Source organism: Leopardus geoffroyi, chromosome A1 (assembly GCF_018350155.1).
Source record: "Leopardus geoffroyi isolate Oge1 chromosome A1, O.geoffroyi_Oge1_pat1.0, whole genome shotgun sequence".
In the NCBI taxonomy this organism is placed as follows: Eukaryota; Metazoa; Chordata; class Mammalia; order Carnivora; family Felidae; genus Leopardus; species Leopardus geoffroyi.
Window position 1 is genome coordinate 52,595,825 of NC_059326.1, and position 72,089 is coordinate 52,667,913.

The 72,089-nt window shown below is 40.6% G+C and overlaps 1 long non-coding RNA gene across 3 annotated transcripts; it reads right to left on the reverse strand.

Annotated features, from left to right (window-relative positions):
* Positions 1-8,816: 8,816 nt before the first annotated feature.
* Positions 8,817-40,568, reverse strand: LOC123599001. 3 transcript variants are annotated; one of them, XR_006712925.1, is made up of 5 exons: positions 40,455-40,568; positions 37,108-37,258; positions 30,356-30,441; positions 24,747-24,998; positions 18,679-19,691 (listed from the first exon to the last, which is right to left on the reverse strand). It is a non-coding gene; the product is annotated as an uncharacterized LOC123599001 (long non-coding RNA). The 3 variants fall into 3 exon arrangements; XR_006712924.1 differs by lacking the exons at positions 18,679-19,691; positions 40,455-40,568 and adding an exon at positions 8,817-11,915 and having other exon boundaries at positions 37,108-40,150; XR_006712923.1 differs by lacking the exon at positions 40,455-40,568 and having other exon boundaries at positions 37,108-40,150.
* Positions 40,569-72,089: the final 31,521 nt, after the last annotated feature.

The following is a 72,089-nucleotide window of genomic DNA, read 5'->3' on the forward strand; positions in this document are numbered from 1 at the left end:
AGCTTTATCAGAACCACGATCATGCCATTTGTTTGTAATTGTTTGGCTAGCTGGCTTCAAATCTGTTTCTTAAGACCTGCAATCCTACTTTACGTTTGTACCCCCAACTCTTAGCAGTCACGTGTAAACTAACACATTTGTTCAAAATATTTGCTTTCAGAACTGAAGTCGTTGAAGGGCCATCAAGCTAGTGATTAAAAGACTTGGTCCTTGTTCTTCTTCCACCACTACTGGAAGACTTCAGAAAGAAAGTACACATGCCTTTTCTGTTTCTGTGTTTTACTACTCCAGTTTTCTACAAATTAAATTTTATGGTAATGCTCACTGATGTACTTCCAGGGCTCAGATTACTTCTGGCACTTAATAAGCCCTTAATAGATATTTGCTGAATGAATGAATGATGAATGAATGAATGAATGAATGAATGAATAGAGCAAAAGAATGAATAGATGGAAACCTCTCTTTTCATAGGTACTATGAGATCATGCCTCTTTGGTCTCTCAACTCTGGTTTACTTGAGCTGCAGTGGGATATAAATATCCAGATAGTTACACAATATATCAAACATAAAATCAAATGGAACAGGAAGTCTATGTGTTACTTATTTGGAAAAGAAGACATGAGTGTTTTCTTATATCACTCATTGTATTCCTCCATTTTCTAGACTCCCAGATATTATGAGGGAGCAACACTGGATAATTCTCACAGGGCCAAGTCAGGCATCCATAACTGCTTTCAGTTTGGGGAAGAATTTGGATTAACAGAAACATTCACGTATTGTTTAACTCCCTGATTTAGTTCTCTCTCTCTCTCTCTCTCTCTCCACACCCCTCCCCCAATTCCCTGTCATATCTTTCCATTCTTCTAAAGGTTTATTACCATTTTCCAACTCGTTTCTGTAAATTTTCTAAGCACAAAGCTAGTTTCTCCCCATGATAGTGGCCAGTTCAGTGTGTATCTTAGTCTGACCCTGTATCTCCTCCCATCCTGTCCCCATCTTGCCACACCATACTTAGGCTCTGATCCAAGCATCTCGGGAATGTTGACTCCTAAATCCTTGACTGTAAGATCCATCAACATCTTCGGTTTCATTGATATCTGCCCTCCTGATTCTCAGTGCAGCTTTTCCTCACACACCCATAGTCCCCAGAATTCTGAGTCAGGAAACAGATTCAGAGGTCTCTAGTTACATCTGTTGGTTTATAAAATTGTTCTTCCCTTCTCCACCTCCATGGCACTGGCCCTGTTCTCAAGATTCATACAGTGGCTCTGTCTCCATTCTTGCTTGCCTCCAGTTTGTCCTCCACCTTGCTGCTAAAGTGATCCCAAATCTGACTTCTGGTCAAGATGAAACAATATTCACACTTTGATGCATCAGTTCTACTCTGAATACAGAGCAATAACATATGTAAAATGTATTTTATATCCTAAAAGAATATAAAAAAGATTGGGTAAAAGAGAGGGGATGCCTAGGGCACCTGGGTGGCTCAGACAATTAAGCATCTGACTCTTGATTTCGGCTCATGTCATGATCTCATGGTTCATGAGTTTGAGCCCTGCCTTGGGCTCTGCACTGACAGTGTGGAGCCTGCCTGGGATTCTCTCTCTCCCTCTCTCTCTGCCCTTCTCCTGCTCAATCTCTCTCTCTCTCTTTCCGCACCCTCTCTCTCAAAATAAATAAATAAACTTTAAAAAATGTATATTAAAAACAAAGAGAGGGGGATGTCCCTGTGGTAGGGGCTGTGGAAGAACACAGGGACCCAATGCAGTGGCTGACCAGAAACTATCGAAGTTACTAGAGCAATGAAAAAGAATTTCATAAGAACATAACAGACAGAGGTATGAAGGCTGAGATCCATGTATGTCAAGCTCATGTCTCCTGACAGTCATAAATTTATGATGAAAAAAGACTGTACCCCAACATCAGAACAATAAGAGCCATGTTGGGTGACCCAGTTCAGTTGTAGAAAATGAAGCCATCAAAGTTGGTTTTAGAATGTTCCATTCACATGTGTTATTAAATGTATTTATTTCACCTGCAAGGTTTGCCAGACTAACAGCTCCATTGAGAATGCCAAATTCCCAATTGCACCTGAAAATCACGCTGAAACTGCAAATGGCCATGAACTTCCTAGGTTGTTAAATAAAATACAACCTAATAAACTGTTAATTTTTTTAGCATTCAATTCTCACAGTTAAAAATTTCTTTACATTTGCTATTGCCTGTTACGGATAAGAACTATAAAGTGTGTTGAAAAGCAGGTTACTGTCAGAGTTGAAATTCATTCTCTGCATAAGCCAATTAAAGGCATTTTCACAAACTCTAGAACACGTAAATATGTCAGTTTGTAGGTGGTTATACCTTATCTTTTCAATGAGACTTTCAAATTACTTTAGTCACCATAAAGTAAATGCCAAGAATTTTTTAAAATTGTTTTAATGTTTATTTATTTTTGAGAGAGAGAGAGAGAGAGAGAGACAGAGCATGAGCAGGGGAGAGGGAGACACAGAATCGGAAGCAGGCTCCAGGCTCTGGGGAGTGAGCAGGGCTCAAACTCATGAACTGTGAGATCATGACCTGAGCCAAGGTCAGACACTCAACCGACTGAGCCACCCAGGTGCCCCTGTAAATGCCAAGAATTAAGTTTAAATATGTAAGTACATGTAAACACAGGAACTAAATATTGATGTGATTTTGGTATTTTTTTAAAACAGTTGTGAATCTGTTATAGTTATGACTAGCACTTCTCAAGTTACGCAAATATTTAAGAATAAACATGTCTTAACTTAGTCAAAACACTGATCCCGGTGACACTCAGATACCCGAGAATCTCCTTCCTAAGCTCCATTTGATGAAAATAAAAAGGCCCGGTCAGGTTCACAAACATGGTAAGAAAGTTATTTTTTCTTTTCAAAATTTTTCTCAATATCTTAAGGAGCAGGGAAAGTAAGTAGATAAATAATCTTGGGAAAGAAGAAATAAAATTGTCATTATTTACCAATAGTATGATTATGTATACAGAAAATTCAAAAGAATATGTAGAAAATTATTATAATTAAATACAAGGTTAGAAGATTGAAAGGCTAGTCAGAATTGTTGAAGCTGAGTAATGGACACATGGAGGTTTTTGACACGATTCTATTTTTTTGTATGTTTGAAAATTTCCATAATAAATTTTTGAAAAAAAAAAAGAAGTGAATTTCCTGGATAAAGGTTAATTACAATAATCATTTGAATCTACATACACTAGAGACACAAAAATAAAATTTTTTAAAATATCATTTATAATAATACCAAAATATATCAAATACCTAAAAATAAATATAAGAGGGGGTGCCTGGGTCGCTCAGTCCATTAAGTGTCCCATTTTTGGTTTCGGCTCAGGTCATGATCTCATGGTTCTTAAGATCAAGTCCGCGTCAGGCTCTGCACTGACAGCACAAAGCCTGCTTGGGATTCTCTCTCTCCCTCTCTCTCTCTGCCCTTCCCCACTTGTGCTCTTTCTCTCTCTCTGTCTCTGTCTCTCTCTCTTTCTCTCAAAATAAATAAATAAATTAAAAAAAAAGAAATAAATATAAGAGAATAAAAAATCTCTAAGCAGAAAACTATAAAATAATATTGAAAAGAATTTTAAAGATCTAAATGCCCATAGGATAATTCTTGATCAACTGAATAGTCAATATCATAAAGATATCAATTCTCCCTAAAATTATCTATAGACCCAATGTAATTTCAGTCTCCGAACAGTTTTGTGGATGTGCGTGTAACTTGACAAGCTGATTTTAAAAGAATTATTAAATTTCGGGGTGCCTGGGTGGCTCAGTCGGTTAAGTGTCCAGCTTCAGCTGGGGTCATGATCTCGCAGTCTGTGGGTTCAAGCCCTGTGTTGGGGCTCTGTGCTGAAAGCTCAGAGCCTGGAGTCTGCTTCGGATTCTGTGTCTTCTTCTCTATCTGCCCCTCTCCTGCTTGTGTTCTGTTTCTCTCTCTCTCTCTCTCAAAAATAAATAAACATAAAAAAATTAAAGAGAAAAAGTATTATTAAATTTCTATTTGAAAATGCAAAAGGCCAAGAATAACTGAGATAAAGAGGAAATATCATTGGATATCAATGATTATTATAAAGCTATAAAATTAAGATGATATACTGGTAGTACAAAGGGTGGACAAATAGAACAACTGAAGAAAATAGAGAGCTCAGAAACAGATTGCTGCATGTATAAACACTGATTTATAATAAAGGTGCCACAGCAGAGCAGTGGAAAAAGAAGTCTTTTAATGAATGTTACTGGCATAACTGAATATCCACAGAGAGAAAAATTATCTCTACATGATGTTGTAGACAAAATCTATTCCAAATGGTTTGTAGATATTTATGTGAATGGCTGACAACAACAATAACAATAATAATAATAATAATAATAGGCATAGGATATTTTGTGATGTTAGGGAAGGAAAAGATTTCTTTTTTTTTTTTTTTTTTTTTTCAACGTTTACTTATTTCTGGGACAGAGAGAGACAGAGCACGAACGGGGGAGGGGCAGAGAGAGAGGGAGACACAGAATCGGAAACAGGCTCCAGGCTCTGAGCCATCAGCCCAGAGCCCGACGCGGGGCTCGAACTCACGGACCGCGAGATCGTGACCTGGCTGAAGTCGGACGCTTAACCGACTGCGCCACCCAGGCGCCCCAGGAAAAGATTTCTTAAGCAGGTCAATAAAGAAAAGGACGATGAATTAAACTATATTAAAATTAAGAAGTTCTGTTGATTGAAGAAGGAAAAAGCGCTGTCAAGAGTGTTTAAAGGTAAGCCACAGTGTAGAAGAAAATATTTTCAACAATTTAATCAAATAAAAGTTTATATCCGAAATATATATAAACTCATAAAAATCAATTAGGGAAACATACAAACAATCCAATGAAAAAGACGTAGGACATTTGAACAGGAATTCTTAAAAAAGAATATCCAAAGAATCAATAGATTTATATAAAGGTGCCAACCTCACAATGAGGTACCACTGTGGTACAGTTATCAAAATGCTTAAAGCTAAAAACAATTAATACCAAGTGTTAGCAAGGATATGGAGCAATAAGAATTTTCATACACCGAAATAATATCTAGACAAGTCACAATTCATTGAAAGATAGTATTGTGGAAATTACTTTTAATACATCATGGACAAGAAACAGAAACAAAAACCTTTGGGGTGGTTCAGTCGGTTAAGCATCCGACTTCAGCTCAGGTCATGATCTCGCGGTTTGTGAGTTCGAGCCCTGCATTGGGCTCTGTGCTGACAGCTCAGAACCTGGTGCCTGCTTCGGATTCTGTGTCTCCCCCTCTCTCTGCCCCTCCCACGCTCATGCTCCGTCTCTCTCTGTCTTTCAATAATAAATAAATGTTAAAAAAATTTTTTAAAGAATAAAAGAAAAGACAAACCTTCAAAAAGTCATAGAGGAAAGAATTAGAGTCTTAAACATATATCTAACTTCAGAAAAAGATGTTAGAAACACAATACTTAAAGGGATACGGTCAAGAATTTTCCAAAATTGAAGGAATACCTGGGTCCCAACATAAATAAAATAACTCCATGCCTCATCACATGAGAGAAAGCTGAAGAATATCAAGGATAAGGATAAAATCGTAAAAGTTACCAGAGGAAAAAACCAACCTACCAACCAAAGAACAACAATTAGACAATATATTTCCCCCTCAGCAAAAACATATGCCAGAATGCAATGGCTTTCTTAAATTTTAAGGAGGAAATCAGTAAGCCTGCAGTTTTATACCCACCTAAACTGTCATAACCAGACCTCTTCAGACATCAGAGACTAAAAGAGTTTAACACTCACAGATTCTCACAAAAAGATAACTATTAAAGTATATACACATTTTCTATGAAAATCAGTCTCCTTTGGACCTTCATTCCCCATTTCCTTTTCCATTATTCCTGAAACACCTTGTTTATCAAGCAAATAATTCTGTCTCCAAAACCCTTGATATATTTACCTTGTTTTTCTTTTCCTGAATTCCTCTGGATAATAATCAGTCTTGTATGAATACATATTGCTTGTGTCTCTGCTCCTGTGTCCAGAGTACTGGATAGTGTCAAAAAAAATAGTAATAATAATGAAAAAAATGAAATATGCTAATTAATCCATGTACGTTACACACAACTGGGGTTTTCAGTCTACTTAACATTTCATACATGTACACCAAGCATCTCCACTGTACCTTCCTTATATTACTTATTCCAAACTTCTTGTTCTCTCCTCAAGTCCTTCATTTTTATTCTCTTTTCTGTGAGCAAAATTGCTTCTCAGGGTAGAACAAAAAACAAATAAAGAAAAAAGACATTAAACACCTCAACTTATCTATTTCTATGAGGCCCAAATCAAAAGGAATACAATTGAAAGTGCATCTTTCTGTTATGGAAGCTACTAACACTGTTTAATTCCCTAGTAGAGAAGTGTTTATGATTTCATGTGTGCTCTATGCCACTATCATCACATATATAAATAACTCTAGTGATAATACCGTACTTTTATCTAGAAACAAAGAACTCCCACAAATATTCTCACTCTTGGTAGTTTAGGTTTATAATCTCTAATCATCATACAAGGAGTGATTTGCCTAAAATCACATGGTTATTTACATGCAGAACTGAGAGTAGAATCTGTGACTTCCATTTCCAAATCCAGTCCTTTGTTCGGTGCTGCCGCTATATGCCAAAAAATGCTAGTATTTTACCCAAATCTTTAAGGACAAAATAACCCTGCAGGTAGTGTATGTAGTTTCTTATTAAAAAAAAAAAAAAAAAAGGTCGTATTAGGGAAAATGTTACATTACTATACTAATCATTTCCCTTAGTAAAAATACCATTTTGATGCGACAATACCAGTAAAGAGGTATTTATCAGCTGAAGTGCATGTTTGTCTATGTACCCCTTTCACCCCAGTAAAACCCTTCCTTCTATTCGATATTTCTTGTCATCTTTTCAACGTTTATTTATTTTTGGGGCAGAGAGAGACAGAGCATGAACGGGGGAGGGGCAGAGAGAGAGGGAGACACAGAATCGGAAACAGGCTCCAGGCTCTGAGCCATCAGCCCAGAGCCTGACGCGGGGCTCGAACTCACGGACCGCGAGATCGTGACCTGGCTGAAGTCGGACGCTTAACCGACTGCGCCACCCAGGCGCCCCATTTCTTGTCATCTTTGATGCCTACAGCTATGCTTGCTCATTTACAAGACAGCATCAATAGGTCTACTAGTGAAATGAAGAAACTCTTTGCTCCCAAGTTGTTGGTCTGCGTCTATTGTGATAAACAACTGGAAAATTAGAGTAACAAAATACTGAGTTATGAGAATCAGGACTGCACCAAAAGAAAAGAATGTGGCTTTGCCACCATGAAGACCTGGTTACAGATCCTGGATAGGAAATTACTAGCTACGTGTCCTTATGCCATAATCACAAGTATATAACCATTTCACAGTTACATTCAACATGACAGGCATGGGCTAAACACTTCACCAAAATCTATCAGGAAGTCAAAATACAACTGGAATCAACATTCTGATTGTTGCAGTGTGTCTGACACTTGCATTTAAGTTCCCTGGACTTGTTAGGTATAAATCAGTACTATTGTTAGCATCATTTGATGGAAACTGAGGCTTAGGGAGGTTACGTTGCCAATCAGAATGTCCAGAATCCAGATTCACAGGTGAGAAGTTTGCCCCAACCCCCGTGGTCTTCACCAAGAGTCTGAAGACATGTGGTGCAGGTGCCAGACCTGATCCACAGCAAGTTTCATTATGCCTGAACAATGCTTTTAAAATGAAAACATCTCATTGAAAATCTGGATTTCTGGTTTCTGAACAACTGGAAACGCGTGCAACAGTGAGCTGATATTTGAGCCCCCAGTGAGCTGGGGCTGAGAGTCAGCTGCCACTTCGGCCAAACACGTGCTCACAGGTCCCCACCACTCCACAGTGTACACGCACCCACTTCGTATACCGACATCACCTGCCAGACTCCTGCAGGCCTCAGTGGTCAGAGCCCCGTACATTCCCTCCAAGCAACAAGTGGTGTCTGAGTCTTATTTCACAATCTGATCGAGTGGGAACATCGAGGACTACTGCACACTGCTAGGAGAGATAAGTTCAACAATGTACATTGATGCATCAGCCATTTAATAAATAGTAACAATTACTATTGTACTATTGTTACTATAGTAACATTGTTACTATTGTTACTATTGTACATTGTTACTAAATAGTAAATTAGTAAATAGTACTAATTGTACATTGTTACTAAATAGTAAATTAGTAAATAGTATTTAATAAATAGTAACAATTACTATTGTACTATTGTTACTATAGTAACATTGTTACTATTGTTACCTTTTGTACATTGTTACTAAATAGTAACAATTACATCAATAGTAAATGATGCTAGCCATTTAATAAATAGTAACAATTACTGTCTTTTTTTATTAATAAAAGCATGAAAATAAGTCAACTTTTCAACCAAAGAATCAACATTAGCATCTTGCAGAGACTATTATTTATACCAACAGCAGCCAATTAATTTAAGTTGAAAACACGCTGATCTTTGAAACGTTTTCTAAACTAGCTTGCTTTGAAATAAACAAAACAACCAAAAATGAGCCAACAAAAAATCCACACATTTATTGGGTATGTTCTATGTGCAAAGCACCCTGTGACATGGCCAGTATCCTCAGAGTTTTTGATCCAGGAAGTAGAAATAGATCAGCAGCTCATTCTAGACAACAGACTATGGATGTGCAAAAAGTACCTCGTATTTATGTACATACTTACATATTTATTTAGACCTAATCTTTTGCCACCAACTATGTCCATAGAGACTATCGGGTGAAAATTAACAGGTAATCAGAGCCAAGAGGATTTAAGAGAGGTCAAGCTGAAAGTGAGTAGAGATTGATACCACCTACAGAGAAGGTGGGCAATTTTGGTTCAGGAAGTGCTTATAGCCAAAACTGAAAGAAAGACACTGTCCATTCCAGGACTCAGAGAGCCCAGAAGATTACAAACTCGCCAGTGGCTCAAGAGCAAGCCCAACTTTCTTGATACTAAGATCTGAGAGAAAAATATTCTTGCAATCAGGCTTTTGGTTAAGGACTTGCTGTTGGAGAGTCTGCCTTGATGGTTTCTGGAAGAACTCTGCATTGCCGTGTCAGGGATCGGCACACTTTTTCTGCAAAGGACGAAGCAGTGAGTAGTTTAGTCTCTGTGGGTTATCCAACCTCTCTGCAACCACTCAACTCTATGTTTATAATGTGAAAGCAGTCACGGGCAATATGTAAGCACGTGGCCTGGCTGTGTTCCAATAAACATTTACGTGTGAAATGAAACAACAGAACGGGCTCACTCATAGGCTATAGTTTACCAGCCTGTGCTCTGTGTTTCCAACTAAAAGCAGAGTTATCAACAGCAAAAAATGTTTCTTCACAGTCATCTCAGTGAAAAATAAAAGCTATTTTTCTGACTGTTGATTGTTTCACGGAGCCGATCACCTACGCCTCACGGCTTGGAGCAGGATGTAATTAGCATGTCAAAAATCCTATGCACATTAAACAGTGGTACTTGTTGCATTCTGCAGATATGCTGGCTGTTACTTACAACCTTACAAGAAGGAGTGACTGAGATTGGGTTCCTCATGGCTCAGGTGGCCATGCAGAGTGGGACGGGGCAGGGCCTATGCCTGCTGCCACTCAGGGAGTCTGGAGGCCCCCAGAGCTCACGGCAAGTGTGATAACATAATGCACCTTCCAAAGAGACCTACAGAGATCATTAATTTGTGTCCTCGTGTGGCAGAGGGTCACTGGAAGCGGGGTTCACGATTTTCCCCAAAACTTCTGGGGAAGTCAGAGACCTCGAACAACAAACAACAAAGATTTTGTTGTGTTGTTTTTTTTATCAAACTAGAAGTGACTAAAAATGCCCCTCATATGTATACCCATTCCTTCTTCTGAAGAGTCAAGAGTAATTTCACAATACCATACTAGTGCATCTCAATCCAAAAGGCTCATGTTCTCTGGTCTCTTCACCAAAAAGAAATTCAAAAAGTGCTGTATGTGAAAGTGATCATTCCAGTGCCAGGCACTTAGTAGTCACTCAGAAAATCTACTGAATGTGAATCTGTATCTTCACAGAGAGGCAAAATTAATTTCCGCTAAACAAAATTACTGACACACGCAGAGAATGAAGTAATTAATCGAGTTTGGAGATGTCATGGAAGGCTTCGCAGAGGTTTCACTTGAACGCCGTCTTCCTGGAATTAAACATGCACCAAATGGGCAGAGAGCAAGGGAGTTAGCAAGGGGCACAGGACGCTACTGGTGGAAGAAACAGCGTGGGCAAAGGCATGTGGCATAGGGAAAATGGAAGCTTCTAGAACGGAAAGCACTTTTGTTTTGGTGTGAAGAAGCCACGAGAGATGAACTGGAGAGGCAAGCGGGACACCATTCAGTTAAAAGGAATGTTGAGGCAGAAGACCAACAGTGGGGGCCTCCATCCAAGAGCTAAGATTCTGCGGTAGACTCATCTGAGGAAATGACTCAGCGATCGAGGTGCCTGCTCTTGCTTGGGACCCCGACCAGAGAAATAGAGAGAACGGATGGGCAGCAGGAGTACCCACAAGACCGGTGGCGTAGCTCTGAGAAGAATACATTTTCTAAATCACATGAAAGGAGGCCCTGCGAAGCAAAGAGGGAGACGAGTCGGTGTTCTTCTGGCACCAAAGATCTGAACACAGCATCTTTCAAGAAGCCATTCAGGTGAAGGTCCTCAGGCTCCCTGTCCTCTTGAACCTTCACCAGGTGTGGGAATGAATCGCAGTAAACTGTACTTTTCTTTCCTGGAATAAAAAAGTGGTGGGTGGGGGTGGGGGAAATGAGGGGGAAAAAAAGTCTCCCTTTGTTTTCTTCACTTCCCCACTGGGCCCTCCATTCATTAGGCATCGGTTCCACTTGCTGGTGCTTCCCTGAAGCGGCTACTGTGGCTTTTGCCGTTGGCCTCTGCTGCAACACAAGCAGCCTGCAGCCCCACTCTGTACTGGCTTTTATAGAAAGGCCTTCTCGCCTTCAGAAAACACACCGTTGCCTGATCCAAATGAGAAGAAGCTGCCTTTTAAATAACGCTAAGACTTCCAGACAATAATCACTCTAGCACTTGGAAGCAATGCTTGTGTTTCGTTGTGATCTCTTCCTAGGTTCCTAGACCTCAAACTCCACAGGGAATGTCACAAATTCGCATGTTATCTCTGAAAAATAGATTCAGCACTTGCAGCTCTGAATTACCTAAAAAGGGGTGTAGGGAGAAAAAAAAAAGAAAAACAACATATTCATGTAGCCAGACAGCTCCCTGTCAGTGACACGTACAGAGAAGCTTAAATTGTAAGTTCCTCTAGAAAAAGGGTGAACGTTTTATATTAACAACTTGCCTTCCAGATCTTTTTTTTTTTTTGTTTTTTTGTTTTCCCTTTTGGCAGAGAGCTGTAGGCTAATCTTTACCTACTCCTTTTTCTACCATAGAACTTGTCAACCGGCAAAGTAGCACATAAAGAAGAAACATACATGTACAGTAAGGTGTCCTAGACAGTGTGGCACAATGAGACGAGTCAAGAGACGGAGATGGGTTGGAAGACTGCCACTCACTGGCAGGGTGACCTGAATGCGTACTTCAAAATCCCCGAGGCTCAATTTCTTATAGTCATCAATAGCTCCTAAGTTTGGGGAGACTGAATTAGACAACGTGTCGATACAGGTCCTCCGAGAAGCAGGCGTCAGGGAAGTTCATCAGGGGACACATCTGTGAGGTAAAGTGAGGCGAGAACTGGTGGAGGCTGGGAGAAGCGTCAGACCCAACGGCAGTTCGGCCCCTGTCAAGGAGAGGGTGGAAAGGACAGGTGAGTGGAAGAGTTTTGATGGTAGTTCTAAGAAAGTGCAGCAAAGCCGATGGGGAGAACTCACTATCTCCCAGCAACAGAGCTGCCTTGGCCGCCCTTCCATGCCTAGTTGTTGGCTAGGGACAGCCCTTGAGAAGAGTGGCCTTGTGATACTGTAATTTATAAAAAGAAATATATATTTGCTCTTTGTCCCTGTTTCTGGCACAAAACTCCTAAAACCCTTGGAATTTCCTAAGGGATTCCGTAAAGGTGTCTTTTGTTACGTTAATGGAGAGGTTTTTGGAATGTCCCTGGGTCACCTAAGGTTGGGGGCAGGGTCCCAACCAACCCCATGATTAGAAGTTTGGAACTTTCAGTCCCACACCCCCCAGGGAAGAGAAGGTGACTGGAGATTGAGATCAATCACCGATGGCCAATGATCTCATCAATTATGCCTATGAAATGAAACTCCATTAAAACCCCAAAAGGACAGGGTTCAGACAGCTCCTGGGTTGATAAACACTTGGAGACTTGGGGAGAGTGTCCTTCACCAAGTGTCCTTCAACCATATGTAGCCCTGCATTTCTTCCATCTGTCTGCTCCTGAGTTATTTCCGTTTATAATAAACCAATGACCTAGTAAGTAAAATGTTTCTCTGAGTTCTGTGAGCCCCTCTAACAAATTAATCAAACCCAAAGAGGCAGTCATTGGAACCTCGGATTATAGCCCATTGGTCAGAAGTGCAGGTAACAACCTGGGCTTATGACTAGTGTCTATAGTGGGAGCTGTGGGGACACTCTTGCCGGACAGAGTCCTTAACCTGTGGGATCTGACACCATCTCCACGTCAGAATTTAGTTGAATTGTAGGATGCCCAGCTGGTGTCTAAGAATTGCTTGGTGATGTGGAGAAACCCTCCCCCACGCATACATTGGAATTAGTGACCAGACCCTCTCGGCCTCTATACAAAACTAGTGACAGATTTCAGACCACAGCAGCTGGGGCCAGACAGTTACACTCCCTGGGAAAGGCGATCAGAGAGATGCACCCTCAACGGCCACCACCAACTGCATACAAAAGCACTTTGCACAGTAACTGGCATACAGAAGACAATCAACAAATACATTTTCCCCCTTAGATGTCAGACATTGTGTTCATAAGCTGAATGAAGGGTATAGTTTTCCCCAGTTCCAATCAAATTTGAGACATAAGTTGACCTTCACTCGCCAGAATGCAATACACAAACTGGTAACCTCTCATCCAAATTTGGAAAAGGGATGCTTCTATCAGAGACACGGAGGAGAGAGGAGCGTGATGGCTTAGTTAGCACTCTTCCAGTTCTCATCCCCACTTGCCATTAAGAGCAGAGTTCTTGGGATAACAATGCCAGGCCCAGGTTCATAGGTCAGGGGACAAAATGCTTACAGCCAGTTTACACAAGCTTGCAACACGACCAGCAAGCTCTTAAGCGATAAATTCCTGCTCTTGTAGTTTCCACATGTTGCTAAAACATTTCATGCCCTGACACCAGTAAAATCATCTGCTGCTTCGGGTCCTCAACCTCTCAGCTACTATAGCTTCCAACACAGGAGACCTCAAACTTCGGCCTCTCCTTCTTACTGATGAAAGTTTTCCTGTGAAAATAGGAGTCTACACTTTGTGCCCGTATAGCGTTCTACTAATAAAACGCCTTCGTATAGGAAGGTACAGGTAATGTATATCTGCACACAGACTTGGTTTCAGGTATCCAGGAGTCCCATGCCAGGCTCTGTCTAGCTTTTGACCTTGGGGACATAATTAACCTCTGTGAGTCTCAATTTCTTCATATACAAACTTGAAATAATAGTTTCTTATCTTGAAAACCTGTCACAAAGTTCAGAGACAATACACGCAAACCACATAGTTCAGTGTCAAAAACATAATAGGTGCTCAATAAATTATAAGTAATAATATCTTTCCTAGCCTCTAAATCATAGGAAAATATACAGGAAAAGTGTTCTTATATGCACTATACAATGCCATGTAAGTTATTTAAAAATGCAACAGTAAACTTCCTTAATAATTAGTACCATTCTAGTTGCTTAGTAAGTATATGATTATGGGTTGATAGCTTAAAAGAGTGAACATAAAATTCTAAATAATGATAAATAAACCTCATAAGACTGGAAGTAGGGTTTTTCTCTACTTTGACTCACCCCCATGGCACACACTTACTGAATTCCACATGTAAAATTAGAAGGTAAATGCTACCAAGTATTTGCTACCATTTGCTTCATAGCATCTTCCAGATCAAAGTACTGCTAATCCTTACACACCAGGAGCAGAGCATCAGCGTTAGATATTTTTCCTACATCTTCTTTAGTATTTTCTTAGTTTATTTCATACTTTGATTTTGCATGCCTCAGTCCAAGTATACACTCCTTTTCAACCAAATTGACTTATTCCTTCCCCTAGGAAACAGGGCCTTCTCTGAAATGTATGGATCCTCTCCTGCCAAGAAGTGAAAAGTCTTCCTATCTTAATCAGGTCAAGGCCCCTCCTTGCTAGGCCCAGAGGTTACTCAGCAGTAGCTGGTACAGAGAATGATTCCCGCTCTGCAACTGTCTGTTACCATGGAGACATGCTAATTAGTGAATGATGAGAAAGCAGAGGAGTTCAGGGTCTATAAAACCATGAGAAAGAAAGGGAAATGAATGGAAAAATATGGATGAAGAGAAATTAGGGTATTTTATGGGGCAAACTGTAAGTAAAGGAGTCCTGGAATGATAGGATCAGAATAAAGAAGAAGAGGGTTATGAGGAGAGAATATCAATGACAGAGATCCATAGGTTGTAAGTTTGAAGAAATGAGGGGTAGAGACTGTAGCTTAAGAAAAGAAATAGAAAACTGCCACCGTGCCAGGTACAAGTCATAAGATCATAGCATGTTAAAAGACCTGAATTTTACAGGTGTTGAATGACAGGATCATTTTTTTCTGAAGGGAAGGAAATGTGACATTCAGGGCCATCAAAATAGATTGCAAATCTCTGCAGACATTTCTCTGCTACAACTCGAATTCACATTTGCCGATTCAACATACTTTCAACAGGGTGGTGCGTCAATGTGCCAGTGCATGGGATTTCTGTCCAATTCTCTGAGTCAAATGTGCCCTTGGACTTCTACATCCAGACCTCCAAGGAACAACAGCATAGAAAAAGAATTTAGCTGAGGGTTTCAGAAACTGGTTTTTAAAAAGATAATACAGAGATAAAACGACAATACTGAAGGGCATATGAGTACTCATACATCTTGGGCATTTTGAAAACTTGACTATGTGATAATATCTATCTTCTACAGAGATAATTTCAGATTATATTAACATAAATATTTTCTATTTTGTTCATTTTATTATACATTATTTAATACACATTATTGCCATACTACATTTGATCTGTTAATACATTTTAAAAGAGACATTTTATGCAAATGCAAAGATATTGTTGAAATTCCAATAAACAGAATAAACAATCTACCCATGAAGGCCAAGGTGTTATGACCAGAATTAGCCCAAATATGAAGGAAGAGAATGAACCCATTGTGTTAACTAGAGAAAAGTCATGTAGTTAGTTAGCTGTGTCTCATGTGCAAAGTTAATCTCATATGCCCTTGTACATGAACAAATTCACAACATTTCAGACCTTGGAAATTTCCCCCTTGATATTGGAATTTATAGTAAGAAATATATATTTGGTCTTCGTTGCCCTTTCTGGCACAGAGCTCCTCACACCCAGAATTTCCAAGTGAAGAAAACAACAAAAGTGTCCTTTGTTATGTTAAAGATGTAACTTTTGGACCTCACCTAAAACTGGGGGTTGTCAAAAGAACCAAGCATTTGATAAGAGGGTTGGAGCTTTCCATCGTCCTCCCCTGGCCCCCAGGGAGGAGAAAGGGACTAGAGATTGAGATGGATCACCAATGGCCAATGCAGGTGCTGGGAGAGTTGTGAAATGGAAGAGGGTTTGGAAGCTCCACGTTCTTTCCCCACACCTTGCCCCTGCATTCCTTCCTTCCTTCCTTCCTTCCTTCCTTCCTTCCTTCCTTCCTTTCTTCCTTCTGTTATGGAAACCATAACAGAAATTATGGTTTCATAATAAACCAGCAATCTGGTGAGTAAATGGGCTTCCTGAGTTCTGTGAACCACTGTAGCAAATATATCATAGCCCAGGAGGGGGTTGTGGGAACCTCCAATCTGTAGCTGGTTGGTAGGTCAAAAGCACAAGTGACAACCTGAACTTGATACCTGCATCTGAAGTGGTGGTGGGGAGGAGGGGGCAGTCCTGTAGGACTGAACTCTTCACCTGTGGGATCTGATGCTGTCTCTAGATAGGTAGGGTTAGGAGTGAGTTGAATTGTAGGATACCTAGCTGGTGTCCAAGAACTCTTATTGTGTGGGGAAACCTCCCACCACCACCCACACACAAGCACACACATACTCATCAGAATTAGTAACAAGAACCTATTACCCTCTACCTTGGATTTCTTCACCCTAAATTTTCTACAAGTACGGTCTATCCACATTGTCTTCCATTTTACAGATTTCCTCTCATCCTTCAAATCCAAATCAAATACCATCTTCTCAGGAGAGGCCTGCCGAGACCTTCACAGGTAGTTAGCACTAAGTACCATTCTTATGGACCTGAAGTGCTTTGTACCTGCCTCTCTTATGGCGTTTCATTCTTGACATTATGTAATTCCTGACATTTTGGCTATTTGTTTCAATAACTCTGTCTCAAGCTATAAATTCCTCAAGGATAGAGACTATATTTTATGCACCTTATATTCTCCAGTATTCCTAGCACCAAGCACGGGGCTTAGAATATAGCAGATACTTGCTCAATGTTTATTGAATAAGTATTTATAGTAAATTACAACCAATAACTAATTTGTATAGTGATTTAAATTCTACAAAAGGCTTTTGTGACACTAGTGTGTGAGCTCCTTAAATGTCCATGCGTCTTTGGTTCAGCTCTATCTTTAGGACATTAACTAAAATTGAGGTCCTCAATTAAAATGTGTTAAATAGGGGTGCTTGGGTGGCTCAGTTGGTTAAGCGTCTGACTTTGGCTCAGGTCATGATCTCACAGCTGGTGGATTCGAGCCCCGCATTGGGCTCTGTGCTGACAGCTCAGAGCCTGGAGCCTGCTTCAGATTCTGTATCTCTCTCTCTCTCTCTCTCTCTCTGCCCCTTTCCCACTCACACTCTGTCTCTCCATGTCTTAAAAATAAACATTAATTTAAAAAAAAAATGTGCTAAATAAGTCTCCAGATCCAGAATTATCCAAAGACCCTGACTTCCTTTCAAAATAAATAATTCCTCAGCAACATGATGCCTAAAAATGTCTCTCTTCTGTCAATAGAGATCAAATTCGGCCAATACATGTGTATTAAAAGTTAGCTTTTCCTAGGCAATAAATTTTCCCCTAGAGCTGACAAATGCCAGAAGTGAATGTTCTAGAAGCTACAAGAGGCTTCCCCCAAACAACTCAGACTCAGACTCGTAATCAGTTGGATGGACAGAGTCCGGAGTCAATCTCAGGTCCTAACGCCAGGTGGAGCCAGCATCAAGGTGAGGCCAGGTGGGGTGAAACTCACAAAGTAAGAACATTGACCCTCTGAAGCCTGGTTACTTCCTTCTTTATTACTTTGCTTTCTCTAAAGTCTTTTAACTACACTGTTAAAAATCACCATGTCAGTGATACTGCATTTAAAATGTTTTTGAAAAGCACCATTTGAGGAGGGAGCATCATGAGCTCCAGGAAATCTACTGTCCTTCCTGCTTTACTCCTAGCCATTCTTCTGAGTTAGCCAGATTAAGGAAGTATTTGGATTTATAGGCATGACATACACAAATCCAAATCACTCTCTAGTCCCCAAATATCTCCCCCTCCAATCCTGCAAGATAATCTAAACTCCTATAACAGTAATCACTGTAAGTAAAGAATTTGATGGCTCACATTTTTTTTTTGAATCACATTCATTCTCCCCATCAATACCGAAATCATTCTCCCCAACAATACTGAAAATGAAACACATAGGGAAGATGCATTGGGATGGGGCAAAGGTAAAGAGTGGCACACAGGGTTCTGGGAAGAAGGACAGGCCAAGTGGTAATGCCACAGTAGAAGATTCTAAGCAACCAATAAACAGCTTGAGAATACTAAGCACTGAGGACCACAAGTTTCAGCTGATGAAGCGAAGGGAGTCAGAAAAGAAAGATGGAAAAAGCTCAGTACAAATTCACTCATCACACAGTTTTGACAACCGTGGTGAAAATCAAAACTGGGTCATCTTGCTCTGGGCCATCACACACAAAAGCATGGCATGGCCTTTCAACATTTGCTACTGTGCCATACATCAGACCACCTGCTGCTACCAAAATATATGACATTTATAGATTTGTAAATGTGGTGTGTATGTGTGTGTGTGTGTGTGTGTGTGTGTGTATACTTTTTTTTAATGTGCCCAGTCAGGTGATAAACCCAGGGATCCTCATAAATGAGATGTAAATCAAAAGTCTTCTAATACAATTTTAAGTGCAAAAGACCCTATATACTTCTAAATTTCATTCCCATGCGTTAGGTTTTTTGGGTATAAATACACTCTCCCAAATAAGAGAACGTGAGTAGATCAGGATAAATCCATTACCTGAAAGCCTAAACTCTAGACTATCTTTATCCCAACAGTATCATCTCCACATATGTCAGGCAGCACACTCAGTCTTTGGTTATGAAGGGACCAGTTTATGAAAATACCTCAGTGTTACATAACTATTACTTACAACCTCACACAAAATATTTTTTGCAAATTTTCAAAAACTTCTACTTCTCAGATTAACAGAGCATTTATATTTAAGAGGTAGCATGTAGTTTTTCCAGATAAATTAAAGAAATACCATAAATATCATTTAGTCTCAATATTGCAAGTGGACTTTCTTGGTGAATATATTCTACACAGTCCTACATCTGGGCCTTAAGTTAGAACTGAATTCGTAATCACAGAAATTATAAATTTAGAAAGTTTCTGACAATATAAGGGGCAAGGGAACCAGTGAACCCCCCAGTTAGCTAATCTGCCTTAAATCTGTCTACCATAAGCATTCAGAAACCCAAGTTCTTCCATCACCAAGAGAACCTCCACTTTTGCTCACGCTTGCAGACTCCCCGCGGACAGGCTGGCCTTCATTGCTGCTGCAATGGTACGGCTTCCTCCTCACCACCTTCAACGTCTTCAGTGGTTTCTGGCACTCTTCCAGCCCTTTTAATTCCTATATTGTGTTTGTGAATAACAGAAAGATTACACAGCAAAATTATGAAAATTCTGCCAACCCATCAATTCCTTCTGTCTTAGCCCATTGGATTGGTATAACAAAATACCGCAGGTTGGGTCGCTTAGAAACAACAAAATTTTACTTCTTACAGTTCTGGAGGCTGGAGGTCCAAAGTCAAAGTGTCAGTATCGTCGAGTGAGAGCTTTCTTCTGAGTTGCACACTTTTTGCTGCGTCCTCTTCTGACAGAAGGGGCTAGAAAGCCCTGTGAGGGCGTCTCTTTTATAAGGTCACTTATCCTCTTCATGAGGGCCCTCCACAACCTAATCACCCCCAAAACGGCCCACCTCCTAATACCATCACATTGGGCATTAGGAGTCCAACATGTGAACATGGGGGAGACACAAACATTCAGATCATAGCACTTTCCAACACACCAAAGGCTATGATCCCCCTTCCGAGTGACCCTGTTGAGTGAAGAAGCAGAGAGAAACTAATACAGAGTTTCAGAATGCAAAAAATACAAGCTGGAAAGTAAATGACTAAATATGAGCAGGGATCAAATGATCAGAAGCTCACAGTGAGTAATAAACTAGCAGTGAGTTAGTAACGGGAGGCCCTAATGTTTACAAAACAATTCAAATATTAGAATGTACAAAGGCAATCACTTTCTCCATATGAATCAGTGCTAGTCAAGACCTTACCAAGACGCACTGCCCTCCATCGGGGCCTGAAATGGAGAATTTTGAGAAGATTCCGCCAAATATCGCCACCGAGAGGATGCAAGTGCTGGAGAAAGCTCTGGGGAGGTTTAATTATTGTCCTTGGGTGTGTGAGGCTCCCACACAGAGTACAGAGTCACGGAAGAATGGAATCGAAGCCATGTGTAAGGCCAAAAGCACTGGATTCATAAGGCAACAGCAGAAGGCATTGGATTCAGACATTTTCTGGCTTTGAGTGTTATTGAATAATTGATTCAAACAACAAGCTGGATTGAGGACTCGTTCTCAAAGATCTTTCAGAGCCAGTTTTTCATCTCTCTGCACCTAAGAAAGGAACGGGTAAGATGGAATCTCGGGTTCTCTAGTTCAGTCAATTCTTGATTATCTGTGATTCTGTACTGATTTATCAATTATTCAAACAATTTAGAGAAAAGCTATTTTTCTCCTGTAAAGCTGATATTTAAGTATCAGATACTCAATGCCCTATCCTAGCTTTGGGAGCTCTCAGTTGAAAGGCACCACAATACTGAACTTTTATTATCAACAATTCTAAAATGAATTTTTAATTTGTGACGCTCAGTAACAAGTCAAAGTTTGTCCTGAACTAGGGAAATATACATATGTTTAAAGAAAGTCAGACTTTCTATGTTCTGATTCTAATGACTTGTTTTTCTCTCCCAGCTCTGCCGAGTCAATTTAAACCAGTGAAATGGAGTAATTTCATAATGGCACAAACAGGGCACAGCTAAAAAAAAAAAAAAAATCTTTTTCTACTGTCAAAGACAAAGGCCTCAAGGAGATAAACTCTTGTTACCTTGTTATTCCCTCCCCAACATCTGACAGGCATTTTACTATGGGATTTTTTTTTTTTTGCCTCAAAAGAAGCAAAAACAGAATGCATATAGTTCATCAGGATATCTGTAAAAGAGACTATTTTTTTTCTTTTCAATATGACAAGAAATTAATATTTGAGCTTTCCGAATTTCTTAAAACTTATACTTGTTAACAAAATTATGATGTGAAAACAGTTTTAAAAGAAAAAAAGACAAAGAAAATCTAATTCTATAAAAATAAACTCTTGTTCCTGGAGGATGGAAATCAGATTACCTTTAGAATCTCTGAGAAAAACATCCAAGGAAAGACCAAACAAATGCGAGAGAACTTAGAAATAGTACAAAAAGAAAAAAAAAGACAGACTTTTCAACGTTGTTGCAAATAGTGGGCTTGATCATTTTTCCCATTTGATCCCCATTTGATCAGTAATGAGGAAGTACATGAAATATTTTACAAGAAAATCTGAGGCTATTGAGCATAAACCTTGAAAGTTTTGTAGTAATTCCTAATAAATAGCACTCTTAAAAGTGTTTTCTTTTTAATCTGGCTGTTAAGCATTCTCTGGAGTTAACTGTCTTATATTCTTCTAATGTTTTAGACGTTTTCCACCAATGTCAAATAGAAGTTTACTTTTCTCAGTGCTAATATACTAAACATACCAAATAACTCATAACGTTTCTCTCTTTACAAACCTCAAGTGTATAAAGGTTACAAGTGGTAGAATTCAAATAAATGTATAATATTTTATCAAAGGGAAACTTCACTTTCATGGTGATACACATGCCCTGGGACATTTTTCCCAGGTAAAAACATCTATCTACAGCTGTGTGTATAAAGACAAAATAACATAGTGTGGAATGGCATTTAACTAAATTATATAAGCTACTGAATTACTCTTGCAATTGTTATTTTTTTTTTCTTAAGTGAGTATTTACATGTTTTTATGGGTTTAGCCTAGACACTTCTACGTAGTTAGTGTTCAGTAAATATCAGTGATTTATTTGGGAAGAGGGAGGTGTCTTAATCTGCACAATCTCTCCAGTCTGCTTGCTTACTAAATTCAGACAGGATCAAAAAATTAGAAACTTTTGCTCTTCGAAAGACACTATTTACAAAATGATGATACAAACCCCAAACTGGGAAAAAGTATTTGCAAAATATATATTGGACGAAGAACGTGCATTCAAAACAAGTTTAAAAACGCTCATGGCTTGACAAGAAAAAGACATACAGCTAAATTATTTTCAATGAAAAAACATTTGAACAAACTTCCCAAAACTTCACAGATGGTAACTAAAAACATGAAACAATATCATGTTGTTCATCATGTTCATGTTGAAACTCAATATCATTAAGTCATTAGAGAAATACAAATTAAACTGAGTTAGATATCACTACAAACCAAGTAGAGTGGCAAAAGTGTTTAAACCAACAGTGCCAAGTGTTGGTGAGGATACGGAACAACTGGAATTCTCATCTGTTGTTCCTGGAACGTAAAATGTTCCAAACGCTTTGGAAAATAGTTTGGCAGTCTTATGATGCATTTTCCATTTGGTCTACCAATCCTATTTCTAGGTATTTGCCCACGAGAAATGGAAAGGCATGCCCACACCAAGACCTGTGAGGTTAATTTTTATAGTAGCCTTATTCATAATTGTTAATAACTGGAAACAACCCAAATGTCCACAAATTAATGAGTGCACATATAAATTGTAACACAAGCATACGATGGAATATTACTCAGAAAATGAAAAAGAACAGACTAATGCTACCTGCAACAGCGTGGATGAATCTTAAAAACAATATGCTAAGTGAAAGGAGTCAGGCACGAGAAAACTCCATGACTCGATTTGTATGATATTCTAAAAAAGGCAAAATTATAAGGACAGACCAGATCTGGTGGATGCTGCGGGCTCGGAGTGAGAAAGGAGAATGATTACCCAGGCACATGGAAGAGGCTTTGGGGGTGATGGAAAGATTCTGTTTCTAAATTGTGATGGAGGTTACCTATTTACTTTTTCCAAAAGTTAGGAGGTAAGATATTTTAAAAGCGTAATTTTTACTTTATGGAAATTATACCTTCAACAGACCTTTCACTAAAAGGAGACGTGTGTGAGTGGGTTTACACACCCATAGGTAAAGTGATGGCCAAGCAGCCTGCCTGCCGATGATGATGAGGACTGATCAGAGGGATTAGGTCATGCACCACGATTCCATTTAATTTCACTAGTTGACTCTATGCTCATAGGGCGTTTTATAAAGAACTGCCATCACCCCCAAACGCCATGAACCAGCACTGCCCCAACTCCCCCCAGTCAAATAAACCAAGCTTTTCACATTTTATTTGGTTTGGGTTTTGCGCTCTTTCCCTTTAAGTGTTAAATTGTCAAGTTGGTGGCCCGACCACCCCCATCTATCCTAAGATGTTTCGTTTGCCCCTTTTATAGGATCTTAAACTTAACCCGAGTCATTTTCTAAAGAGCGATAATGGAAGTGTTACGGGCAGATTGCGATGCACAAGTGCAGAGTAAAGCTTTTACTTAAATGGAACCTACCCACAAAAGGAAGAACCCCAACGTCACCGCAGCAGGGCCATGGCGGTGACGGCGGTGAAAACACTATTATCAGGAGGATTCATTTCCACCTTACTTTAGACCTTTTGCTGTAATTCCTTATATAAAAATCTCTTTCTTTCCTTGACCATTAATACTGATAATTATATCTGTATTTCTTAAGAATATTATGAGTTGCCATTTCTGCATAGTAGCAGATTGAATTTATTCACCTTACGGATATATTATTATCACAGATAATAACTGCAGCATGATAATTATCATTAATTATTCATTTGGATTAAAAGGCAAATAGGCTTGTATTCAAGGGTCTTCCAGAGCACCGTTCATTGTTCCCGAGCCCTGTGTGCCAGTGTGACTAATTCATACTCTTTTCTGAGCCACTGTTGACATCTGACGGGTCCCATATGTATTTATTTGAAAATATAATAAAAGGAATAAGTACACCGTTTCGGGATGGAGTCACTAAAATAGACATATGGTTTCTTCTTTGCCCTTTAAGTGAGGGTGTGCAATTGTCTGTTAAAACCAGGCCGCTGTGAGCATTGCTTCGGTAGATGTGTATGTATTTCCTTTCTTTGCATCCTTGCCTCGGACTATTTAAGCTCATATAAGCCTGTATATTTACATAATAGCTTTTTGCAAAAATAATAATGTGGTGAGTCATATAGTTTATCCTTCATTGAACAAAATGTTTTTAGCAGGGTTGTTTGTGCTTGTGTTTGAAGCTGACTTCAGTTTAATATGCAAAAAGAGCCTCTGCAAAGTTTGGAAAATCCGTAGAGAAATCAGAAAGAGAGAGGAGACAGAGAAAGATAGGATGATACGTCTTACAAATGTGACTGCTTTTTGGTGGTTTGGTCCCAAAATTGAGACATGTATATATTCGCAGAGTCTCTTTTATTTCTTCTCTTGGTCTTAGTCCTGATTTTTTTTTTTGTAACCTGCCATTCATATTTATACGTTTAAAGTAGATATCAAATGATGGTTTGAAGACTATGCCAGGAGAGCTAATATTAACATAGTCTTGAGTGTCCTTGACGTAGTTGGAACTACCTTTTGAAATGACAGTGGAGTTTTTTTCTTTGTCTCCATTGGTGATGCAAGAAAGGAGCTGATATACTGCACTGGATGTTGCTTTTGAAAGAGACTTGTGCTTGTATTTGTCAAGATACTTTCGCGCTGCCCTTCATTTTCTCCTCCTGACATTCCTCTGGGATACTGTAGGGCACTAGCATTATTCCCATCTATAGATCGGGAAATTGGGGGACCAGAAGAGTAAGTGGTGTTTAATTAGGGGTACACGGTGGTGGGACTAAATCAGGAACCCACGTCTCCAGACTCATCACCCCTCTTTCTGTGCCCCTCGGAGCACTGCTGTGAATCCTCTTACCCGGAAGATGAAGAAACAGGGAAGAACTTTGAAAACTCTGCCAGATGGAACTGCTGCAGATTTCAGAGCAGGAAGGGACCCCAGGAGCGGCGGCTGTGAGGCTTTGCAGCCCCTATCAGTGCTGACAGTGGGGCCCCTCCTATTTTTCAGCCGGTCCATTTAGGTGCAGTCACTCACGTCTGACAAAGGGGCGACGGTCAGAGACAGCTCTGTGAGCAGTAGACGCACGCTGTTGTAACGCAGGCTGTATTCCTGAATAGAAATCTCATTTTTAATCTATCATACTTAGAATAATAATAATAAGGACTCAAAACACCATAAGCCAATAACTGCATTAAGCGAATTTCAGGCACTCTGCAAAGAAAATGGGTGCCCAGGCAGCTTTCCATCACTAAAGAGTTGTTTAGGAAGAAGTCCCAATCTATGAGACATTTCTCCATTTGACAATTAACAAAGTAGAAGAGGGGCACCTGGGTGGCTCAGGCGGTTAAGCCTCTGACTCAAGTTCAGCTCAGGTCATGATCTGACTACTCGTGAGTTCGAGACCCACGTCAGGGTCTGTGCTGACAGAGCAGAGACTGCTTGGGATTCGTTCTGTCCTCTCTATCTCTCTGCCCCTCTCCTGCTCACGTTTTCTCTCTCTCTCTCTCTCTCTCTCTCTCTGTCTCTCTCTCTCTCTCAAATAAATAAACTTAAAAAACAAGAAAGAAATAGAGCTTGTAAGCATTTCTTCTTGGGGAATTGGACTTTAACTTTACCATCCATCTACTCATCTTACAAGGATTTATCGACTACCTATGATATGAAGCTCTATTCTAGGTACCGGGGATATAACTCTGAATAACACAAAGCCCCTGTGTCTTAGTTCATCCAGGCCCCTGTAACAGTGTATCACAGACCAGTGGCTTATAAATAATGGAAATTTATTGTTCACGGTTCTGGAAGCCGGGCAAGTCCAAGATCAAGGTGCTGGCAGATTTGGTGTCTGGTGAGAACCCACCTCCTGGTTCATCGACAGCCATCTTCTTACCGTGTCCTCACATGATAGAGGAGATGAGGGGGCCTTCTGGGGTCCCCTTTTATAAAGGCACTAATCCCATTCTTGGCAGTGTCACTGTCGTGACCAAATCACCTCCCAAAGCCCCGCCCCAAATGCCATCTTACTGGGGGTTTGATTTCAACATATGAATTTGGAAGGAACATAAGCATTCAGTCTATAATACCCTGCCCTTGGACAGGATGCATTTGAGTGGGGCAGAAAGACGATGCACAAATATTGCATATTTCATAGTAGTGAAAAGTGATGTGCAGAGGAAGAATGTAGAGAAAGGCAGTAAAATGGACAGGTGTTGATTGGGGGCAACACAAGATGGGGCAGAGAGAAGGCACAACCAAGGGATGTGAAATGAGAGATGAGCAAAGATGTTGTTGCGTGTAGACTCCGGGGTCATCCCAGGGGGAAGGCCAGCAAAAGCAAAGGGATTCACGTGAGTGCGGGTGTTCAAAAGAAGAATCAGAACCCACAAAGCATCGTGCGCCAGATAAAAATGTTCTTGCCGGTGATATTTAATTTGTTGTCAGCCTCTTTAATTTCCCTCTGAACATTTTTCTCTCTTCCTCTGAATAGGATTCTCTTCTGGCTGAGTCTCTTTGATCTGATTGTTTATGTATTTCTTTTTGGCCATGTTATGTTGACATTTCTGTCAACTCCCTGAAATCCGGTTCTAAAAATGGAATATTCTTCTAATAGTCATGATCACTTGAATATAAAATAACCTGGCACATGAGAAAACAGAGCCATGAATTACAACTGCTTTACAATTGAATTATGTTAAGTTTTGATGGATTGGAGGAAGAGGCCAAATTACATGAATTGTCGCTCCTGATGCTTTCCCTTTTTCTGAAAGGAATGCTGACTTTAAATCAATCAGGCTTATTTAAAAAAGACTAGCTGGGGCGCCTGGGTGGCGCAGTCGGTTAAGCGTCCGACATCAGCCAGGTCACGATCTCGCGGTCCGTGAGTTGGAGCCCCGCGTCAGGCTCTGGGCTGATGGCTCAGAGCCTGGAGCCTGTTTCCGATTCTGTGTCTCCCTCTCTCTCTGCCCCTCCCCCGTTCATGCTCTGTCTCTCTCTGTCCCAAAAATAAATAAACGTTGAAAAAAAATATTAAAAAAAAAAAAAAAAAAAAAAAAAAAGACTAGCTAAGAGCTAGCGTTTCCTGAAAGCTCACATTACATAAGAGGCTCCACTGAGCACTCGGCATGTTATTTCTAACCTGCACATAATCCGATGCAGTGCACATCATTACCCCCATTTTCAGGTGAGAAAGCTGAGGTTCAAGTAGAATCACTAAGGCAAAGTTGTCTAGCCAAGTTTCCATTGTTCCAAAGCTGTGCACTTAACCATCATCTCTTCATTACAGTGGGGAAATAACAAGCCTTCTTCAGCACGGGGATGACATAGATTTCTGTTTCAAACAGAATTCCGGCAGCAATGGAAAGGATGGATCGGGGAGGGATGACTGTGGGGTTAAGACAAGTGGGAGATAATTTCAGTTCAAGAGACAGACCTTAAACGAGCAGCATTGTCAATAGTGGTTCCGGTAACAATCAGCCAGCCTCTAGAGGACACGTATGGACTCTGCTATCCAAAATCAGGTGAATCTGGGTAAAAATGCCTATTCAAATGAGCTACAGAATAATAACGACCATGTTTCATATAATCTTCCTGTAGCAGAAGAACACTGCCCTCTATTGCTTTTTGTCTCTTGGCTCTCAGTGGCCCAACCTGTACCAGGAAAAGAGGTGCCATCAGTCAGTGGGCAAATTGGTTGAAGAGTTTGAAATGTGCCCCTGGATGATCAGTAAAAGGTCCCCATCTAAACGGTCAGCTCATCACAGGTGCTCAGGAGTCTCACCCAGTTCTTCTAGAACGCATACAGGCTTTAGCGCCCTGCCCCGACAAAAGTGATAAAGAGGCTCTGATATGTTTGTACAATTGCACAATTTTCAAACTTTATTGAAAATGTTAGTAACTGTAATTCAGTTCCCTAATCTAAATCACCATCCAGAATGTGTTGAATATACTTATTTTGCCTTGCTCTGGAAAAGATGGAATAATTATGAATATAAATGGTTGCTGCTTCTTTCATGTAAAAAAAAAAAGACATTATATACATATAAGTCAAATAGAGTATAAGAGAGAAATAGATGCAGTGTAATAATGATGAGAAACCATAATATCTGCTTGGAGGTAGATGCGAAATTGCCACTCATTACTCGAATGGCGAGAAAGTTAGTAGGCAATTAGCAACAGCAAATGCCAAGTGGAAGGATAATTTGTAAGACAACAATAAACACAGTCTATACCAATGAGTCAGAAAGAGGGAGGAAGCAGAAGAGCCAATAAAACAAGCAGAGCAGGCACGGGAAAGACTGCATTTGCACCGTGAGAAAATAAAACAAATCTTCTCCACTCCTCATCATGACTTCCAGCATTTTCAGTTTGCGGCTTGTTCGGGACTAGCAGTGGCAAGAGCCAAGCTTAGAAAATTATAGTAATAATAAGCCACACTGTGTGAAAAAGCGTGCTTTCCGCCAACTAAACATCACCAGGACCTATTCACGGGGCAAGGCAAGCCCTTTTAGAGAAAGGGAAGCTATGAAAATAGAAAGCAATGATTCAGCCCTTGAAAATCAAAGAACAAATAATTATATAATCAGTGACGAAGGACCTGAGAGGTGTAAATCAGTTGGCTCGGCTACATCCACACACACACACAGGAAGTAATTACAGTGAAGAATTTTTCAAATTAAGAAACGCAGCGATTGGAAGGATGATCTCTGCACATCTAACACGTCCACTGATTCCTGGCGCTCACCTGACCTGACATGTTCTGGACCAATCAAAACGTGTCTTAGTCTCAGTGATCTTCATACTCTTCCCCCATAATCTATGCCTTATGCGGAGAAGCTTTTCATACATGTGTAGATAGGACTATGTGTGTGGATCATATGTACAGCGAATGAAGTCTGCAGGTAGTAATACATATAAACATTTCTTAAGCAATGTAAGTTATCTAAGAAATGCTTAAGTGCGTCCTTTGCTACTCACTTTGTATGTGCTATCTCATTTAATCCTTAGAGTCCTATAAGCTGGGTGCTATTATTTCATACCTTATATATGAGGACACACCCTAAAATTTTAATTTCTTGCTCAAGGTGAAGCTGGATCTTAACGTCAGATCAGTCAGATGACTAAAAGTGAATGCATAACAATAGAGAAGGACAATATACATTATAGTTGAGAAGAGCATTCTAGAACCCGGTGTCAGACAGATTGAACTAGAATCCTGGCTCTGCTCATGCCCTGCTTCTATTTAAAATCATTCAGCAGCTTAGTTCACTTAATCCTCACAGCTGCCCTGTAAGGGAAGAATGATGATGGTGATGACACAGATGAGGACGGTGATGATTAAGGTGACGATGACAGGATGTGACAGAGACAGGGGGTGGTGATGATGATGACGGTGATGATAATGATGATGGTAGGGAGGATGGTGATGATAATGATAATGTCCATTTTCCAGAATAGGCAAACTGAGATGTTAACTAACCTGTTCAGAGGCAGCTGGCTAAATAAGAAGCTATATTAATGTTGACCAGAAAGCCAGTGATTTTACACATACTACTAAAATCCTGGAGCATTCCCCATCTAAGGGCCATCAGTCACGTCTCAGCTGTACTGGCTTCCTAACGCCGCATAACAAATTTAGCTGCCTCAACACACGTGCATCATCTCACACTTTCCATGAGTCAGGAGTTTGAATGCAGCCCAGCGCTTAGGGTCCACAGCGCAGGATGTCACCTGGCTGCGGTCTGGGTGTCAGCTGAACCACATTCCTTTCCGGAGCACAAGGTCCTCTTCCAAGCTCATGTGGTTGTTGACAGAATTTAATTCCTTGTGGTTGTAGGACTGAGGTTCCTGCTTTCTTGCTGGCTATCAGCCAGGCACCTCTCTCAGCTTCCCGAGACCCCCACAATTCTTCACCGTTTGGCCCACTCCCAGACCCTCTAGAAACATGGCAGCTACTGATTCAAAGCCAAGAGGCAAATCTTCCTGACTTCTGGTCTTTTTTAAAGAGCTTGGCTGATAAGGTCAGCCCACCCAAAATAATCTCCCTCTGGGTTAACCTGAAGTCAGTTGATTAGGAGCCTGATTTACCTATGCAAATTCCTTCCACCTTTGTCATACAATGTAGCAAAATCATGGGAGTAACATCCTATCAACTTTGCTATATTCTATGGATGGAAGTGATTGACAGGTCTCGACCTCAAGGAGGGGCATTACACAGAGGGCCATTACACTCAAGGGAGGGGCATTACATAAAGACACGGGTCACTGGGGACCTTCTTGAAGTTATGCCGACCACAGCAACTTTGACATTACTTTCCTTAGGAGTTATCTGCTGTTCTCTGCAGTGGAGTTACTCTCTAATTCCCATGTGCCTTCCCGTACTTTCCAGTCATAGAATTTATCCAAGAGTAATGTCATGGCTTACTCCCCACTAGATGTCAAGCCCTTTCTGCCAGAGATTTTATCTTGCTCACCGTGGTATTCTCAGCATGGTTCTCAACGCATGTGATGAAGAGGAACAATGATTATCCAAACAGCATTTCTTCAGACATATTAGTCCCTGCCAATGAATAAGGTTCAAAGGTCATGTTATCTTCTTGGATTTTTATCCAGTTCTCCTATTCAGCCAGTATTTTCACAGACATATCTAATAATTCAAAGGTCTACATTACACTAACAAATAACAAGCGTAACAAACACATGATAGTTCTCACATCATCACTAACAGCGGATTTCTGAGTCATTTATTTTCTCGCTGTTTTCTAGGTGAAATATGCCCATGTTTGCAATATGAACAATACTTTCCAGTTTCACAATGCCTTATTAAAAAAGAAATCTTCAAAGTAAATCCTTCCGTGTTATATAAATGGATTAAAAACATAGATTTGCCTCATTAAAGGCCGGAAAAGTAGTCCTTGAATTCAGGGTTAAAATGAAAAAAGTGCAAGCCATGGAAAGATGATATTACCACAATGCTATAAAATACCTACAGGCAAGGAAGTCTGTGAGGAAAACACAATAGAATTTTTGGTAACAAAGTAGAGGGCAGAGTTGAGGTGATAGAAAACAGATCCGTAAGGGAAGACTGTTTTCAAGTCCCAAGCCATGATTCTACCATGTCTTGAGATAAGCAATTCAACAGTACAGGGAACCTGTGAACTGACATTTATCATTCACTTAAAAACCCACAGTGCTGTGTGTTTGCATTCAGGGGTAACTTGAATCACATACTGTTGCCCTTAAAAATATATTGGAAATTGATCTTAGCTTTTTCACAAGTGGAGGCACAGAATCATTTGAGTATTTTTTCAAGTTATGGCTAAAACTCCCTCAAGTTTGACTGTTTTATTTTGGTCTTCATGTGTGGAAGGAACCACCGTGTGGACACTATTAATAAGAGTTCTTTGCTCTATTTCTAGGTGAGTCTATCACTGGGATAATCACAAAAGCGTGCCAGCTCTATAATTATTTAAGACTAAAAAAGATACGTTCAGGATTTGGACGACATTCAAACTATTGCCTACAGCAACCTTTTTAAAAAGTTCTAAGGAGACTCCATAACCAGTTTATTGCTCCATTAAATAAAAGTATATCTTTTCCCTGACATGACTTCGGGATTCTCTCTTAGTGACCTAGCATCAAGATTCCCAAAGAGAAGGCTTGTAAATCATGCATGAAAATAAATGTAAGTCCAAATGCTCTGGGCTGCTCAGAGGGGGAACAGGAGCAAAGGATGGAGAAGAAGTCTGTTGGGTCCTTTAAAACGTCTGACAATAAATAAATGAAAATAAGAAATGGGGCTTATAATACCAGAGTTTATGTCTTACTTTGTGTCCTATCTTTGTTCGCAGGCAGAGCCAGAATATGCTCTGTACCCAGCCATTTGTGTTTAGTTGAGCGAGAGGGAAAGGAAGAAACTCAAGGGCCAACAAAGCTTTTGCGGGCAGAAGAGAAATTGGCCGTATAATGATATCTCAGATCTATATTTGTCAGCCTATTACAGTAAACTCTGCTCTCTACTGTCTATTAATAGTTGGCACTTCTGCAAAACTGTAGTTCAAAGATAGCCAATGTCCATAATGATGACCCGAGGGCTGCAGGAGCCCAGAGGGCTTCCTGCCCCATCCAAAGAGGTCACAGGCCCCTTGTGTCCTGAGCTCCAGCCATTCCAGACAGGTTTGCCCTCTCCGGCAACACATCCTGGGAGGGAGCTCTATGCCTTCCTTGCCATCCATTCTAGCAGCTGAGAATTCCTTCCCCTGTTAGCACAGCACTATGCCCAGAGTCAGGGGCTCCATCAAAATGTGCTGAATTAATGAATGGAAGTCAATGCTATAGGAATTTTTATCCACTGAAGCTTATTTTAACTCCTCGGACTACAGTGGAAGGCACTTGCCTACCACCCGTATCATTGGTGATTTTCTTCCGAATGCTTGAGAATTTCAGCCTTTCCTGCCTACAATGTATTAGCATGTTGCTGTACTCTGTCCAAAGGCCCGTCATAAGTTACCTCGTACATCCCGTCCTTTATACTCTCAGTGTCTACAGTTGTACCTGGCACGTGACAGGTGCTCAGTAAACAGATACTGGACAAATGGATCAAGAAGTGAATGAATGAATTGCCTCTACCACAATGTCTTTCCTGGATTGCTGTGAGAGATCCTTCAACGGACCCACTACTTACATACTTTACTCTAAATTGCATTAGTCATTATTTCCCAGACATACCTAGATTTTTCCCTATTTTTCCTCCTTCTTCAGGGTCCTCAAGTTTGACTCTATTCTTTTCATTCTCCAAGGCCTAGTTCAAACCTCCCTTCCTCCAGGAAGCCTTCACTGATAACCTTGGCTATAGTCTCCCCTACTCCAAACTCTGCTACTGCTGAGGCTGATCCTTTACTCCATTAATTCTCCTTACAAAGAAACCTGAAAATTAAATGTAATGAGTAAAATTTTATTTTAGGTATTCTAGTGTTTTATGTTTCAGATGAAAACAAATTTACATTTAATCACAGAAATTTGGGATGTTAGGGATAATGCTGCTTATTTTCTAATAAAAGCAGAAGAATGAGAAAATGAGTATATTAACTTTACCCCAAAGTCTGACATTCACTCTCAGCATTACATAATCAATTTAATTTTATTTCTTCAAAGTATGAAAACAATTACTGATGTAAAAATTTTAAGGCACTTTGTTAATCGGCTGAATTTTAATTTTTAAAATAGATAGCTTTCCCAAAAGCCTAATAGGCAAAAGTCTCACCTTTGGATTTTTGAACAAATATCACGGCATTTCATGTATTTAAATGTGTACAATTGATTCAATCAGTGAATGTTTCTTACAAGGTTTGTAAATGGCATGTGCAACAAAAGTTGTTTTTTTTTTTCCCCCAAGATAACCCAGTTAGGCTTGACAGCTTGTTTACAATAGTACCCTGAAGACACATTCTACAGTGCTCAACTATATAAATATACATTTGAGATATACACTCTGGCTCGTAACATTTGTTAAACATCTGAAACATGAAGTCAATCCGGTTAGTGTGTTCTTTGTACCTCTTTAAATAGTATGAAGGAAATGGATCTCTAGACCTCACAAGTGCATCTATATACTCCTACTTCAATTGACATATACCACTGTGAAAATCAGAAAATAATTCAAAGACCTCAATAAAGAGAAAAAGATGGGGGATCCAAAGACACATTCTGGAAATACATGGCAAGCAGAGATAGAACACCAGTTATGAGAAATACGAGGGAGGGGCAGGGGTGCCTGGGTGGCTCAGTCGGTTGGGTGCCCGACTTTGGCTCAGGTCATGATCTCACATCGTGGGCTTGAGCCCTGCATCGAGTTCTGTGCTGACAGCTTGGAGCCCAGAGCCTGCTTCAGATTCTATGTCTCCCTCTCTCTCTGCACCCCTCCCCACTCGTGTTCTGCCTTTCTCTGTCTCTCAAAAGTGAATAAACATTAAAAATTTTCAAAAAAATATATGAGGGAGGGGCATAGGGCAAAGGTCCTCTGTTAAATCATACTCCTAGACCATTAAAGCCAAAATTTCCACCATTAAGAATTCATTCCTTTGGATCAAAACATCCCATAGGAATGCTCTGTTAAAATGTGAACATTACACAGACTATTAATACATATTGGCTATTAGTATCATAGGCTCACCACACCAGTCAAGAATATCTCTGTAAGACCAAGAATGGGTTTCACTGAAGACTTGTAACAAGAGTGAAAAAAAAATAGAACGTTCATGGCTCTGCTCCCATTGCTTTCTTAAGAACCCCAGCTCTCCCGAGATTCCTTCAGAGCAGACCTGGGAATTCTGAAAAGGGGCTTTCAACCACATTCCAGGAATCCCTCTTTCTGGTTATCATTTTGGTCATCTTGTAGCTGCAGATAACCAAAGGAACAAGTGTGCTATGAAGGCACCAAGGCTCTGTGATGAAGGTCTCAGCCACCCAAAGATGACGGCTTTTCTGCCCGTCCTTTGATGCTGTGGCTGCTGATGCCTGACGCTGAAGGAATTCACGTCTTTCCTAGAAAGTCATCTTTCCTCTCAGCCAAAGCTCTAGCCAACCATTTCTTCTTCTATCTTGAATCTTAATATATCAGCATTTTACAATTTTGTTCACTATTATAACTCCTGTGTCCCCGTGCTCTCGGTTGAATTATTTGATTTTCATGGATGACTCAATGGTCAAAATACAAGAAACTTCAGTAAGTTTGCATATAATTCTATTGGGTTTGGGGAATTAAACTTATTTAAATTCCCCAAGCATTAACTCACTATCTCGTCTCAAGTTTTGGTCTTCAACCACCTTTCAGCAATTTTTATGTTCTTTTTTTACATTTTAAAACCATTCTCCTTGATGAAGAAAATAGAAACAAACTGGATTAAAGAGTAGGTTGGCTCTTTCTTTGATATGTGTTAACATCATAACATCTTTGAACAGCAGACACATCCACATTTTTCTTAGCCATTTTTAGTGATCTTGAACATTAATAAACTTTTATCTTGTACTGATCTACAACCATTGTGACTCAGATCTTAAAGGTTTGTGCCTATCTTCTATATTTTTTTCTTAGTCATGAGTTCTTTCTGTCTTATTTGGTATATTACAAAATCTGAACTCATGAAGGAGCTAATTTTATAACTATTTTAGGTGCTTTAACCTTCAATCTCCTTTCCTTCTCACTTAAGTTAGTCCCACTTGCAGAGTCAGAATTACATATTTATTTAAACTTCCCATTCCCTTAAAATCATATTCTCTTAAAGAGTCTGTCCATGAGGTTTCTCTAGTTTGGGGAAGCTGTTTTCATGGGAGACAAAATGGCACAAGGAAAAGGACACAAACTCTGGAGTCTGAAAATCTATGGCCATCTTCTAGCCTGGCTAGTGCAAAAGAGATGATGCATAAATATCAAATAAGTGAATGAATGAATGAGTGAATGAATGAATGGTGATCTCAAACAAGTTAATCCCATTGAGCCTCAGTTTTCATATCTGTAAAATGGTAACACAAGTATCTATTTTAGAGGCCCATTGTCATAAGTAAATGAGCCATATTATCTCTAGGAGCATTTCTAATGACAGCATTTTTCTTTTTAGCTTTGCAGAAGTTCCAAGCTCACCCTGGGATTTAGGTATGCTCATAGGGCTGGCTGTCTTGACATCCTTGTAGAGTTGGTTGGCTCTCTTAACATTTTTAATCTTTCATTTTTATTAAATTTACATATGCACATACTTTAAAGATTCACCCAGGTCTATAATTTTGTTAATAAGCAGCTGTTGTTAGCATCTTCCCTCCAGCACCCTCAACTTCCCCTTCTTCAGAGGTAACCACTTTTAACATTTCTAGCTGATTGTGTTGGTATTTACCTGTATATTCTAAATGACACGCTTAAGTTGCTTGTACTTGATATTTCCAGCTCTGGACATTATCTATTGACTCCCCACATGGAAGGTTAGCACGTTACACTCTTCCCTTCCTAGTCTCCACCATACAGATGCCCACCTCTCACACCCCAGCCTCTCAATATAGTTATTTTAAATGTTTGATTACATTAACATTCAGCATGGACATTATTTTGAGTCTGTACCATTCAAGGCTAAGCCGTGGGATCAATGGTAATTACCTTTACTTTCCTGCATATTTTAAATTGTTTCTGGCAATTAAAATTATCTTATCTATTTTCCTAGCTTTCTGTGTTCTTGTCACAGATTCATTTCAAACTTAACACGTCCCAGATGAACACTCTGGACATCCACTCCCCTACCCAAATGATTCTTCTCCCAGTCTCCCCATCTCTGTGAATGGCGCTCGCTCTAATCGCTGAAATCACCCTTACTCTTCCTTTCCCTTCACCCCTTACATTTGACCTGCATGCAGGATACATTCAGAATAGATCTTGAATCTATCTTCCCATCTCACTGCCACCCACCAGTGCAAGCCCTTTCTTGCTTCCCTTAGCCTTTGTCATAGAGTTCTATCATTGGTATTCCCCCTTTCACTTTCCTCCATCCCCGGTGCGATCATCATACAGCAAAAGGCCCTTCAAAAACTGCAAACAACACCATTCTGCATCCCCTAGATGAACTTCTCAGTGGCTTCCCGTTGTATTCAAGTGAAACCCATACAAGGCCCACTCTGCTCCAGTCACACTGGCCCTCTGTCAGCTCCGTGGAGCACACATACCCCATTCTAGCAGCTGGGCTGCAGCTGTTCCTTGGGCTTAGATGCTCTTGTTCCTTCTCACCCTGCAGTCACTCCCCAAGGCCCTGCCTGCTCTGTACGAAAGCAGGTTCTGCCCAGAACTATCTTATCAGTCTGCTTACTTCCTTCGTAACGCCAATCACAATTAACCTATTTAAATTAAGTCCATAACTGCAATCATTTTATTTGTTTATTTAGTTGCTCACCATGTAAACTCCATGAAAACAGGGGCCTTGTCCCTTTTGATCCTCATTGTACTCATGGCGCCATATAATGCATATTTGAATTCTTAATGACTAGATGTTAGAATATAAGGAATGGCTACGTTTTGAGTGGTTTTATTTGAGAAGGACAAATAGCAAATTTGAAGTTTGGTGCTTGTGGTTTCCACGTAGATGTGACGGCTGTGGTGGTAGAATTCACCAGAGTCAGAGCTAGGGGGAAGAGGAGGCCAGTGCATTGATGAGTGTCAGGATGTATCCTGTTCAATACCTTCGACACTAACCTGTAGGAAGAGTAGACCACACGCTCTTCAGGTCTGCGTGCGGCATAGGACCGGGTGGTGTGGCTGGAGTTCTGGAAGACAAGGAGAACTTGCGGTGATCTCAGGTGGCCAGAGTGGCATCAGCAGCGGAGCTGGAAAGATGCTGTTTGACCTGAAAAGGGGAGACAGAGGCCTGCTGGAGTCCAGGGAGCCATCTGACTGCAAAGGGGAAGGGGAAATGCTTCCTTAGCAGTGCTTTGTGAAGTGTGGCTGCTGTTGTTAAAAAGCACTCGGACAACCTTATTCATTTACTCTTCTGCCTGCTGTGACCGAGGCCAGTTCTGGTCCATAAGAAATTCACAGTCTTACTTTTAGCTGTGGCAGCTGGGATATAGGCTCCAGACATAGGCAGGTGACAGTAACACGCTACCCTGTGATCCCGTGGACCCCATATGGCTTAGGGTGTCCTAAGCCTTCTTCTGGTGTCATATCTTGGGAAATGTGTTGTTAGGCGATAGGATTTTCAGAGGGGAGACAACTCGGATGTCAAGAATTCTAAAAGTTAGAACATATGATAAAAAACGGCAAAGGGAAACGGAGCTGTTTAACCCAGGAAAAGATATGAGTTGAAAAGAACCAAGAGGCCCTTCACACGGTGTGAAAATGCTCTGTAACAAGGACGGTGGTCCCTTTGGGACCGTTCTGAGCACTGGGACCAGCGTGCACAAGGGCAGTGCGGAAGCGAGATGCCACCCCAAGGAGAGGTATGTTGTGACAAAGATGTGCCACTTCTCCACGGTCGAACAATGGCTCGAGCACCCTGGCAAAGGCGTGAGCCACTGTTACTGGGGTTTGCAAGCATCCCCAGCACGACCTTCCGCCGTTCACAGGTGTGCCGTGGGTGGCTGGCGTTCCTAGGGTGGCTGCTGGCTCTGAAGGCAGTGATGCTAAGCCAGGGGAAAGCCCGCAGAGGCCCAGGCAGGATAAGCCTCTATTCAAAGACAGTTAGAGAGAGCATAAGTTAAACCGCTTTTCTGTTTGTTCGAAGATTTACTTCTGTACATGTATTCTCTATGGAAACAGGGGAGCTGGCACGTGCGACGTTCCTCATAAAGCTCTCCTATTATCATTGATCAAGCTACCTGGCTGGTGGTCATAAATGAATAAACAGATATAAATCCCCAAATAAGCAGACACTCCGTTCTGTTTTTATATACCACTAAATGCTTTTTTTTTTTTTTTTGGCCACATCCTGTAATAGCGGAGGAAGTCTTAGATGATTTGATAATACAAACAATTAAGTCGGGAACCTTTTCCTAATGAAAGGAAATTATAGATATGTGCTTTTCTGGCAGCCTTTAGTACTTCACACTACCAGCCTCCTCTCCCCTCCACCAAACACACACACACACACACACACACACACACACACACACATACACCCCGCATGGTTTCCCTTGTAGGAGTCAGTTGAATTTGGCTCAAGTGCATTCACTGATGTCTTCATCCCAGCACTCACACTCAACTTGCCCTGATAAAAATGTTTTTATTAATAACCTAAAAATTTAATGAGAGCCCTGTCTTTAAAAAAATATCCAGTGCTCCTTTTACACTAAATTTATAATGAGCCTTTGGGAAATTTCTGAAGTTCTTACACACGTATTAATTCCCATTAATTAACTTAAAGGCTGCAATGCAAATAAAAACAGTTCCCATCTTTCGAAAGGGCAGGGCTCTGAGTGGGAGAAGGATCCCTGACTCAGGATGTTTCCCGTGCTCCCGTGAGCGGCTGACTGCTCCTTGATTCTGGCCTCCTGCTAAGACCAACACTGAGCTCCAGTAAGACTGAGTGGAAGTTTCCCAAGAAGCTGGCACTCTCTCTCCACAGTAGCAGGCCAGGAGCTGCATGAGGTGACGGAAAGTCCAGACACAGGCTAAGTTCAGATCCCAACTCTGTCTTATGTGGCCTTACACAAGTTATTTACTACAGCGAGAAAGTAAAGTCGTACGCCACAACAACAGTTCACGATGGTTGTGCAGGCATTTCCCGACTCTATATCCTGTTAACATTAGAAATATTTAAGGGATTCCCCCAGCTGCACTTAGGAACTGGCAAAAATGACATTATCCCCATTTGCACCGGAAGAAAAACGCAGGTGAAAAGCTAAAGGATTTCTCCCCAAACGTGAAGCTCCGAGATGCATGGAACTGTATTTCACAGGAAAGAAACAAAACAACCCAGCTCTTAACTTCTATGAGGCAAAGATAATATCAATGGTTCCCGAACCCTAGGGTAATCTGAAACAGAGCTGCACCAGGGCTCTTGCTTAGCAACACGCCCCTCCCCAAACACACAGCCACGCCAGCTTTACTCAAACACCGCATGGGGACAAATGGCGGAGTCAGAATTTGAACCTGGCATTTGAGAGCTGATGCTTGGGCCACTAAACCCTTCCTCCAGCACAATAGCCTCCTAGAAGGAGACCGCAGGCAGACATTCTTCATCAGCGGGCTGCTGAACACTGCGGCTCTCTGATTGTCCTCCAGGAAGCTCTGCCTCACGAGGGGAAGTAATTATGCACCCAAGGAAGGCAGAGGACGTACTCTGTACGCTTTCGGCATGGGGAGGGATTACAAGCACTAGCACTGTGTTAGAACAAGTCTCTGGCAATCCACTCTTCCGCGATGGGAGGGCCCCGACACAGCCTGGCAGGTTGCAGCCACGAGGCAGAGGGCTTTCGCTGCTTTGCGTCAGGGCCCAGGGAAAAGCAGACAGGAGAGAGGGAAGAGGAAGATGAGGAGACTGAATATTGGTTTTCTTAAATGGAAAGTAGCTACAAGTTAAAAAGTTGCTTCAGAAACACCAGGGAAAAGAGAAACATATACAAGCTTAATTAATAGAATTCAGATGAAAGAAGGGTAAAGCAATGAAATATTCATTATAGATCTCATATAACTATGATGGAAAACAAACTCAATCGAAAGATGCATTAGAGAAACAAAACCCTTAAAAATTAAAAAATTTGGAGGAGGGGTGCCTGGGTGGCTCCGTCGGTTAAGCGTCCAACTCTCGATCTAGGCTCGGGTCATGATCTCACGGTGGTGAGATAGAGCCTCGCTTCAGGCTCCGCACTGAGTGTGGAGCCTGCTTGGGATTCCCTCTCTCCCTCTCTCTCTCTCTGTCCCTCGTCTGCTCGCGCACACATGCTCTCTCACTTTCTTTCAAAATAAACAAACATTAAAAAATAATAACAATAAATTTAAAATGTGGACAAAACAAGAAAAAGCCAGCAAATGGTTCAAGCGTAGGTTCAAGGTTTCCTGGGGCTTCCTGGGCATTTGAATGATTTGCAAGTGGCAGAGCACACATTTGTGAAGCAGACAGTATGGGTCATGGCGGATGTTGTAGATGAAAACTGGACAACAGGATGTCTCTGTGTCCAATTCAATTCACATGCTCCTTGATGAACTGAAGGCAGAAAATTCTGGAACACAGAAGAAAATAAAACAGAGCTGGGGAATAAAAATAATGATGACAATAGCAATTATAAAAATAGCTAACGTTTTTGTAAAATGTTCTCAGGTGCCCGAGAGCATGCCAGGCATTTTAAATGCATTACCTTGCTTATTCCCCATAACAACACAACGTAAGAAACAGGTTCCACCATCATCCCAGTTTACAGGTGAGGATAAGAAGATTCAGACAGATAAACTTGTTCAAGGTCACAAAATAATTAAGTGGCAGACGCAATGTTTGAATCCCATTATCTGTCTGACTTTAGTGTCCGAGCTAATAAAATTTATATAAAATTTCAATCATTGTGTACCCTGTGCTCCTCCTCAAAAGCTCCTGAGTACGTGCATATTTAAAATCGCAGTTTCCTTTTTTTTTTTCTTTCCAAAAGCCATCTTCTAAAAATAATAGGTAAATTGCAAACTGTAAACTTATCATCATGCTTATGAGGGATGTGGAGGTGGGGGCACCTAAAAGATGGGCCGGGAAACTGAGTTATGAATTTATATATTAAAAGATTGAGAAAGTTTTCCTTTGATTTGCATTTTTATCTGAGCTAATTGATGCTTTGGAAAACTTGGAGTATTTCAAAGAGCCAGCCTTTTTTAAGTCCAGGCAAATCCTCTCGTGTTTCTTTCCAGATTGCTCAGCCCTATCTCTCCAGCTCTCTCAAGACATTAATATGTAATCTCTCCACCAAGCAAAGGATCAGGTCATATGGTGAGTCACAGCACCTAGTAACACAAGTACTTATCGGATGAAAAAGATTGATCATCCTCCTCCCACCTTCCCCATAGCTGCACTTTGGGATTTGCTATTTCAACAAATCAAAGAAAAGTATTTGCAAATCATGTGGTGTTCTCTGTGTGTATTCGATTCAGAGAAGAAACACTCTCCCCTCCCATGATAATCATCAATAATCTCAAACCACAAAGAAACAGAATCCAAAGCAGATGGACGCCCACAAGGAAAGGAAAAGTGCTTCAGCCCTAGCAGTTTAGACCATTCTGGCAGAGAGACTTAGTGGGAACCTAGAGTGACCACTTCAGTGTGGCCCCGGATACGTTCTAGAAATCTCTCTTCCTTTGCAGTGGAGGGGATGGCAGGAGGGTGGGGAGAGGGCAGAGTTACCCCATCCAGTCCAGGAAAGACCTGAAAGCCTTAATACTGTCATCCAACCAGGGGGTGTTCATGAGATTGAAAATAAGTCAAGAGGGGACCTGGGTGGCTCAGTAGATTGAGTGTCTGACTCTTGATTTTGGCTCAGGTCATGATCTCACAGGTTCATGGGTTCAATCCCTGCATTGGGCTCTGTGCTGAGAACGCAAGGCCTGCTTGGGATTCTCTGTCTCCCTCTCTCTCTTCCCCTGCCGCACTCATGCTCTCTCTCTCTTTCTCTTTCTCTCTCCCTCAAAAATAAATATATTTTTTAAAAATATTAAAAATGATTTAAGAGTGTGAAATCCGGTTTGTATATTCAAAAATTCAAACCGCATTTTAATCATCTCATGTTACAACCTTTGTGCTAATTATTACATACACTCCTCCCACCCTCTCAAAGAGGTCCTAAACTGCCATCAGCCCTTCCTGGATCCCATACCTTCATCCCAGCATTGGCCACTTCTGCAGAGAATCCTGCTTATTGAGCAAAATTCTCCCAGTGCAAGCATATTAACTATGCCCAGGAATTAGCCCTTCCACAGAGTATAAGAATTAAGCTCATGATTGGATAGTGACAGCTCATTCATCAACTTCAGTAGATCAAGGAAGGCCAGTCTTCTAGTCTGTGCATTTGGCCCTGGGAGCACAGGAGATGCTTTTTCCAGGAATCCATTCCATCCTACACCCCTCAGGAGCCCCCTGCCCACTGGAAATCCCCACCTCCCATCCCAGGCAAGGCCTTCAAGTGGTAGTTTTCCATACAGAGCCACAGAGAAAAGAACTGTACAATTTAACCATCAGTCATTCCCCAGAAGACTCCACTTTTACCTGTCTACACTTTCTCCAGGAGCCAAACGAAATGAGCACATTAACCTGGTTTATTAAATTCAACAATGAAATGCATCCAAGACTTCTTCCTTCTCATTCAGTGTATGTTTTTCCTCAAGTGTATGAACTTGCTTATCATTTACTTCAATATCGTCAGAAGCACCCATAAACAACAACAACAACAAAAGTCCTACAAAATAAAGTCGTAGCTATAATAGGGGAAATTTTTTTTTCCCTGAAATTTCTGAGATTCTAAGTCTAACCTCTTTGATGTTCTACCCACCATGTTAAGTAGTTCATCACAACCCCTTTTTTTCTTATTATATATAGTTTTAATACCCCAAGAAATAAAAGTGCTGAACTCTATCTGATATTTTACTGAACTCCTGAACTATTCTGAGCTAAGTATGACAGATGCCCTAATGCTTGAGCTAGGGAAGTTGTTCTTTTAGTTCAAGCATGGAACATTTCCATTAAAAACCAGAGACCTCGCTTCTAACCTTGGCAATGCCTTCTCCATATGATTAATTATTTTTATGTGCACTGTCGTCCATTAGGGAAGTGTCAGCGTGCCTCGGGACCCAGATGCCTTTACATGGATTATTTTGCCCACTTTGTTTTCCCCTCTGTCTTCATTCAGCAAAATAAAGAATTACATTTCTTATATACTTTTATTTTAGATATTCTGTAAAGTTATTATGAATTTTACACTTTAAACTGGGATACTATTTGGTAGTAGTCTCTTGAAGGATTCTGTGTTAGTGTCACTGAACTTCAAAAATAGAAAATTAAAGGGGCGCCTGGGTGGCGCAGTCGGTTAAGCGTCCGACTTCAGCCAGGTCACGATCTCGCGGTCCGTGAGTTCGAGCCCCGCGTCGGGCTCTGGGCTGATGGCTCAGAGCCTGGAGCCTGTTTCCGATTCTGTGTCTCCCTCTCTCTCTGCCCCTCCCCTGTTCATGCTCTGTCTCTCTCTGTCCCAAAAATAAATAAACGTTGAAAAAAAAAAAAAATAGAAAATTAAAATAGAAAAATTCAATCAGGAAAATCTGGTACAACCATTTAGAAACAATTCAGAAAGAAAACAAGTCACATATAGTCTTTTGTCATTTGAGGATCACTATGACTTTTCTATTTATATAAATAGCATTATCTGCTTTATATATACCCACAGGCCATTAAACTATACTCTTTAGAATTTTTGCCTATTCTGTTCCAAAGCTTTTATTCTCACTTCAGAAATACATTGTTCAGTTGAATCCCAGGAGAAGACAATCGGTGATCTCTTTCTGTGAAAGTAAAATTTTTCTGTATGTTTAGTAGAATATTTACAAAGAGCTGAGTATTTTAAGTAGGGTAATATTAATAGTTTTATAATTGAGTTAATAAACAAACTCACTACAATTTCTAATCTAGTTCTTATTCTGAAAGGCAAAAAACTGCATCTCTACCCAGCAAGCAAATATACAAAAATGCCTCTTTTTTTTTTTTTAAACTTTATCTTGTTCCTTGAAATTCCATTATGGTGATGACTCTCGCTCAATAATTTGATTTTCCAGCCACAACTGTATACAAGGTATAAAATGTATGGACATTTGTATCATCTTCTCTCTATTTCGGTCAAGATCTCTGGTTTATTTTAAAGGTACTTAAAATGCTTGGTGGTTTTTTTTTTTTTTTTCTTGTATTAAAGATTTTGAAGTTGTTAGATTAATTGTGGCTTCTTACTTTCTCATGTTGTATTGAAGAAAGAGGAAAAGAAGAAAGAGAAAAGAGGGAGGGGAGCAACACATTATCATGATTATTGTTATTATTATTTATTAAGAAGTGATTACGTGTTAGGCATATGCTAGGCACTTACATAAATCATTGCTAATGCCCTCATCCACACTGTCGCTTCTCTCATTTTGCATTTAAGGACATAGTGACTCAGGAAAGGCCATCGGCATATCAGAAGCCACGCAGCTACTAAGTGGCAGAACTGAAAAGGTCTCTCTCCACTTTCTGGTTCAAGCCCACAGGGCCCCCCTGAGGACCTCCAAGGCTCCCACACCAGCTGTCAGACGGTCACTCAGAGCGTCACAGGAGCCTCTCAATCCCACACTCAGAAAAGGCCTCAGCCACCCAACTCTCCAAGAAGTTAATATTGGAGCTTAATTAGTCTGGCTTAAGGCTTTGATAGGGATCAAATTTCAAATGTCCTGCGGACAGAACTAATAAGTGGGGGGCAGGGGGGACTAACTTTTCCTGCAGGCCTACCATGCAGCAGGTGCAGGAAGAACAGGTGCCCCTTGAATCTCCGTCCCCTCTCATCTGCGAGCCTGTGGGCCTCCCACCACCGCAACACTCGTGGCGGGAAAGAGCATCGGGACCTGTTTGGTGAAAGGAGGGTGGACAAGTTTAAGAATAATAATGAAAATTAACAGTTGCACAACTCTCATTAATAATTAGCATGGCTCATTGGGAGGAAAAAGCAAAAGGCTTAAAACTAGACTGTCACGGGGCACCTGGGTGGCTCAGCCTGTTGTGTCCCACTCCCGATTTCAGCTCCGGGCATGATCTCTGGATTGGTGAGATGGAGTCCCGTCAGGCTCTAGGCTAATTTCGGATTCTCTGTCTCCTCTGTCTGCCCTGCCCCTCCCAGGTGTGGTTTCTCTCTCTCTCTTTCTCTCTTGAAACAAACAAACAAACTACCACAGGCCAAAGCCCCCCAACTTAGGGGGCCCTTTAAACTCTTCACTTTCTGTATTTCCTCTCCAATTCTGTGTCTGTGAGCACATGTATAAACATGTATTTATTGAATATGGAAAGAAATATAATTAAAATGTAAATGCCTCATGCCTTATCCCTAATCCAATAATTCCTCCCCTCAACCCCAAATGAATATTTTTATTATGTTTCCATTCAGATTCAAACAATTTCTGTGTGTCCAAAGGCTAACTCTGCGTCACATTTCATGGAAAAAAACCAAGCACATAAGACACACAGGAAACGTAGTAAGGATCCAAGTAATAACCAGCTTATGTTGACCAAAAAGGTAACGAAGGATAAATAAAACAGAAAAACTTAGGCCAAGGTTAAAACACACCCAACGTAAGGAAGTTCTAGCTTCCAGTTGTTTGACAGCAGTGTCTACGAACTCTTCTTCAACATAAGTCAGAAATCTCACGATTTCACCCGTTTGATCCCCACCGCATCCATCAAAAATTATACTGCCGCTTCTAAAAAATAAGATCAATCATTGTCTGGAGCTTAGAACAAATGAGAAAAATGAAAGGAGATATTTTAAGCACCTAATATGCTTGAATTCATTTATTCGGCACTTTATACTTCAGGCTGACCCTGAAAACACACCCATGTCAGTGATTGTTATCCACATACCCACATGAGAACACTAAGATTAAGGAAACAGCAACTTGCCCAAAGTCGTAAGCAAGGGACAGAGGAAGGAAGACTTCCAATTCAGACCATCCGACTCAAAATCTCATATACATAACGCCCAGCCTTCATAAAGTGTTGTTTTTCTGTTTTAAGGGAATCAAAGGTAAAGGGAATTAATTTATGCCATTTTATATCTGAAAGTCCTCTAACACTATCTCCTTACAATACTACTTATGCCATAGCCTGAAAATCCCAATCAAGTGTAAGCAATCAGAAACTATAAACTATAAACTTTTATTTCATGAGACCCGAAACTTCAACTATCTCTCACTGATGAATATAATCTTTCAAAATAAAATGTCTCTAGGTCCATTTGATTCTAACAGTTTGGGGAAGTTACTAGAGGATTTTAAGCAGGAATGTTTCGTAATTCCTGAAAGTGAAAGATCACATTAAGGACAAAAGGAGCAGTTCACAAAAGGACTGGGGTTCAGGGTGTGCACCCAGGACGATTCTGGAAAGATAAATTGATGGGGACACTGTGAAAAGCTTAATTTGCAGTCGTAAGGGGCTCCAACTTTGTCCTGGAGGCCATGGATGGAAAAAAGAAAAAAAGAAAGAAAAAGAAAACGCAAGGACTTTAAATTTTATTTTAAATGAGGGAGTGTGGCATGCTCAGGTTTAACTTTTGAAAGGAAAACTCTGGTGGTAGAGAGGAAGGATTGGTGAGGACGGTCGTGGGCAGCAGAGAAAGCACTCAGCAAGCTCAGGATTAGCCCGTGTAAAACGATTCAAATGAGGGCCACTGGCTGCAGGGTGGAAAGGAGAGAACAGTTTGGGGAAGTATCTAGGGGAAGAATTTTTTAAAACGGGTTGTGGTTGGAAGCTGAGAGGGTGGAGGCCATAGAGAATAGTTCTTGTGTTACAGAGAGTGGGGAGGGCCAGGTCTGAGGGGGAAGGCAACGCGTTCAGTCCGCGGCGCTTGAGTCGCTTTAGCAAAATGTACAGACATACAGGTGGGTGTCCCCGAGGCCTCTGAAAGTAAGAATCGAGAGCTCGCAGTGAACGTAGGTTCAATAACTGGCCGTGTACACTTTGCTCTGAAGAAAACCCCGGATGCCCGCAGGCCTTTGAAAACAGGAGCTGATTCTTTCCCTTCCATCACTGTGTTCACATCACACACTGTCTTCCAGTTTCTCCCTCCATACGTTAGAGGAGCCCCGGTGCAACTATAACCTTCCGTCCCTGCACACTCTGCAGGATGCAGTAGCCAGAACACTATGAACACCTTTGTGATTTAAATACCTGGTCTGTGAGAGGAATACTTCAATCCTTTAAGTGTAAATAATCCCATTTATCTCAAAGATATGTTTCCGAGTGTTTATTATGGGCCAGGCACCGTGTTTGGTGCTAGGAACAGCAAGCAAAAACAAATACAAATCGGGCCCAAAGAACTTTCCAGTTAGTGGGAAGAGACAGACTCCAAGCAAATAACCCCACAGAGGACGTCAGGGACCCTAAGAAGAGACGACACTTGGCAGTTCTGTGAGTGTGTGGAAGAGAGCTGTCCTGGAGAAACTTCTCCCAAGAAAGTGATGTTTGCATCCGACTTTGAAGGCTGAGCAGGAGATGGCTGGAGAACAGCACAGAAGAAACCCCAGTGGTGAGGAGCTGAGTGAGGCCCTCGGCCATACACAGGGAGGCGGGGGCGGGGGGCATGCTGAGAAGGTGCTGGAAGTGTGAGTGGGGCTTCAAGGCCTTATAACAAGTTTAGTCTTCAAAGCAAGAACAATGGGAAGCCCCTGGGTGTTGAGCAGATGACATGACCTGATTTTTGTTTTGGGAAACCCATTTGGTGCACAACGTAAAGGACAGATTGGCTCCCTTCTTGCCATGGTTAAAATGCGACCCGACGCCTCTCTTTGCCCAAATTGATTTTCTCGTCTGTTCATCTTAGCAGAATGCTTATAACCAGGCTCGGGCCAGGCTAGGGCAGACTTGGAAACAATTCACATTCGTCCATATAAGATACAAGCCGCCATCCCCCTGGTCCTGGGGACACCATGGCAAGAGTTGTTCAACGGCGATGACGGAAGAGCTTACTGCTCACAAATCCATGCCGAGGGGACAGTGTGCGACGAGAAAAATCAGTTCACTTGGGTTCTAGTTCTCTGACTGCCATTTTCTCAGTATAAAACCATGGGACAGTCCTGTGAAATGTTCCCACCACAGACACCTCATCTTTCAAATGCAGAACAAATGGACAGGCTCCCTTCTGCCCTCCTGGCTCTATTTAACAAATAATGAAGAAAGGGCAATTCTTAAGTCAAACCACTACCTTGTTCCACAAGCAAAGAAAAATGTGTTGATACAACGAAATTTTCATGTCTCTGGATTCTGCACTTGAACATGTGGATAGAGATTCTAAAATGTAATACACTGGCCCTTTTCGGGATCTGTCATTTAAAATGCACTCTTTACATGTGCAAATAAGTGCACGCCCACAGTCATTCTTCTGTTTATTACCTACCAAAAATACCTTGAAATCTGTCTTTGGGCTCCTAAAAATCCTGAAATAGGTGCACTGTTTCCTTTCCAGGTAAACCAGGTTTGCAAATGATTAACAGCCGGAAATGGGATTGGTACTTTCTTCCACAATCTCAAGTCCATAAGGAATATGTAGCTAATTTAAGCTTCATTGTATTAAATTGTAGAACACACCATAAAATACTGATACTACAACTTGCATCAAACAAGTAAACATTTGTTATGGGGACAGTAAAATTTACTTTTCACAAAAGGAGCCTACAGTAATAATGCATTCAATTCTATTTCCCAGAATGCTTCTTAAGTATGTTAATAAAGTCTTTATTGTGTCTGCTTATAAAAGTCGCCACCATTTCCCATTAGAAAGTCTCTGTTTATTCATCAAACATTTACTGACAGTGACTGCTGGGAGCAGCCTCAGATTTCCACTCCATTACACGTTTGTGGCATAAAGCACATTAATTATAGATATATTACAATATTCAACTCATTGAGGAAAAATTAGATGATCAAGGCTCATTTTCCTTGACAATAAGCAAGTTAATGAAAATACTAATTACCTGATGATGGAGTGGAGCCTCCAGGATTGAATGCTTAGCATCTGTAAGAGAGTTCTGTGAGTCTAGCACAGAATATTAAAGCCAGAAGCATTTGAAGTCTATGAGGTGGTCCTTGCAATTGTCCGGTGCTCTTTAATCAGAGGATAAAGGACAGTCAGAGATGAGGCAGAGTTTTTTAAGACATTTGGCAGAAGTCGTTGAAAAGCCACGCTCTTTACGGAAAAATGTTTAAACGGTATCAGCTGGAACACAAAGCGGCCTCATTTTAAATAATTTGCAGGGAGTTGGCTCATTGACAGCGAGGATATTGGCATCTCCCAGTTATCCATTTTGTTAAAATGTCAGAACTGGTTTCAGCCATTTTGAAATTTTAAAGAAGGAAACCTCCATTTGAAAACCCTCTTCTCTCAACTTCTAGACATTTAGACTGAACCAACACAAGAAAGCCAGTCCACATCCAGTCAGGAGCTTGGAGATCCTTAAGAAGAGGACTTTTCTTAATAAGCATGTGGAAAGGCACTCAACATGTGTTGTCACCAAGGAAATGCAACTTCAAATGACACGGAGATACCACCGCACACCTTTTGGGATGACTCACATCCAACCAACTGACATCAATTGCTGGCAAGGGTACTGTACAACAGGAATTCTCATTCACTGCTGGTGGAAATACAGCCACTTTGGAAGATAGTGTGGCAGTTCCTTACAATGCTAAGCTTGGTCTTAACCTATGATCTAGCATACAAATACCCTTGGGTATTTACTGAATTGATTTAAAAAATTGTGTCCACATAAAAACCTGCACACAATGTTTATATTAGCTATTGCCATATTCATCGAAAACTGGAAGCAACCAATATGACTTACAATAGATAAATAGGTAAATTATACATCCACACAATGGAATCCTCTTCATCAGTAAGAAAGGTAATGAGCTGTCAAGCCCCACAAAGACATCAGTGAATGTTAACTACATATTATGAAGTGAACTAAGCAGTCTTTCAGGCTACATATTGTATGATTCTAGTTATAGGACATCCTGGAAAAAGGCAAAACATAGAAATACTGTAAAAAGATGAATGGTTACCAGGGATTTGGGGGTGGGAGAGTGTGAGGATTGAAGTGGCAAAATTATCCAGCTATTAGGACAGTGAAACTATTCTGTATGATACTATAATGATGAATGCATGACACCATGCATTTTTAGAATTTAGAACACTAAGTTATATTATATATAATATATATATAGAGAGAGATAAAGAGAGAGCACTTAATTACACAACTTAAAAAATCACTTAGCAGGTTGGAAGATGTCAGGATGAGATGCAAATGTGAAAAAGGAATCTAAGTGTACACACCAATGCATGAAATAACTTCACTGAAGGTGGTTGGGGGAAAACTGCTAAACCCAGTAACTTTCAAAATGAGTAGAGTCCATAAGACTAAATGCAAAGCCCTATATATATAAGCATTGTACTGTAATTGATAAAGTTGTCTGCCACAAAGGTATAAGTTAACAACTCTGGACTCATTGTGCATGTATACAGAAGCTGAATAGTTAGGTAAATGATGGATAGTGAGAGCCAAATTCTCACTGTTGTAATAGAAAATTACAGATAAGCAGAGACTAGAATGATCCATGTGGGAACAAATTAGAGTTAGATAACAAGTATAAATGTACATTTAGCTTAAATACAGACACAGGCAGCATGTATATATATATGAACATACACATACACACACATACATACACACAGGTTAGCATGCACATATGTATTTCCTCACTCTCTCAACTGAGAACTACTAGAATCAACTACACCCCACTAGCAATGAGCATACCTAGAACCCAGATCTCAGTTTCTAATATTATTTTCCAGTGAAAGAAAACAGAAATAACACAGGAAATACAGAAGATGAGACTGGTGCCTCCTGCAGTGCCAGGAAGTGAGGAAATGGTAAATATTTATTATATACATGTATTTAAAAACAAGTATATATATATACAAATGTTATAAATTTTAAGCCAAAATGTCTTATTTTATTTACAAAATAAGTAGCTATCAGTCCATACTGAATAAGTAAGTAAATAAGGGAGAAAAGACAAATCTCCCATGCAGAAGAATTCCAAATAATTTATGTAGATGCTCCACCTTCAAGGAGGCAGAGTATAACTTCCCATTCTTTAAATGGAGACTACACTAAAAACTTCCTTCCTAAGAGTACAGTTTGAAAAGGGGAAAAAAGAAGCACCTTACAGCAGAGAAATGTGATAAACATTCCCTCAGCTAGGTGATGAACAAGAGTAACTCATATTGATAGTATGCACGCATGGTATGCGATGAGAATGGCACTTTGCCTCTGTGGTCTTTCTCCCCAAATCATATGTCTCTAGTCTAATCCCAGTTGAGGGACATTCTATAAAACACCTGACCAGTAGTCCTCAAAACTGTCAAGGTCATCAACAAGGAAAATCTGAGAATCTGTCTGTCACAGCCAAGAGGAGGCTAACGAGACATGATAACTAAATGTAATGTTGTATCCTGGATGGGACCCTGGGGGAAAAAAAAGGGGCATTATCTTAAAACTAAGGAAACCAAAAAAAAACATGGACTACAGTAAATAATAATGTGTCAACATCGGTCCAGTGATTGTAGCAAATGTACCCTACTAAGGTAGGATGCTACTAAGAGGGGAGATAGGTGAGAGGTATAAGAGAACTCTCTGAAGTATCTTTGAAATTTTTCTGTTGATCTAACAGTATTCCAAAATCAAAGATTTATTTAAAAAAAAAAAAGCTCTTTGTATATAAGCCTGAATTATTTCTTCCATTTCTCAAACTGGCAGTCTAAATCAGAACAAGCAAACTGCTGAGTCTATCTTCTGATTTCGTTCCAGCACCAGAATAATTTCCATGCTCTTTTGAATTCAGCTAATAGCTCTGCATAGCCTCTCCCTTTTCCTGTGCATTATCCATTGAACAAGTTCCAAATCACTCTGCTGTGGAGTGGCCAAGGATCCCATTTGATGGATGGTCATTTCACACACCTGTTTTGGGGTCTTTGATGGATGTGCTGGCATCTAATGTAACTTCTCCGAATAGGGGAGTGAGGAAAACATACATTTGTGCACGCTACAGTCCGGTGTGCTGCTCATCCAAAAGGCTTAATTTAGAAATAGTTACTCAATTATTCAACATGGACAATTCCTTGATTCCCATTGACTTTCAATTCAATCAGCAAAGCTGCCTCTTGGATTTTCCATTATTATGAAGACTGATGTATTTTATAAGAGCAAACAGCTGCTCTGGCAGATTAATGTTCCTTCTTGTCACCCTGCAGTGAAGCTTACTTGGGATTCTTCTCTTGTAAAAAGAAGTTTGGATCCAATGTATTTAACCAGCTGACCACCAACAGCTTTAGTGCACTCCTCTGCCCTTGGTTCTGTTCTTATAACCCTTCCTGCCAAAGTTCACCAAGATCTCAAATAGACGGCCTCTCCTGAAATCTAGTGATGAAATGCCCAAGCACTTGGAGGCCAGACATGGACTCTCATTTCAGACTTCTCATTTGCTCTGGACAAGTTATTTAACCTCTTAATGCTTTATTCTGCCCACCACCCCACATTAAATGGAAACAATAATACTTGGCTGGCCTGTCTCATAGAGATATGGGAGAATCATGCATTCATTCAACAAATATTTCTTGAGGACCTACTACATTGCAGGCAATGTATAAGAACTAGGAATGGAAAAGTCAAGGGGGAAAAACACAAAAATTGCTGCTCTTGTGAAACTCGGATTCTAGTAGAAAAAGAGAATAATAAAATAAAATATATAGTATTGTGATGGTTATAAGGGTAATTTTTAAAAAAAAATAAACAGAAAAGAGGACAAGGACTCCTGGAAGGAGAAGTAATTTTAAATACGCTGACCAAAACAGGCCTCACTGAGAAAGGACATTTGATCGGCGACATCTGATTGAAGGTGAGCCATTCATGAGGGATATCAGAAGAAAGAATTTCAGGACAGGGAAACAGCACATGTAAAGGCCCTGAGGCAGGAACAGGCTGCAATGTTCAAAGTACAGCAAAAAGGCCAGTGCGTTGGAACAGAGGGGAGTAGTGGGAGGTAGTTAGAGATGAGGTCAGACAGGTAACTGAGAGGACGATCAGGTCTCATAGACCCTCATCTGCCATTGTCAAGACTTTTGTTTTCCTCTGAGATGGAGAGACATGGAAGATGGAGAGCCATTTTGAATAAGAAAATTATGTGATCTGTTTTATGCTTTAATTAGATTACTACAGGTAAAGAATAGATGCGGGTCAAAGGCATAAGGAAGACCAGTGAGTTAGCTATTGAAATAACCAACGGAAGAGATTGTGGTGGCTTGGGCCAGGATCCTGGCAGAGGAGGTATTAACAAGTGGCTGGATTCTCGATATATGTTGAAGGTATAGCCAATAGAATTGTGATATTGGATGTGAGATATGAGAGAAAGAGAAGCATCTCTTTCCAAAATGTTCGTCTTGAACAACTGGAAGGACTAAGTTGCCAGTTACTGGCGCTGGGAATACAGTGTGAGAAACGACCTGGGTCGGGGGGAGGGCAAGGACAGAAGCTCAGCACTGGAAATGCTACATTTGATGTGCCCGTTAAACACCTAAATGAATGTTAAAAGTAGACAACTGGGCCTACAAGTCCACAGTGTAAAGGGAAAGTTAAAATTGAAGACAGAAAATGCGTCAGTCCCCCGGGTGTGTTGGTACTTAAAGCAATGAGAGTGCCTGGGTCACCAAGTGAGTTGGAACACTGAGGAAAGAGAAGAGGTCCTCCAAGGATTCAGCTCCTTAAGGGGTAAAAAGAAGAAAAGGGAACCGGCCAAGAGCTCCCCTGGAAGAGGCAAGCGTTGAAAAGGGAGCAAAAGATGAAGAGTATGTGTGAGTGACTTAACATCTGAGGGAAGAAAGCGTATGGAGGAGGAGAGAATTATCTGCAGTATGAAAGCTGTTGATAGGTCAAATAAGGTAAGGTCTGAGAATTGACTCTGGATTTAGTCGTGGAGGGCACTGTGACTTTATCTGGAGGCAGGCCGCAATTACTGTGGATTCAAGAGTAAATGGAAATTCCTGGTTTTGATATTATGCTATGATTATGTAAGAGGTTAACATCAAGGGAGGCTACGTGGAGAGTGTAATGGGAATTCTCTGTACTATTTTTGTAGCTTCCCTTTATGTTCAAAATTGTTTCAGAATAGTAAGTTGGGAAAAGTACATAGGAAGAGAGTAATTGGAGGCAGTAGTGGAGGCAACTCTTTCATGGAATTTTCCTGAAAAGGTGAGAAAAAAACAAATGGTAGCTTAAGGAGGAAACGGGGTCAAAAAAGCTTTCTGGTTTGTTGGGTTTGGTTTCTGTTTCTTTTAAGCAGAGAGAAACAACACCATGCCTGTAGCCCCGTGGGAATCATCTGATAGAAAGATAAAAACTGACCACGCTGGCAAGAGTTATTTCTGCAGCACTGTCTGTCCTTGAGGAGGAAAAATGGGCTGCAACCTTGCTTCCTGTCCCACCTGCATTGAGGTAGATGAGCAATGCTGTCTGATTGCTTCAGACATCTCACTGAGGAAAGAAGCGGGGTCACAGATGAGGGAGAGGATGGTGGCAGAGGTGCAGAAGCGTTGGAGTTTTGGAGAGAGGGGAAAAGAGTGAGCCGGTCACCTAGAGAGAGCGAGGGGGAGGATGGGTGATAGCATCTGAGACTCTGGAAAGTGAGTACATGCATATAAGGAAGAAAGCCTGGGACCTGGGGGTGCTGGGGTGAACCGGCTGATAGTCTACTCATCTCTCTTCTGACCAGTAGCAATAGCAGTAACTCCAATTGACAGACAGGCCATGCCAAGGAAAGTTCCTGGGGCCTGGACACAGCCCGAGTCTGTAGTTTTAGTACCGCTGCTAACGCTTACCAAAATCTTCACACACCTCATGTTGAACAACCTCCCTTCAGAATTCTCTTCGCTGCCGTGAAGCAGAAGTCAGATTATGTTGCTCCAACATTCCCCTGTTGGAGCCGACCATGCTACATATCACAGAGGTATGCATTGAATTACATACTTTTCAAACATACAACTTGTTTAAGTAGTGACTTTAAGGATAGAAAAACCAAGAGAAGAGCTGAAAAAAAAAAAATGGAAGAAGTTCTATCTTCAGTTGACCAAGTGGCTGCCCTGTGATATTAAGTGCCCCTGTTAATTTCACAGGAAGGGCGTGCTTCCCCATCTAGCAGGCCTTGCCTCAGAAGTAGGGTTAGAAAAGAGAAGCATCCCAGGAGAATCGTCTGTCTCCACACAGCAGTCCAAGGGAAGACTCCTAATTGAGTGACATTTCAACCAACGGTCAAGAAGGATTGTTACTGCCTACCTAATAAAGTTCCTTGATCTTCAAGCTGGTTCCTGACCCTTGGGGATGTGAGGGTCCACAAGTTTCCTGGGCTACTGACTGAATGTCTCCCGCAGAGATTACATAACCAAGACACAAGCCTCACAGATGGGATGAAATGAAAAAGCTAAATAATTATTGTTTATAATTTGGACTAAACACACCTGTTCATGAAGGGGAAAGCGGGTCAGAAGTTCTACGGAGCGAACCAAGGGAATCGGATTTCCAGAGAACTGCAAGTTGTCCACTTCAACGACATCAAAATAGCTCTGAATCGAGTCCTCTCTCCTCAGAAATCCAGGTTAAGCGAAGTTTCTACCCCAGAGATCCCAACCCCCATCCCCACCTGCTCAGAACAGCCTCCTGGAGCCTGGTTCTTTCTGTCAAAGATTCAGAGTAAGTGTGTTTCTCACAACTGTAAGAGACAGTGAGAGGGTACTTTTTTTTTTTTTTCCTCACTGTTTAATTTCCACCAAATTCTGTCTGTACTTTGTGCCAGGCCTTTGCTCTTTGTTAGTATCCTGGTTTTGTTTTTTTGTTTTTTGTTTTGTTTTGTTTTGTTTTTAATGTTTATTTTATTTATTTTTTAATGCAAAATTTATTGTCAAATTGGTTTCCATACTACACCCAGTGCTCATCCCAACAGGTGCCCTCCTCAATGTCATACAGAGACAGATACCATACGTTTTCACTCTTATGTGGATCTTGAGAAACTTAACAGAAGATCATGGGGGAGGGCAAGGAAAAAAAAAAAAGTATCCTGGTTTCAAGCTGAACTCTTGTTCAGTTTGGTTCAGTAGTAATTTGGTCCCTCCAGGGCGGTGCAGCATGCTATAATTAAAAAGTCCGTGGGGATATTAGGAAGAAGTTTTGGAGCTGTCATCCCAGGTACAATTCCAGCAGCCATAAGGAACTCTCTGGCCAGGAAGTCCTAATGCCTCCATTAATAAAGCTATTAATTTTGAAAAGCTTTGACAGCTTTAACATCTTTTCTTAAGAAATCAAATCACTCTCCCTTCATCTCCAAAATGCCTTCTCCTTTGTATGTAGTGGCTGCCTCGAGCCTCATGCTACTGCCTGTTTTAATTTGTCTTTAATATCAGAGGTGCCTTATCGATTTCTTCTGTGTATATTTTCATTCTGAATAATTCAGAGGCATGATTTTTTCCCCATTATGGTCAATAGCAGGAGCAAATTTTGAAGATAATCAATGGAGCCCTGACGGACGACTCCTGCTGTTGATATCCCCAGAAGTGAGGGAGGGGGAACAGCAGGGGATAATATGACCCAACAGTCAATCACAGCAATCAGCAAACGAGCCAACATGGGTTTATGTGAAGAATGGAGATCCATACTGCTGGCCCAAAAGGTCTGCTAATAGTCTCTCTTTTTACTTTTCATCACACGGCACTCCAGCTGTGCCAGGGAGACCCATGGCCCATTCTCATATACATTTTCTTTTCTACTAATGTCTAAAAATCATGTTCTAAAGGTGTCATCTTTTAGAGGAATACGTGCATCATTGATGCATCAATTCTTAATGATCTGTTCATATTTTAGCCAAGCCTATTCCAAAATAGGGTAGGGAAACTGGAAAGGTTCCAGGAAATCAGTCTAGGGAATAAATGTCACTTTTTAATTCAGATAATATGGTTGAAATTAATTATCATAGAGCTGACAGAAACAATGCAAGTTTGTCTAGCTGCCTCTCACCTGCAGGAAGAAAACACTTCCCCGTGCCTGTTTTGATGTTGGCCCCCATCCAAGTCTTTGACACACTCAATTTACTACAAAATTGGCAACCTTCTATCTCATAAAGGAATCCAAGTGTAACAATAAATATTGGTCCCTCTGCACAATATGACTAATGTGAGTCAGAGGAGACCTAATAAGTATCACATCATTGGAGTTAATAATTATAGTATTCGGTTTTCAATCTCTTAAGACATTTTCATAAAATCCTGATTTGACAGGATATGCTAGAGGCAGGCAGGCTCTTAGGGATGTTGAGATCAGAACAAGTGAGGAAAAGAGGGGGGCCCAGGTTAATGCGAGCAGCTCAATTTCAATTATGTGAAGTAAATGGTCTTTTTCGGGTCTGATGGTTTTTGAAAACTGTTTGAAGGTCTGGTGTGATTTACATGCAGTTTGCCTTGATTTTTTAAAAAATAAGGGCTTTCACACTACTCAGTTCAAATATTTGAGAGTAAATTATGATATGCCTGCTTGTTGTAAACAGATACTCCTAAAGTAATTTTTAACAAACAACCAAGAAATCCCTAAAGGATTTTTGCTTATAAAATAAAGGCTATGGGGTTAATATTTTTCCAGAGGAGATCCATAAAATTACGAAAACATCTGTAGTTAATTGCTAAATGGCTTATAGTTAAATACTACCTCAATGTATGCAAAGTAAAAGAAGAAATTAGAAGTCCTGGTCTAGTTTACCATAGATAACTTATTTATAAATCTCTGTAATTTATTATTAATATCCTTATACAATAATCGCTCATGCATACAAACACGGTTAACCTTAAAATGTTATTCTGATTCCCGTTTCTTTACAAAAGAGGTATTTTGGCTTTAGGAGTCACTAGTCTTAAAGGTTTTTTGAAGACATTAAAGAAGTATGTTGCCACTACATTTTATGGGAAAAAATAATGATTCTTTGTTCACGACCTTACTTTATTCATCAATAAACTTCACAGAGAAAAAAATTATCCTTATTAAAAACTACAATTTCCTTGGATTAATTTTAGGGCTAAGGCTGATAATCTCAAAAAGAAAAGTAAACAATATTCAGGGATAAATTATTTGTAAAATTAGGATTTATTTTGCATATGTCAGCAATGCTTTCCTCCTGCAAATGACAACATCAGTACTCATCTGCTCACATGGCTTCCCCCAGAACAGGTCATTATCTGCTCTTGTTCTCAAAGGGAGAAGTTACAATGTGGCGGTGACAAAGCCTGAAAGAATTATGCGGTGGATCAAGCTGACCTGTTGCATAAAAATGGAGAATAGAAGGAAAAAACTGTTTTGTTTGTGTGTGTGTGGTAAATGGTTGGTGTCACCTAAGAGCAGCAGATACTTCCCAGAGTTGATTGCTGAGATAATCAATAGTAAACTAGCAAATACAGCCTATTATAAATTTTTTTAATGTTTATTTATTCTTGAGACAGAGACAGCGTGTGAACAGGGGAGGGGCAGAGAGAGAGGGAGACACAGAATCCGAAGCAGGCTCCAGGCTCCGAGCTGTCAGCACAGAGCCCGACGCAGGGCTCGAACCCACGAACTGTGAGATCGTGACCTAAGCCGAAGTCGGATGCTTAACCGACTGAGCCATGCAGGTGCCCCAAACACAGCCTATTCTAAAGTAACAGAGTTATTCAAGAAAGCCAAAGTTAGTAGTATAATGCTGTTAGCCTCTCTTTCTTGGTCAGCTATAAATGTTTTATAGGTTGATATTGAAAGTTGGTATCAATGTTGATATCAAAAGTCTAGATCTGTCTCAGGTTGAAACAGCGAAGAAAAAGAATTGGCCTGAGGAAGGAGGCGTGGGTTCTAGCATGAGCGCCAGAAGTGTTCCAACCTAGCTACGTGATCTAAGTTGAACGTGGTAATAACAATAATAATGGCAGCTACCATTTATTGGGAGTTTGTTTTGAACCACAGATCATCTCATTCAACTTCCAGCAGAACCTTATGAGGCAGGTGCGATTATTATTCCCGCCTTGCAGAGGAGGAACTGGGGACAGAGAGGTAAACAATTTGCCTGAAGTCACACCTCTAGTAAGTGGCGGAGTCCCCTTCGCCACGATAAACATGTGTCCTCTGTACGAACATGGAGGGTGGAGCAAATTGTCACCTTCCACTTCTAAAATCCCTCATTCCTCTTTCTTTTAAAAGCTCTCTTACATCTCTACTAGTTACTTAATATTTTTTTAATTGAAGTACAGTCGGTGTACAATGTTACATTACTGTCAGGTGCACAACAGTGATTCAACAAGTGTATACATTGTGTGAGGTCATCACAAGTGCAGCTACCATCTGTCACCACACGACACTGATTACTATCCCATTGACTATATTCCCTGTCCTCATTCCACATTTTTATATGTACTTCCAAGCAGAGGATTCCCCGACTTTTTTTTTTTTGTTTTTTTTTTGTTTGTTTGTTTTTTAATGGAGGAGCTACTTTTTTGTTGGCCAAATGCTCCTGGCCATTATGAAGGAAGGCACATAGGAAAGTCACTGAGAGAAATGAGGGAGGGTCACAACAGCCGGCTCACTGCCCTCCCCTCAGGAATCTCGGCAAGTAGAGCCAGGGGACCATGGCAACAGCTGATGATAATGACACCTGCCACAGCCGGGACATATGACCCATTTTAAGTGGCCTCATGAAAGAGATGCAGGGCTACGACAAGGGATAAGAGTATGTGGTATATCAGTAGCTGGGGGACGTGCTTCACTGTAACTTCTTTGCTGGCAATGTCCATGGCCGAAACTTTCTAACTCACAGCCCAGGCTGTCTCCTGGCAACATGAGACCAATTTAATGATAATATCTCATATAAAGAACATCTCTGTTCAGAGTAGTTCCACATCTTCAGAAAGTTAATAGGGAGGGCTCCAGAGCCCTGGTACCTACAAGCTCAGGCAACGTGTTAGTGAGGTCAGGGTATATGTGGTGGGACAAGCATGGGTTTGGGTCAAACCCTTTCTGCCATGGTTTATGTAGTCTTGGGAAATTTATGTCACCTCTTTGAGCTCTGGTTTTCTCATCTAGGAAAAAGGATAACACCTCATAAGTACATCATCAATATGTACATCACCATAAGATGGTTGTGAGGAGATAATGGGCATACAGTGCCTGTCACAAAACAGAAGCTCAATAGCTATCGGTTCTTGTGTTTCGCCTTTTCGCATTCCCATCACAGAGATGCCTCTCTCACTAGGTCATCAGGGAAGATACTACCTTATTTGCTCTGAAGTTAAAGTACTTAAATATTATTTGGATTCCACCTTTAATTTGGAAAACCTAGGGGTACTATTTTCAGTACATCAGTCCTAAGACTTGGAACCCAATTAATACTCGTCCGCTAGAATACTAACTGTGTTGTTACTATTTAAAGCACACTTCAAAACCACAGGTGAGTTGTCATAAACTTTTTTTTCCCTAATAATCTGCTTTCATCAAATTTGTTTAAGGGGAAGTTACCACCATCCCACACTGACGGTACCCAGTATAGTGACGGGGAATATAAAACCCACAGTTAATTGTCTCTTGGTTTGCCCTTTCCATCAGAAGCTGGAGTAAGTCATTTACTCCAAAGTTGGACATCCTTACAGAGTGGGAAGCTAGTACCCAAAATCCTGGGTTGAGAGTTGCCAGGGTAAGGGAAAACAAGATCGAGATTCCCATTAGGGGCTTTAGATTTCTAGTCATTTGTCCAAGCCAGTCCCGGAACACTGAACTCATTCTAAACTGCACCATTCAAGGAGTAAACACACACATGCATCCTGGGTCCAGATGAGACCCCATGGATCTCTACATACTCATACGATACATCCGGGTCTATATATTTAGGCTTATAGTCATTTAATAGCATAGAGATGCAATGAAGCATTATGGATAAAATTTCAACAAAGTAAACGACAGCTTTTTATATGTGCATTCAAGAAAGAAAAATGTATCTCTTATGCAGCCCGTAATTGTGGAACTTATGCTAATGGAAATCATTGTAACACTTTATTCATAAGGGTCATTTATAAATGATGTATGAATGTCCATAAAAGTCTCTCTTATTTGCTATTAATAGTTAGGAATGCTATTATTTTTACATAAACCAAGCGAGATGTCTTTCAAATGGAAGCAACAATAGGTATAATCTGTTGGAACGAGTCTACAGACAGAATGAGCATATTTTTGCTTGGTTATTAACTACAATAAAGTATTTCCACATGGGTTATTTAAGGTTTTATTTAGATTTCATCTTTAATTTGGAAAAACCTCAGGGTGCTATTTTCAATGAAATGTATCAATCCTAACACTTGGAACCCAATTATTACACTTCAGCTAAATTACTTACTGTGATCCTACCATTTAAAGCACACTTCAAAACCACAAGTGAGTTATCATAAAAAAGATGTCTTTTCTCAGACATTTTTCTTTTACTCATAATCTGCTTTAATCAAATTTGTTTAAGGGGAAGTCACCATCACACATTGACAGTATCCGGCACAGTGACAGGAACATAAAACCTACAGCCATTGCTCTTGGGGTGTGTCCTTTCATCAGAAGCAGAGAGTCAAATGCAGTCCTGCCCTTCTTCCTAACATGCAGGAGGGATGGTCTGTGAGTAGAAGTGCAAGATCTTGGATGATCTCATTGGAATTTAGTATACCTTGTTCAACGCTCTTCTGATAGAATTTCATGAGATGATTTGTTTCAGACGAGGACGAAAGAGTCAGCCTTCCCCAGGGTGACTTATTTAAAGGCAATGCAGTTAGTATTTTGCACAGAGGAGCCTTCAGAGCTAGCACAGGCAGCGGTCCCTCTGCTCTGCTGCTTCCGTGCTTCCAAAACAGTCCAGGTCCAGGCTCTATAGGGCCAGGGGGGCGCAGCTCTTTGCAAACTGGTGAACGCGTCCCAAAGGAAGGGAACAGCCACGTAAATTCTAGCTCAGAATAAAAATTGCGCCATGCCAGGGACCCCTGGGGGGCTCAGTGGGTTGAGCATCACAACTTCGGCTCAGGTTGTGATCTCCAGGTCTGTGGGTTCAAGCCCCGCGTGGGGCTCCGTGCTGACAGCTCAGAGCCTGGAGCCTGCTTGGGATTCTGTGTCTCCCTCTCTCTCTCTGCCCCTCCTCCACTCTTGCTCTTTCTCTCTGTCTCTCTCTCTCTCTCTCTCTCTCTCTCAAAAATAAATAAACATTAAAAAACAAAAAACTGTGCCATGCCACACAGGCTAGAAGAGGGGACGGGGGGAAACAGGAGCCTGCCATCCCCCCAACCCTACTTTTCTTAGCTTTCTTGATGACTTAGCCTTCCTCTCTATATCTGAAGCTTGGACTCCAGGCAGGTCCAGAGCGGACGTTGCCCGACCCTGACGACAGTTTCCAAGCTGAAATTTCCCTTAACGGATGGCTTTCACGCCTATTTTAAAATGCACAGCGCCTCGAGTGGGAAGCCTTTTTAGTTTCTTCTGGGCCCCACAAAGAATGACAAGCAGCACTTCCTGAGAGCTGGCAGGAAGAGTGGACACTGCTGGAAGAGGCAGGATCCCAGGCTCGGGCCCGCAGGTGGAAGACAATCTCGGTCAGATTCACATTTTTGCCCGGGGCCAGATTTGCCTAAAAGCTTCACGCTTCTGCACAGCCCATCCCCCAGGATCCCCAGTGCACCCAGGGTGAGCATGCTTGTCTCCCCAGGGTCAGCCCTCCAGGTCCACATCACAAAACCTGCTGATGTGCCGTCCAGCGACGCTTCCGTCCTTTGGCCTCTTGTGGATGATGGTTTGGGAGGAGGGAGGATTGTTGACAACACAGGAAACTTTCAGTTCCTGTGACTAAAACCTGGAAGACTTGTCAACACCTCCCAGAGCTGTCAGAGGAGTCGGGCAAGGCAGATGGGCAGTGATTCTGGTTAAAATGCTGCTCCTTATTCCAGGGTCAAAAACTTCATTTCTCTGGCTGGAGTTTGGGATTGTAACTACAGAATTGCAAGGGCAAGTGAAAGGAAACTGTCAGAAATATTAACTGAATAAATAGAGGGATGGATGGAGGCTAGGAAGGATGGAAGAATGGAAAAATGAAGGGAGCGAGGGACTGAAGGGAGAAAGGGAGGAATGGAAAAATGGAGGGGGGAGGGAGGCGGGAGGGAGGGAGAAGGAATGGACTGACTGGACGGTCTAGGTAGGCATTGCTCTATTTAATTCTCACAATCCTAGGAGGCAAGTGCTGTTGTAACCGTGCTTCATAGATGAGAAAACGGAAACTAACACAAATGAGTTAATAGTCACATCCCAGTCTTTTTTATTCCAAAATCTTTTTTTAGTAGGTGTCATGCTTACTCTACTCCCATTCCTCACCTACACCAGAAAACTGGAATAAGCAAAACCCTAATGGGCCAGAATCTGACCCCAGTTGCATTGAAGAGTAAGGATAGGAGGTAAGTAAAAGGCTTAGCCTCTCTGATCACCAGAAAGTCACAAAGCACTCCCAGTTGTCCTCTGCATCTTAGCTCGCTACGGTGTAATAAGAACAGCCTAAGGAAATAAGGTACTTGTAATGGTGGTTATTTGTTCAACTTCTTTGACTTTTTTCCCCCTTACTCTTGATTTAGTCTATTTTAGACTTAAGCTCATTGAAAGCATTCGGTTTCCCGACAGTACGAGAGAACCTCCCTTGCGGTAGAAGTGGCTTAGATATTTAGGATTCCAATATCTTTAGCTGGAGAGGAAAGTTGAGGGAGGCAGTGGCAGCACAAGTGGGAAATCAAAACTAGGGTTGCTGAAAAATTGGAAAATTTAATGTGGAGGGGAAAAAATAAGAATGTAAAAAGTCATTTCTGGATCCTTTAGAATGAAGTATAAGGAAGAGTATCTATCAAACCTTTTCTCCATTTTTTTATTCAGTCAAAATAAGAGTGTGAGATCAAGTTACAGTGGGAGGAATGCAAGTAACTGCATACGTATGCCCCCTTGCCACCTGGAAGAGTACTTATGTGTCAAGTTCCTGAGCTACAAGAGTGGTTTAAACCAAGCTGGTCTCTCCAACCAAAGCCCACTTCCTGAAGGGAGTATGGGATGCCCAGCAAGAAGGAGCACCAGCTGGCTTGCAGCCTTTACCGGGGTCCCAGGCAACATTCAACAAAGAGGGACACAAGACCGGGATAAACTAAACCCACCAAACTCTATTGGACATGTCATCGTGCAGGATAATAACAATGGCTGCCGTGTACTGACGGCATCCAGTTAAGACTCTAATGACATCACCTCACCTAATCTTTACAAAAACCCTATAGACAGGTGCCATTTTTACCCCCACTTAACAGGAAGTTAAAAAAAAAGAAAGAAAGAAAAGAAAAGAGAAAAGAAAAGAAAAAGATCAGAGAGGTTAAGTAATTTACCCAGGCTTATACCACATGTGGCAAAGTGATTCAAGTCTCTAATTTCAGGTACTAACATGTAAATCCAAATAACTGACTACTCAGTCAACCGAATTTCTTTTCCCTGATATGGACTTAGGAAGAGCAAACCAAATCCAAAGATAACAGGGATTTAACTTTAAAAACAAAATAAAATGCATCTAACCTGTGTTCTCAGGGCAGCACGGGGTCAGTTGTATTACCTCAGCGTCTCGCTCATTCATTCATTCAGTCCATAGGAATTTATGTTTAGACTGAACAAAGATCCTGAATAGACAAGTCTATTATGTGTTGTATATGCTATGTGTGTGTTATATATATATACATATATATATATATATACCATAAATTTATTAACAATAAATAGGAAAGTTATACAAAATATTTTAAACACAATGCTAAACCAGATTTTTTTTTTAACAGGGCAGGGATTTCTGTTTTATCCACAAATCAAATCAATTACCATTCTCTAAACATTATCGCTTATTGAGGTTTCACTATAGGGTTTGATGTGTACTTAGATGATTCGCTAATAACAACTAAGAAAATGTCTAACTAGCTATCAGGGAAGTGCAACCATCTCTAAGCCTCTAATTATTAAAATCCAGTAACATACAAATCAATATCAAGATAGGAAGAGGGAAGAGAGGAAAATCTAAAGTGTGCCTTGAGAAGACGGCTTCTCTTAGGCTGATGGACAAGTGGTGTCTATTTACTATGCAGCTCATTGGAGAAATGCTTTTGAGGAGTGGAGGATGTTTGAGGAAATACAGCTGGCCACTAGCCAGCTACGATACTACTTCCGGTCCACACATCAGACTAGAATAACCCAGCTCCTTCGGAGGAGCCCAGGGAGGAATTCCTGGAAATGGCAAAGCGTATCAGATTTCACATTATCCAACAACATGAAATGATGTATTAACATTCTCCCTGAATTGAAAATATGTATTGATCGCTTTAAATCTTAGGTAATTTAACTAGGTTATATTTGCATTATGCACTATAAAATAAACATTTCCAGTTATTTCTGCTCCTATCATGTGCTGAGTATTTTGTCTAAAATATTTTTGCATTGCCTGAATTTATGGTATAAACTGAGATGGTACAAGTCAACCAAAGTTAGTCATCAAATATTTAGGTGTGTTAAATACTACAGTTATTCACAGAGCCCAAAATAATTTTTAAAATGGGAGTGTGTCTGATAGTAATATAAAATTGAGAGAAATGCATGAATGATTCTGTGCCATCTAATAACTAAGATGAGGCTGGTGTTATGTAAAAGAAACAAGAAAAATGTTCTGCATAAATGTCAAGGTGAAAAATGACAGGAGACGAGAAGAGAGAGGCAGTGTCTGATGGGCTTAGCTGTGATGCTGAAGACTGGGCTTTCTGGCGGTAAGATTTACATTTCGGATAGGCTGCTGTGCTGCAGGGTGGTGGCTGGCTTAGAGGGGAGTGAGACTGGAGAGAGAGTCTAGTCAAGAGAGGAAGGCAATGGTCTGGTGGAAACCTGAGGAGGGACTGAACTAGGTGAAGCCAGGGGATATTCATCTTTGCATCCCCGGTGCCTGGTATAGTTCCTGGTACACAGAATGTGCTCAAATAATATTTATTAATTTAGCTAAATTTATTTTCCTCACCCACATGGCAACAAAACCTCCATCTCCTGGCTTTAAAAACCGCATTTCTAGTGACTATTATAATGCATACTGAGGTCCTAGACAATTCCACAAATACGTCATATAAAAAAAAAAGCACATTCATAAATGTTGCTAAAAATTAACTGGATAATCTGCTTAACATGATCATAATTCATTCCACAAACATTTATTGATCCTTTCCACACTTTGCTTTTCCTGGACCACAGGGATGTGGATAAAAATACGGATTTTAAAGGATTGTTTCAATGCTCATTGCAACAACAACAGCAACGAAAACTAAAGCCAGATGGCCAATTAACTAAGCAATCCTTCGTGCCGGAAATAAGCAAACCTACAGCTGTCATTGCCTATAAAAGTTCATATACCTTGTTGGGCACATGGAATGCACACAATAAATAATTGTAGATTGAAAAAACAAAGCTCTGCCAGAAAATTTTTTTTTAACAAAGTGTGATCGACAGCTGAAGTAAATGTACACTAATCTCATGCTATTGTGCAGCCTCACACCTGGCAGTCCTGCATCCTGGAAGCTCAGTTATCCAGAAGGGAAAGCCCCACAATACGAAAAGACTTCTACACCAACAAATAAACATCAAAAATGCCAAGTCAGACTGGAAGGGCTCCAGTCCAGGCACTGCCACTCAGAAGCTATCTTTCACACGAGCTACTTAGTCTTCTTGAGCATGTCTTCAACTGCACCCTAACTTCAGGGGCTATGATTGGGGCTAGTGTTAATACAAGTACCTAGAAATTGCTGACACATGATAAGCTCTCCATGGAAAGTGATTAGAATAGTGTTATAAGCTGTTGTACCAAAATTCATATGCCCCCACCACACGCCTAAAATTCATATGCCAAAGCCCTGACTCCCAATACCACAGAATGTGACTGTGTTTAGAGACAGGGCCTTTTAAAGAAGTAATTAAGGTAATGTGATGTCATATGGGCGGGACCTCATCCAATTTGACTGGAGTCCTTATAAAAGAGGAAACTTGGATGCACAGAGAAACACCAGGGGCATGCCTGCAAAAAGAGCAACCATGCAAAGAAGCCACAGGAAGGCAGCCATCTTTGAGCCAAGGAGAGAGGCCCCCAAAACAATCCAACATGCCCACACCCTGCTATCAGACTTCTAGCTTCTAGAACTGTGAGAAAATACGTTTCTGTTGTTTGAGCCACCCGGCTAGGTGTTATCTTGTTACAGCAGCTCATGTATTCTTCAAAGTAACTTTGAGGGGGACAAGAAGTCTGACATTTGAGTGACAATGTGTTGACATAAGCATCTAAACTTTAAGTCTTTTTATGGGTTCAGCATTTATTTCCACAGTTAGTCTGGTGGCCTGGCACACACAGATTCTTAATAAGTATTTGTCGAATGTATATATGAATGAATGAATGAATGCACGCCTGCATGACTGAATGAATGAATATTAAGAAGGTGATAAGCCTCTGGTGCCGGGCACACCACAACAGACAGCTGACAGATTCACAGGAACAATGACTAAATGCTTATTATATGCCAGGCACTGTGCAGTAAAAACTATAAAAAGCAAATGCAAGAACATAAAACCTTAGGAGTCTGAGGGCTTTTAGAGTAAGGAAAAATGGTCCATGTTACCACTTCATTATCTTTGCAAAACACCACTGTGTAATCACTGGCCCAGAGAGGCAGGGCTGTTCGTGGGAAGGAGCACTAGGCTTGGAGCCAGAAGACTTCGGTTTGCTTTCTTGTTCTGGCACTCATGAGAGATCCTTGGGAACGTCGTTTCGCCATCCTGAGCCTCAGTTTCCTCTTCTATAAAACAGGGATATTGATACCCACCCCACCTATGCCATAAAGCTGAGGCGAAGATCAGAATAGGAGGTATATGTGTGAAAATGATCGCGAGCCCATAAAATGTGTGTACATTAAAGGTATCCTGTTAATAATGATAACCTTGAATCATTAAGTAAACATTAGCATGTATTCTGCACATTAAATCTTATATGAAAGGGCATACACAAAAGATTTTTTTAAGGCATTCCATTCAAGTTAATAATCTCCTTTAAAAACTCAGGTCACCTAGGGGCGCCTGGGTGGCTCGGTCGGTTGAGCGTCCAACTTCTGCTCAGGTCATGATCTCATGGTCCGGTCTGTGAGCACAAGCCCCGGGTCGGGCTCTGTGCTGACAACTCAGAGCCTGGAGCCTGCTTCGAATTCTGTGTCTCCCTCTCTCCCTGCACCTTCCCCACTCAAACTTTGTCTCTCTCTCTCTCTCTCTCTCTCTCTCTCTCTCTCTCTCTCAAAAATAAATAAACATTAAAAAAAAATTTTTTTTTAATTCAGGTCACCTAAAAGTTTATTTGGAAAAGTCACGTAGGTGGTGGCAACTCACGCCTGATGATACTGATAAATGTGGTCACCCTTCAGTTTTTAAGACGGTATTTCTGATGGTAATTATTTGAAAGCTTTTTGCCATGGGCAATTCTGACCTTTAGATTTCTGGTTTTTTAAAAGTGTAGTAATAACCAATTAGCAAGTTCCAGTGAAAAATAGAATTTATTATTTTGGCTGATAGATGCAGAAAAAAAACAAGACATTTGTGCAAATAGTGATGTATTTTAGATTTGTTGAATTGTTCATTGTTAATATGTTTATATTTCTTTTTCACTTTAACAATTTAATACAGAGGGGCGTCTGGGTGGCTCAGTCAGTTACGCGTCTAACTTTGGCTCAGGTTACGCTCTCGCAGTCCATGAGTTCGAACCCCACATTGGGCTCTGTGCTGACAGCTCAGAGCCTGGAGCCTGCTTCAGATTCTGTGTCTCCCTCTCTCTCTCTCTGCCCCCCCCCACTCATTCTCTCCCCCCCTCCTCTCTCTCTGTCTCTCTCAAAAATAAACATTAAGGGGCGCCTGGGTGGCTCGGTCGGTTAAACGTCCGACTTCGGCTCAGGTCATGATCTCACGGTCCATGAGTTCGAGCCCCACGTCGGGCTCTGTGCTGACTGCTCAGAGCCTGGAGCCTGTTTCAGATTCTGTGTCTCCCTCTCTCTCTGCCCCTCCCCTGTTCACGCTCTGTCTCTCTCTGTCTCAAAAATAAACGTTAAAAAAAAAATTAAAAATAAATAAATAAATAAATAAACATTAAAAAATTATTTTTAAAAATGTAATATAGAAAACCTGATTTCATAGACATAGCCACAACACATTTTTTCCTGCATTACACAAAAGTAATGGAAAAGAAAGCAAGACATGAGAGGAGAGGAACAAAAGAAATGTAGATGAGTAAAATCAAAATTTAGCAAAACCCCAAGGTGGAACTATCTAATTCATTTTTTTTTTTTTGAAATATTGCCAACCCTTGAATATTTTTCAATAAATAGTAGCAAAAAAATAATAAATGTCTGGATTTCCACTTAAGTATTTGCAACACAAATCTTTTCAACTTCTCCTTTTCTTTATTTTCACTGGAGAAAATATCTAGCATTGTGCTAGAAATGTATGCTGTATTGCATTTGTTCTTATAGAGGCAATATGGCAGCTTTAATGGAGTGATGTCATAAGAACATGGTCTGGTAGGACACCATAGCTAATAACTTTTAAATCCAAGTTGCTTTTTTCACAGCTGCAGGCATAAGCAATTTCAAAATATCTGAGTTATAATACAGAAGATTGGATTACTAATACAGCGTATCTTTGTCAGGTAAATCTGATATGAAATGTTCGCCATTCACCCTAACTAAGCAGGGAGTAATTAATAGTCAGTCCTACTTCCACATCTGTAACCCAGGTACCATCAAAGACCAAGTTTCTTCAATGATACATTGAAGCAGAAATTCTTGGCTTATTTACCTCCCAGAATAATGTATGAATATAGTCAGATGATTGGATGCCTTTGGTGTGGATATCTATGCAACTGTGAATGCATTCAGATTAAGAAAATAAGGAATGCTTTACAAATACACATGATACTGTTAATATAAGTTCCTGAATGCACCCTAAAACATCATTATCTAGATTTGTGTTCAGACCAGGATGACAGATCAATTCGTAAATCTAATAAAACTTACATTCAAAAAGAAACGTTTTTATATATTTCCTATGTGTTTGACAGTCTTTGGACTGTTTTTTTTTTTTTCTATGTGATTCTTACTTCCTTTTGGAATAAGTTTTTTCCTGTCTTTGTCAACCAATTAGTCAACAACTTTCATTATAGATACATTATACATACTATTGATACATTAAAAGTAGCTTATATTCTTCATAGATTTATAATTAAGTATCTTCCATATATTTCCTGGGTGTTTTTCTTTTTGGTTTTTCTAACTCATGAAAAATTCCAAACACAATAACTTGAAAAAAATAACATTTAGATACCTTCCTTTTAGACTTAACAATTATTAATATTTTCCATGTTTGCTTTCTCTTTCTCTGTGTATATGTATGCATAAGGACATTCTCAAATATACCACAATAGTATCTTATAACTAAAAATTTTTAATTACTATTGAATTTTTATGGACTAAAAATTGTTGCATAAATGTCACCTAGATCCAGTCGCACTCACATTTTCCTAATAGTCCTTGCCAAAAAAAGAAGTCATCCCATTGTTCGTTTGCCATTGACGTTGTTGTTGTTATTTTACATATTTCACGGAGTTGTTATAGTTCCTTATTCTCTTTTAATTCAGAACAGTCCCCCTGCCTGCCTTTTTTTCCCCATGATATTGAACTTTTTTAAGCATTCAGGTCCAATTGTCTTACATAGACTATCCCACTTTCTGGATAAAACTGGTCACTTCTTCAAGATGCACTTTCACTTGTACCCCCTTCCCCTGTATTTCTTTAAACTGGAAGTTAGGTGAGAGACTCAATTGGATTTAGATTAAACATTTTTGGCCAGAATAGTTCATGGGTGGTACTTGATACCTCATGTTTGATTATCTAGTAACATATAAGGCCTTCTTGTCCCTCTGGAAGTCACAAACTTGACTATTTGGTAAAGGCAGTGACCACTTGACCTCTCCATTGTAAACTTACATTTTGTCCTGTTTCAGTCTAAACCATGAATATCCCCTTCCTCAACACCCAATGACTTAGCATCTACTGACCATACTCACATGAGTTGATTATGATATTAAGGACTATAAAATGGTGACTTTCTAATTTTATCCTTTATTCCACATTTATTATTGATAGTTTTCTCTAAAGAATTATCCTCTTTTTCTTGCTTTGTTTTGTTTCCCCTCACATGGGACGGTTATTTTTAATATTTTATCTTTTAGTCCTCATAACTTCTCTAATGTAAATAATATCACCCCTATTTTACGAGTGGAGAAACTGAAGCATAATTAGTAACTTGCAATTAGTAAATTGCAGATACAGACATGGAATTCAGTTGTCACCCATATTCTTATACCATGGCTGATTATATCACGGTTACCTCATAACATACAGGCTCACTTGATATAAGGCATCTGTTCAACCCCTTAATTACCAAAGGTCTTTCTCTTCAAATACTTCTGCTGTGGAACCATGACTAAGCTTCCCGTTAGAAAAGTTCAAGAACCAACATCTAAATGCTCCCAGTACAGGCTCTAGGGTCTGGGCTCTCATAAATGAAAAATAAAAATAGGTGATGTGCTGGCCAGTAATGGGATGATATTCCTCACTCCACACTCTAGTAACTAAAGATGACATTGAAAAATCTGGGATGCTCTTAGAAAGGGGGCAAATGGGATATTGACCCATCAAGAGTTTGTAGACCAAATCCCTTGAAACCACCAGTTACACAAT